Here is a 72,089-nt window from a genome sequence, read left to right as displayed (position 1 = left end):
CAGGAGAGTTTTCTCTCGAAAGAATATGTAAGAGTACCACGTTATAAGGAAATACAGTGTTTCCGAGTAAAGACAAATTCGTACTTTACGAGAAGAAATAACGCATCCTGCAAAATTATCTTGTTTTTCCTAAACAACACGTAACTCGAAAGGATTTGTTGTTTCGTGTATGTCTAAGCGTGTAGCCTCAAAAGAGAATGCACAGGAGAGTGTCCTCCCGAAAAAATATGTCAGAATACCATGTTTTAAGGAAATTCTGCATCGTGCAATATTATCTTGTTTTTCTTAAACAACATGTTTTAACTCGATAAGCTTTGGTGTTGCGTGTATGTCTAAGTTTGTAGCCTCAAAAGTGAATGCACAGGAGAGTTTTCTCTCACAAGAATATGCAGAGTAAAGACAAATACGTACGTATTAGAAATACTTAAACTTTACCAGAAGAAATAACACATCATACAATATTATCTTGTATTTCCTAAACAACATGTTGTAACTCTAAAAGATTTGGTGTTGCGTGTATGTGTAAGCCTGTAGCCTCAAAAGAGAACTCAAAGGAGAGTTTTCTCTCGAAAAAATATGACAGAATACCATGTTTTAAGGTAATCCCGCATCGTGCGGAATTATCTTGTTTTTCCTAAACGTTGTAACTCGAAAAGATTAGGTGTTGCGTGTATGTCTAAGCTTCTAGCCTCAAAAGAGAACCCACAGGAGAGTTTTCTCTCGAAAAAACATGTCAGAATACCCCGTTTTAAGGAAATCACTCACCATGCGAAATTATCTTGTTTTTCCTAAACAACACGGTGTAACTTGAAAAGCTTTGGTGTTGCGTGTATGTCTAAGTGTGTAGCCTCAGAAGAGAACGCACAAGAGTTTTCTCTCAAAAGAATATGTAAGAATACCCCGATACAAGAAAATACACTGTTGCATATTAAAGACATATACGTACATATTGGAAATACTAAAACGTTATGAGATGAAATAACGCATCGTGCAAAATTATCTTGTTTTTCCTAAATAACACGTTGTAACTCGAATGGATTTTGTGTTGCGAGTATGTCTAAGCTTCTAGCCTCAAAAGAGAACGCACAGGAGAGTTTTCTCTCGAAAAAACATGTCAGAATATCCCGTTTTAAGGAAATCGCTCATAGTAAGAAATTATCTTGTTTTTCCTGAACAACACATTGTAACTTGAAAAGCTTTGGTGTTGCGTGTATGTCTAAGGATGTAGCCTGAAAAGAGAATGCACAGGAGCGTTTTCTCTCGAAAGAATATATAAGAATACCACGTTATAAACAAATACAGTGTTGCAGAGTAAAGACAAATAAGTACGTACTAGAAATAGTTAAACTTTACGAGAAGAAATAACACACCGTACAAAATTATCTTGTATATCCTAAACAACACATTGTAACCTGAAAAGATTTGGTGTTGCTTGTAAGTCTAAATGTGTAGCCTCAAAAGAGAACCGACAGGAGAATTTTCTCTCGAAAAAATATGTCAGAATACCACGTTTAAGGAAATCCCGCATCGTGCGAAATTATCAGAAGAGAACACACAGGAGTGTTTTCTCTCGAAAGAATATGTAAGAATACCACGTTATAAGGAAATACAGTGTTGCAGAGTAAAGACAAATACGTACGTATTAGAAATACTTAAAATTTACTAGAAGAAATAATGCATCGTGCAAAATTATCTTGTTTTTCCTAAACAACACGTTGTAACTCGAAAAGCTTTGGTGTTGCATGTATGTCTAAGCGTTCAGCCTCAAAAGAGAACGCACAGGAGAGTTTTCTCTCGAAAGAATATGTAAGAATACCACGTTTTAAGGAAATCCCGCATCGTGCGAAATTATCTTGTTTTTCCTAAACAACATGTTGTAACTCAAAAAACTTTGTTGTTGCTTGTATGTCTAAGCATGTAGCCTCAAAAGAGAATGCACAGGCGAGATTTCTCTCGAAAGAGTATGTAAGAATACCACGTTATAAGGAAATACAGTGTTGCAGAGTAAAGACAAATACGTACGTATTAGAAATATTTAAACTTTACTAGAAGAAATAACGCGTCGTGCAAAATTATATTGTTTTTCCTAAACAACACGTTGTAATCGAAAAGATATGGTGTTGCTTGTATGACTAAGCGTGCAGCCTCAAAAGAGAGAGCACAGGGGAGTTTTCTCTCGAAAAAATATGTCAGAATACCACGTTTTAAGGAAATCCCGCATCATGTGAAATTATCTTGTTTTTCCTAAACAACATGTTTTAACTCGAAAAGCTTTGGTGTTGCGTGTATGTCTAAATGTGTAGCCTCAAAAGAGAACGCACAGGAAAGTTTTCTCTGGAAAGAATATGTAAGAATATCACGTTATAAGGAAATACAGTGTTGCAGAGTAAGGACAAATACGTACATAATAGAAATACTTAAACTTTAGGAGAAGAAATAACGCATCATGCGAAATTATCTTGTTTTTCCCAAACAACAGGTTGTAACTCGAAGAGCTTTGGTGTTGCGTGTATGTCTAAGCGTGTAGCCTCAAAAGAGAACGAAGAGGAGAGTTTTCTCTCGAATGAATATGTAAGAATACCACATTATAAGGATACAGTGTTGCAGAATAAAGACAAATATGAACGTATTCGAAATACTTAAACTTTACGAGAAGAAATAACACATCATACAAAATTATCTTGTATTTCCTAAACAACACGTTGTAACTCGAAAAGATTTGGTGTTGCGTGTATGACTAAGCGTGCAGCCTCAAAAGAGAATGCATAGGAATATTTTCTCTCGAAAGAATATGTAAGAATACCCCGTTACAAGGAAATACAGTGTTGCAGAGTAAAGACAAATTCGTACATATTGGAAATACTTAAACTTTACGAGAAGAAATAACGCATCATGCAAAATTATCTTGTTTTTCCTAAACAACACTTTGTAACCCGAAAAGATTCGCTGCTGCGCGTATGACTAAGCGTGTAGCCTCAAAAGAGAATGCCCAGGAGAGTTTTCTCTCGAAAAAATATGCAGAATACCACGTTTTAAGGAAATCCATCATTGTGCGAAATTATCTTGTTTTTCCTAAACAACACTTTTTAATTCAAAAAGCTTTGGTGTTGCGTGTATGTCTAAGTGTGTAGCCTCAGAAGAGAACGCACAGGAGAGTTTTCTCTCAAAAGAATATGTCAGAATACCACGTTACAAGGAAGTACAATGTTGCATAGTAAAGACAAATACATACGTATTAGAAATACTTAAACTTTACGAGAAAAAATAACGCTCCTTAAAAAATTATCTTGTGTTGCAGCCTCAAAAGAGAATGCACAGGAGAGTTTTCTTTCGAAAAAACGTGTCAGAATACCCCGTTTTAAGGAAACTGCTCATCGTGCGGAATTATCTTGTTTTTCCTAAACAACACATTGTAACTCGAAATGCTTTGGTGTTGCGTGTATGTCTAAGCGTGTAGCATCAAACGAGAATGAAGAGGGGAGCTTTAATTCGAAAGAATATGTAAGAATACCACGTTATAAGGAAATCCCGCATCGTGCGAAATTATCTTGTTTTTCCTAAACAACACGTTGTAACTCGAAAGCTTTGGTGTTGAGTTACAAGGAAATACAGTGTTGCATATTAAAGACATATACGTACATATTGGAAATACTTAAACTTTATGAGAATAAATAATGCATCGAGCATAATTATCTTGTTTTTCCTAAATAACACGTTGTAACTCGAAAAGATTTGGTCTTGCATGTATGTCTAAGCTTCTAGCCTCAAAAGAGAACACACAGGAGAGTTTTCTCTCGAAAAAACATGTCAGAATACCCCGTTTAATGGAAATCGCTCATTGTGCGAAATTATCTTGTTTTCCTAAACGTGTAGCCCCAAAGAGCACCCACAGGAGAATTTTCTCTCGAAAAAATATGTCAGAATAACAACTTTTAAGGAAATCCTGCAACGTGAGAAATTATTTTGTTTTTCCTAAACAACACGTTGTAACTCGAAAACCTTTGGTGTTGCTTGTATGTCTCCGTGTATAGCCTCAAAAGAGAATGCACGGGAGAGTTTTCTCTCGAAAAAATATGTTACAATACCATGTTTTAAGGAAAACCTGCATCATGAGATATTATCTTGTTTTTCCTAAACAACATGTTTTAAAATGAAAAATTTTGGTGTTGCTCGTAGGTCTAAGTGTGTAGCCTCAAAAGAGAATGCACAGGTGAGTTTTCTCTCACAAGAATATGTAAGAATACCACGTTACAAGTAAATACAGTTTTGAAGAGTAAAGACAAATATGTACATAATAGAAATACTTAAACTTACGAGAAGAAATAACGCATCGTACAAAATTATCTTGTATTTCCTAAACCACACGTTGTAACTCAAAAAGATTTGGTGCGGCTTATATGTCTATGCGTGTAGCCTCAAAAGAGAACACACAGGAGAGTTTTCTCTTGAAAAAATATGTCAGAATACCAAGTTTTAAGGAAAACCCGCATCTTACGAAATTATCTTGTGTTTCCTAAACAACAGGTTGTAACTCGAAAAGATTTGGTGTTTCGTCTATGTCTAAGCATGTAGTCTCAAAAGAGAAAGCACAGGAGAATTTTCTCTCGTAAAAATATGTCAGAATACCACGTTTTAAGGAAATCACGCACCGTTGGAAATTATTTTGTTTTTCCTAAACAACATATTTTAACTCGAAAAGCTTTGGTTTTGCGTGTATATCTTAGCATGTAGCCTCAATAGAGAACGCACAGGAGAGTTTTCACTCCAAAGAATATGTAAGAATACCACGTTATAAGGAAATACAGAGTTGCATATTAAAGAGAAATATGTACATATTAGAAACACTTAAACTTTATGAGAAGAAATAACGCATCATTCAAAATTATCTTGTTTTTCCTAAATAACACGTTGTAACTCGAAAAGATTTGGTGTTGCGTCTATGTCTAAGATTCTAGCCTCAAAAGAGAATGCACAGGAGAGTTTTCTCTCGAAAAAACATGTCAGAATACCCCGTTATAAGGAAATCACACATCGTGCGAAATTATCTTGTTTTTCCTAAACAACACGTTGTAACTTGAAAAGCTTTGGTGTTGCGTGTATGTCTAAGCGTGTAGCCTCAAAATAGAATGCACAGGAGATTTTTCTCTCGAAAGAATATGTAAGAATACCATGTTATAAGGAAATACAGTATTGCAGATTAAAGACAAATACGTATGTATTAGAAATACTTAAATTTACGAGAAGAAATAACGAATCATGCAAAATTATCTTGTTTTCCCTAAACAACACATTGTAACTAGAAAAGAATTCGTGTTGCCTGTATGTCTAAACGTGTAGCCTCAAAAGAGAACCCAAAGGAGAATTTACTCTCGAAAAAATATGTCAAAATACCACGTTTTAAGGAAATCCCGCATCCTGCGAAATTACCTTGTTTTTCCTAAACAACAAGTTTTAACTCGAAAAGCTTTGGTGTTGCGTGTATGTCTAAGCGTGTAGCCGCAAAAGAGAACGCACAGGATAGTATGCTCTCGAAAAATATATGTAAAAATACCACGATATAAGGAAAAACAGTGTTGCAGAGTAAAGATAAATATGTTCGTATTAGAAATACTTAAAATTTTTGAGAAGAAATAACGCATCATGCAATATTATCTTGTATTTCCTAAACAACATGTTATAACTCGAAAAGATTTTATGTTGCATGTATGGTAAAGCATGTAGTCTCAAAACAGAACGCACAGAACAATTTTCTCTCGAAAAAATATTTCAGAATACCATGTTTTAAGGAAATCCAGCATCATGCGAAATTATCTTGTTTTTCCTAAACAACACGTTGTAACTCGAAAAGCTTTGGTGTTGCGTGTATGTCTAAGCATGCAGCCTCAAAAGAGAACGCACAGGAGAGTTTTCTCTCGAAAAAAATATGTAAGAATACCACGTTATAAGGAAATATTGTGTTGCAGAGTAAAGACAAATACGTACGTATTGGAAATACTTAAACTAACGAGAAGAAATATCAGTCGTGCAAAATTATCTTGTTTTTCCTAAACAACACATTGTAACTCGAAAATATTTGGTGTTGCGTGTATGCATAAGCTTGTAGCCTCACAGGAGAAGGCACAGGAGTGTTTTCTCTTGGAAAAATATGTCAGAATACCACGTTTTAAAGAAATACCGCATCGTGCGAAATTATCTTGTTTTTCCTAAACAATATGTTTTAACTCGAAAAGCTTTGGTGTTACATCTATGTCTAAGTGTGTAGCCTCAAAAGAGCACGCACAGGAGAATTTTCTCTCGAAAGATTATGTAAGAATACCACGTTATAAGGAAATACTGTGTTGCAGAGTAAAAACAACTATGTACGTATTAGAAACACTTAAACTTTATGAGAAGAAATAACACATCATACAAAATTATCTTGTATTTCCTACACAACACGTTGTAACTCAAAAGGATTTGGTGTCGCTTGTATGTCTAAGCGTGTAGCCTCAAAGGAGAACGCACAGTAGAGTTTTCTCTTGAAAAAATATGTCAGAATACCACGTTTTAAGGAAATCACCCATCGTGGGAAATTATCTTGTTTTTCCTTAACAACATATTATAACTCGAAAAGCTTTGGTGTTGCGTGTATGTCTAAGCGTGTAGCCTCAACAGAGAACGCACAGGAGAGTTTTCACTCGAAAGAATATGTAAGAATACAACGTTATAAGGAAATACAGGGTTGCATATTAAAGAGAAATACGTACATATTGGAAATACTTAAACTTTATGAGAAGGAATAACGCATCGTGCAAAATCATCTTGTTTTTCCTAAATAACACGTTGTAACTCGAAAAGATTTGGTGTTGCGTATATGTCTAAGCTTCTAGCCTCAAAAGTGAACGCACAGGAGAGTTTTGTCTCAAAAAAACATGTCAGAATACCCCGTTATAAGGAAATTGCACATTGTGCGAAATTATTTTGTTTTTCCTAAACAAAACGTTTTAACTCGAAAACATTTGGTGTTGCGTGTATGTCTAAGCGTGTAGCCGCAAAAGAGAACGCACAGGAGAGTTTGCTCTCGAAAAAACATGTAAGAATACCACGTTTTAAGGAAATACAGTGCTGCAGAGTAAAGATAAATATGTACTCATTAGAAATACTTAAATTTTACGAGTAGAAATAATGCATCGTGCAAAATTGTCTGGTATTTCCTAAAGGACACGTCATAACTCAAAAAGAATTTTTGTTGCGTGTATGGTTAAGCATGTAATCTCAAAAGAGAACGAACAGAACAATTTTCTCTCGAAAAAATATTTCAGAATACCACGTTTTAAGGAAATCCAGCATCGTGCGAAATTATCTTGTTTTTCCTAAATAACACATTGTAACTAGAAAAGCTTTGGTGTTGCGTGTATGTCTAAGCGTGCAGCCTCAAAAGAGAACGCACAGGCGAGTTTTCTCTTGAAAGAATATGTAAGAATACCAAGTTATAAGGAAATATAGTGTTGCTGAGTAAAGACAAATACGTACGTTTTGGAAATACTTAAACTTTACGAGAAGAAATATCACATCGTGCAAAATTATCTTGTTTTTCCTAAACAACAAATTGTAATACAAAAAGATTTGGTGTTGCGTGTATGTATAAGCTTGTAGCCTCAAAAGAGAAGGCACAGGAGTGTTTTCTCTCAGAAAATATGTCAGAATATCACGTTTTAAAGAAATCCCACATCATGTGAAATTATCTTGTTTTTCCTAAAAAACATGTTTTAACTAGAAAAGCTTTGGTGTTACGTCTATGTCTAAGTGTGTAGCCTCAAAAGAGAACGCACAGGAGAGTTTTCTCTCGAAAGATTATGCAAGAATACCACGTTAAAAGGAAATACAGTGTTGCAGAGTAAAGACAACTATGTACGTATTAGAAACACTTAAACTTTATGAGAAGAAATAACGCATCGTACAAAATTATCTTGTATTTCCTCAACAACACGTTGTAACTCGAAAGGATTTGGTGTTGCGGGTATGTCTAAGCGTGTAGCCTCAAAGGAGAACGCACAGGAGAGTTTTCACTCGAAAAAATATGTCAGAATACCACGGATTTAGAAAATCACGCATCGCGGGAAATTATCTAGTTTTTCCTTAACAACATATTTTAACTTGAAAAGCTTTGGTGTTGCGTGTATGTCTAAGCGTGTAGCCTCAATAGAGAATGCACAGGAGAGTTTTCAGTCGAAAGAATATGTAAGAATACCGCGTTATAAGGAAATAGAGTTGCATATTAAAGAGAAATACGTACATATTGGAAATACTTAAACTTTATGAGAAGAAATAACGCATCATGCAAAATTATCTTGTTTTTCCTAAATAACACGTTGTAACTCGAAAAGATTTGGTGTTGCGTGTATGGCTAAGCTTCTAGCCTCAAAAGAGAACGCACAGGAGAGTTTTCTCTAAAAAAAACATGTCAGAATACCCCGTTATAAGGAAATCACACATCGTGTGAAATTATCTTGTGTTTCCTAAACAACACTTTGTAACTTGAAAAAGCTTTGCTGTTGCGTGTATGTCTAAGCGTGTAGCCTCAAAAGAGAACGCACAGGAGAGTTTTCTCTTGAAAGAATACCACGTTATAAGGAAATACAGTGTTGCAGAGTAAAGACAAATACGTACATATTAGAAATACTTAAACTTTACGAGAAGAAATTACACATCGTGCAAAATTATCTTGTTTTTCCTAAACAACACTTTGTAACCCGAAAAGATATGGAGTTGCGTGTATGTATAAGCTTGTAGCCTGAAAAGAGAAGGCACAGGAGTGTTTTCCCTCAAAAAAATATGTCAGAATACCACATTTAAGGAAATCCCGCATCGTGCGAAATTATCTTGTTTTTCCTATACAACACGTTGTAACTCGAAAAGCTTTGGTGTTGTCTGTGTGTCTAAGCGTGTATCCTCATAAGAGAACGCACAGGAGAGTTTTTTTCTTAAAGAATATGTAAGAATTCCACGTTATAACGAAATACTGTGTTGCAGAGTAAAGACAAATATGTACGTATTAGAAATACTTAAACTTTACGAGAAGAAATAACGCATCCTGCAAAATTATCTTGTTTTTCCTAAACAACACGTAACTCGAAAGGATTTGTTGTTTCGTGTATGTCTAAGCGTGTAGCCTCAAAAGAGAATGCACAGGAGAGTGTCCTCCCGAAAAAATATGTCAGAATACCATGTTTTAAGGAAATTCTGCATCGTGCAATATTATCTTGTTTTTCTTAAACAACATGTTTTAACTCGATAAGCTTTGGTGTTGCGTGTATGTCTAAGTTTGTAGCCTCAAAAGTGAATGCACAGGAGAGTTTTCTCTCACAAGAATATGCAGAGTAAAGACAAATACGTACGTATTAGAAATACTTAAACTTTACCAGAAGAAATAACACATCATACAATATTATCTTGTATTTCCTAAACAACATGTTGTAACTCTAAAAGATTTGGTGTTGCGTGTATGTGTAAGCCTGTAGCCTCAAAAGAGAACTCAAAGGAGAGTTTTCTCTCGAAAAAATATGACAGAATACCATGTTTTAAGGTAATCCCGCATCGTGCGGAATTATCTTGTTTTTCCTAAACGTTGTAACTCGAAAAGATTAGGTGTTGCGTGTATGTCTAAGCTTCTAGCCTCAAAAGAGAACCCACAGGAGAGTTTTCTCTCGAAAAAACATGTCAGAATACCCCGTTTTAAGGAAATCACTCACCATGCGAAATTATCTTGTTTTTCCTAAACAACACGGTGTAACTTGAAAAGCTTTGGTGTTGCGTGTATGTCTAAGTGTGTAGCCTCAGAAGAGAACGCACAAGAGTTTTCTCTCGAAAGAATATGTAAGAATACCCCGATACAAGAAAATACACTGTTGCATATTAAAGACATATACGTACATATTGGAAATACTAAAACGTTATGAGATGAAATAACGCATCGTGCAAAATTATCTTGTTTTTCCTAAATAACACGTTGTAACTCGAATGGATTTTGTGTTGCGAGTATGTCTAAGCTTCTAGCCTCAAAAGAGAACGCACAGGAGAGTTTTCTCTCGAAAAAACATGTCAGAATATCCCGTTTTAAGGAAATCGCTCATAGTAAGAAATTATCTTGTTTTTCCTGAACAACACATTGTAACTTGAAAAGCTTTGGTGTTGCGTGTATGTCTAAGGATGTAGCCTGAAAAGAGAATGCACAGGAGCGTTTTCTCTCGAAAGAATATATAAGAATACCACGTAATAAACAAATACAGTGTTGCAGAGTAAAGACAAATAAGTACGTACTAGAAATAGTTAAACTTTACGAGAAGAAATAACACACCGTACAAAATTATCTTGTATATCCTAAACAACACATTGTAACCTGAAAAGATTTGGTGTTGCTTGTAAGTCTAAATGTGTAGCCTCAAAAGAGAACCGACAGGAGAATTTTCTCTCGAAAAAATATGTCAGAATACCATGTTTAAGGAAATCCCGCATCGTGCGAAATTATCTTGTTTTTCCTAAACAACACGGTGTAACTCGAAAAGCTTTGGTGTTGCGTGTATGTCTAAGCGTGTAGCTTCAAAAGAGAATGAAGAAGAGAGTTTTCTCTCAAAAGAATATGTAAGAATACCACGTTATAAGGAAATACAGTGTTGCAGAGTAAAGACAAATACGTACGTGTTAGAAATACGTAAAATTTACGAGAAGAAATAATGCATCCTGCAAAATTATCTTGTTTTTCCTAAACAACACGTTGTAACTAGAAAAGATTTGGTGTAGCGTGTATGTCTAAATTTGTAGCCTCTAAAGAGAACCCACAGGAGAATTTTCTCTCGAAAAAATATGTCAGAGTTCCACGTTTTAAGGAAATACCGCATCTTGCGAAATTATCTTGTTTTTCCTAAACAACACGATGTAACTCGAAAAGCGTTGGTGTTGCTTTTATGTCTAAGCATGTAGCCTCAAAAGAGAATGCACAGGAGAGTTTTCTCTCGAAAGAACATGTAAGAATTCCACGTTATATCATAATACAGTATTGCAGAGTAAAAACAAATAAGTATGTATTAGAAATACTTGAACTTTACAAGAAGAAATAACGCATCATACAAAATTATCTTGTTTTTTCTAAACAACACGTTGTCCCTCAAAAGGATTTGGTGTTGTGTATGACTAAGCATGTAGCCTCAAAAGAGAATGCCCAGGAGAGTTTTCACTCGAAAAAATATGTCAGAATACCACGTTTTAAGGAAATCCTGCATTGTGCGAAATTATCTTGTTTTTCCTAAACAACACGTTTTAACTCGAAAAGCTTTGTGTTGCGTGTTTGTGTAAGAGTGTAGCCTCAGAAGAGAACGCACAGGAGAGTTTTCTCTCGAAAGAATATGTAAGAATATCACGTTAAAAGGAAATACAGTGTTGCAGAGTAAAGACAAATACGTATGTATTAGAAATACTTAAAATTACGAGAAGAAATAATGCATCATGCAAAATTATCTTGTTTTTCCTAAACAACACGTTGTACGTCGAAAAGATTTGGTGTAGCGAGTATGTCTAAGCGTGTAGTCTCAAAAGAGAACGCACAGGAGAGTTTTCTCTCGAAAAAAATATGTCAGAATGCCACGTTTTAAGGAAATCCCGCATCGTGCAAAATTATTTTGTGTTTCCTAAACAACAGGTTATAACTCGAAAAGATTTGGTGTTGCGTGTATGTCTAAGCATGTAGCCTCAAAAGAGAACGCACAGAAGAATTTTCTCTCATAAAAATATGTCAGAATACCAGGTTTTAAGGAAATCCCGCATCGTGAGAAATTATCTTGTTTTTCCTAAACAACACGTTGTAACTCGAAAAGCTTTGGTGTTGCGTGTATGTCTAAGCGTGTAGCTTCAAAAGAGAACGAAGAGGACAGTTTTCTCTTGAAAGAATATGTAAGAATACCACGTTATAAGGAAATACAGTGTTGCAGAGTAAAGACAAATACGTACATATTAGAAATACTTAAAATTTACGAGAAGAAATAATGCATCGTGCAAAATTATCTTGTTTTTCCTAAACAGCACGTTGTAACTAGAAAAGATTTGGTGTTGCGTGTATTTCTAAATTTGTAGCCTCTAAAGAGAACCCACCTTAGAATTTTCTCTTGAAAAAATATGTCAGAGTATCACGTTTTAAGGAAATATCGCATTATACGAAATTATCTTGTTTTCCCTAAACAACACGTAGTAACTCGAAAATCTTTGGTGTTGTGTTTATGTCTAAGCATGTAGCCTCAAAACAGAACGCACAGGAGAGTTTTCCCTCGAAAGAATATGTAAGAATTCCACGTTATAACGGAATACAGTGTTGCAGAGTAAAAACATATAAGTACGTATTATAAATACGTAAACATTATGAGAAGAAATAACGCATCATGCAAAATTATCTTGTTTTTCCTAAACAACACATTTTACCTCGAAAAGATTTGGTGTTGCATGTGTGACTAAGCGTGTAGCCTCAAAAGAGAACACCCAGGAGAGTTTTCTCTCAAAAAATTATGTCAGAATACCACGTTTTAAGGAAATCCTGTATTGTGCGAAATTATCTTGTTTTTCCTAAACAACACGTTTTAACTCGAAAAGATTTGTGTTGCTTGTATGTGTAAGTGTGTAGCCTCAGAAGAGAACGCACAGGAGAGATTTCTCTCAAAAGAATATGTAAGAATACCACGTTATAATGAAACACAGTGTTGCAGAGTAAAGACAAATAAGTACGTATTAGAAATACTTAAAATTTACAAGAAGAAATAATTCATCGTGCAAAATTATCTTGTTTTTCCTAAACAACCCGTTGTAACCCGAAAAGATTTGGTGTTGCGAGTATGTCTAAGCGTGTAGCCTCAAAAGAGAACGCACATGAGAGTTTTCTCTCGAAAAAATATGTCAGAATACCACATTTTAAGGAAATCCCGCATCGTGCAAAATTATCTTGTTTTTCCTAAACAACACGTTGTAACTCAAAAAGCTTTGGTGTTACGTGTATGTATAAGGGTACTGCCCCAAAAGAGTACGCACAGGAGAGTTTTCTCTCGAAAGAATATGTAAGAATACAACGTTTTAATGAAATCCTGCATCTTGCGAAATTATCTTGTTTTTCCTTAACAACACGTTGTAACTCGAAAGCTTTGGTGTTGCGTGTATGTCTAAGCATGCAGCCTCAAAAGAGAACGCACATGACAATTTTCTCTCGAAAGAATATGTAAGAATACCACGTTATAAGGAAATACAGTGTTGCAGAGTAAAGACAAATACGTACGTATTAGAAATATTTAAACTTTACAAGAAGAAATAACGCATCGTACAAAATTACCTTGTATTTCCTCAACAACATGTTGTAACTCGAAAAGATTTGGTGTTGTGTGTATGTCTAAACGTGTAGCCCCAAAGAGCACCCACAGGAGAATTTTCTCTCGAAAAAATATGTCAGAATACCAACTTTTATGGAAATCCTGCAACGTGCGAAATTATCTTGTTTTTCCTAAATAACACGTTGTAACTGGAAAACCTTTGGTTGTGTTTGTATGTCTCCGCGTATAGCCTCAAAAGAGAATGCACGGGAGAGTTTTCTGTGGAAAAATATGTCACAATACCATGTTTTAAGGAAATCCTGCATCAGGAGAAATTATCTTGTTTTTCCTAAACAACATGTTTTAAAACCAAAATCTTTGGTGTTGAGTGTAGGTCTAAGTGTGTAGCCTCAAAAGAGAATGCACAGGAGAGTTTTCTCTCTCAAGAATATGTAAGAATACCACATTACAAGAAAATACAGTTTTGCAGAGTAAAGACAAATACGTACATATTAGAAATACTTTAAGTTACGAGAAGTAATAACACATCGTACAAAATTATCTTGTATTTCCTAAACAATATGTTTTAACTCGAAAAGATTTGGTGTGGCGTATATGTTTATGTGTGTAGCCTCAAAAGAGAACACACAGGAGAGTATTCTCTCGAAAAAATATGTCAGAATACCACGTTTTAAGGAAATCCCGCATCGTGCGAAATTATCTTGTGTTTCCTAAACAACAGGTTGTAACTCAAAAAGATTTGGTGTTGCGTGTATGTCTAAGCATGTTGCCTCAAAAGAGAACGAACAGGAGAATTTTCTCTTGTCAAAATATGTCAGAATACCATGTTTTAAGGAAATCACGCATCGTTGGAAATTATCTTGTTTTTCCTTGACAACATATTTTAACTCAAAAAGCTTTGGTGTTGCCTGTATGTCTAAGCGTGTAGCCTCAATAGAGAACGCACAGGAGAGTTTTCACTCGAAAGAAAATGTAAGAATACCACGTTATAAGGAAATACAGAGTTGCATATTAAAGAGAAATACGTACATATTGGAAATACTTAAAATTTATGAGAAGAAATAACGCATCGTGCAAAATTATCTTGTTTTTCCTAAATAACACATTGTAACTCGAAAAGATTTGGTGTTGCGTGTATGTCTAAGCTTCTAGCCTCAAAAGAGAATGCACAGGAGTGTTTTCTCTCGAAAACACATGTCAGAATACCCGGTTATAAGGAAATCGCACATCGTGAGAAATTTTCTTGTTTTTCCTAAACAAAACGATGTAACTTGAAAAGCTTTGGTGTTGCGTGTATGTCTAAGCATGTAGCCTCAAAAGAGAATGCACAGGAGAGATTTCTCTCAAAAGAATGTGTAAGAATACCATGTTATAAGGAAATACAGTGTTGCAGAGTAAAGACAAATACGTACATATTAGAAATACTTAAAATTTACTAGAAGAAATAACGCATCATGCAAAATTATCTTGTTTTTCCTAAACCACACGTTGTAACTCAAAAAGAATTGGTGTTGTGTGTATGTCTAAATGTGTAGCCTCAAAAGAGAACCCACAGGAGAATTTTCTTTCGGAAAAATACGTCATAATACCACGTTTTAAGGAAATCCTGCATCGTGCGAAATTATCTTGTTTTTCCTAAACAACACATTGTAACTCGAAAAACTTTGGTGTTGCGTGTATGTCTAAGCGTGTTGCCGCAAAAGAGAACACACGGGAGAGTTTTCTCTCGAAAAAAATATGTAAGAATACCATGTTATAAGGAAATACAGTGTTGCAGAGTAAAGACAAATACGTATGTATTAGAAATACTTAAAATTTACTAGAAGAAATAATGCATCGTGCAAAATTATTTTGTATTTCCTAAACAACACGTTGTAACTCAAAAAGATTTTGTGTTGCGTGTATGGTAAAGCATGTAGTCTCAAAAGAAAACACACAGGAGAATATTCTCTCGAAAAACATTTCAGAATACCACTTTTTAAGGAAATCCAGCATCGTGCGAAATTATCTTGTTTTTCCTAAACAACACGTTGTAATTCAAAAAGCTTTGGTATTGCGTGTGTGTCTAAGCGGGTAGCCTCAAAAGAGAATGCACAGGAGAGTTTTCACTCGAAAGAATATGTAAGAATACCACATTATAAGTAAATACAGCGTTGCAGAGTAAAGACAAACATGTACATATTAGAAATACTTACTTATGAGAAGAAATAATGCATCATAAAAAATTATCTTGTATTTCCTAAACAACACGTTGTAACTCGACAAGATTTGTTGTTGTGTGTATGTCTAAACGTGGATCCTCAAAAGAGAACCCACAGTAGAATTCTCTCTAGAAAAAATATGTCAGAATACCACTTTTTATGGAAATCCCGCATCGTGCGAAATTATGTTATTTTTCCTAAACAACACATGGTAACTCGAAAAGCTTTGGTGTTTTATGTATGTCTAAGCTTGTAGCATCAAAAGAGAAAGCACAGGAGAGATTTATCTCGAAAGAATATGCAAGAATACCAAGTTATATGGAAATACAGTGTTGCAGAGTAAAGACAACTATGTACGTATTAGAAATACTTAAACTTTACGAGAAGAAATAACGCATCATACAAAATTATCTTATATTTCCTAAACAACACGTTGTAACTCGAAAGGTTTTGGTGTTGCGTGTATGTCTAAGCTTCTAGACTCAAAAGAGAACGCACAAGAGAGTTTTCTCTTGAAAAAAACATGTCAGAATACCCCGTTATAAGGAAATCGCACATCGTGCGAAATTATCTTGTTTTTCCTAAACAGCATGTTGTAACTTGAAAAGCTTTGGTGTTGTGTGTATGTCTAAGCGTGTAGCATCAAAAGGGAACGCCCAGGAGAGTTTTCTCACAAAAAAAATATGTCAGAATACAAAGTTTTAAGAAATCCTGCATCGTGCGAAATTATCTTTTTTTTTTCCTAAACAACTTGTTGTAACTCAAAAAGCTTTGGTGTTGCGTTTTCCTCTAAGCATGCAGCCTTAAAAGAGAACGTACAGGAGAGTTTTCTCATGAAAGAATATGTAAGAATACCACGTTATAAAGAAATACAGTGCTGCAGAGTAAAGACAAATACATACGTATTAGAAATACTTAAAATTACGAGAAGAAATAATGCATCATGCAAAATTATCTTGTTTTTCCTAAACAACACGTGGTAACTCAAAAGTATTGGTGTTGCGGGTATGTCTAAAGGTGTAGCCTCGAAATAGAACCCACAGGAGAATGTTCTCTCGAAAAAATACGTCATAATACCACGTTTTAAGGAAATCCTGCATCGTGCAAAATTATCTTGTTTTTCCTAAACAACACTTTGGAACTCGAAAAACTTTGGTGTTGCGTGTATGTCTAAGCCTGTAGCTGCAAAAGAGAAAGCACCGGAGAGTATTCTCTCGAAAAAATATGTAAGAATTCCACGATATAAGGAAATACACTGTTGCAGAGTAAAGACAAATACGTACATATTAGAAATACTTAAAATTTATGAGATGAAATAACGCATCGTGCAAAATTATCTTGTATTTCCTAAACAACACGTTGTACCTCGAAAAGATTTTGTGTTGCATGTATGGTAAAGCATGTAGTCTCAAAAGAGAACACACGGGAGAATTTTCTTTCGAAAAAATATTTCAGAATACCACTTTTTTAAGGAAATCCAGCATCTTGCGAAATTATCTTGTTTTTCCTAAACAACACGTTGTAACTCAAAAAGCTTTAGTGTTGCGTGTATGTCTAAGCGAGTAGCCTCAAAAGAGAATGCACAGGGGAGTTTTCACTCGAAAGAATATGTAAGAAAACCACATTATAAGTAAATAGAGTGTTGCAGAGTAAGGACAAATATGTACATATTAGAAATACTTAAACTTTACGAGAAGAAATAATGCATCGTACAAAATTATCTTGTATTACCTAAACACCACGTTGTAACTCGAAAAGATTTGGTGTTGCGTGTATGTCTAAGCATGTAGCCTCAAAAGAGAATGCACAGGAGAGTTTTCTCTCGAAGAAATATGTCAGAATTCCACGTTTTAAGGAAATCCCCCATCGTGCGAAATTATCTTATTTGTCCTAAACAATATGTTTTAACTAAAAAGCTTTGGTGTTACGTGTATGTCTAAGTGTGTAGCCTCAAAAGAGAATGCACAGGAGAGTTTTCTCTCGAAAGACTATGTAAGAAAACACGTTATAAGGAAATACAGTGTTGCACAGTAAAGACAACTATGTACGTATTAGAAATATTTAAACTTTACGAGAAGAAATAAGGCATCGTACAAAATTATCTTGTATTTCCTAAACAACACGTTGTAACTCGAAAGGATTTGGTGTTGCGTGTATGTCTAAGCATGTAGCCTCAAAGGAGAATGCACAGGAGAGTTTTCTCTAGAAAAAATATGTCAGAATACCACGTTTTAAGGAAATCACGCATCGTGGGAAATTATCATGTTTTTCCTTAACAACATATTTTAACTCGAAAAGCTTTGGTGTTGCGTGTATGTCTAAGCGTGTAGCCTGAATAGAGAATGCACAGGAGAATTTTCACTCAAAAGAATATGTAAGAATAAAACGTTATAAGGAAATACAGTGTAGCATATTAGAGAAAAATACGTTCATATTGGAAATACTTAAACTTTATGAGAAGAAATAACGCATCGTGCAAAATTATCTTTTTTTTTCCCTAAATAACACGTTGTAACTCGAAAAGATTTGGTGTTGCGTGTATGTCTATGCTTCTAGCCTCAAAAGAGAATGCACAGGAGAGTTTTCTCTCAAAAAAAACATGTCAGAATACCCCGTTAAAAGGAAATCGCACATCGTGCGAAATTATCTTGTTTTTCCTAAACAACACGTTGTAACTTGAAAAGCTTTGGTGTTGCGTGTATGTCTAACCGTGTAGCCTCAAAAGAGAAGGCACAGGAGAGTTTTCTCACGAAAAAATATGTCAGAATACAACGTTTTAAGGAAATCCTGCATCGTGTGAAATTATCTTTTTTTTTCCTAAACAACTTGTTGTAACTCGAAAAGCTTTGGTGTTGTGTTTTTCTCTAAGCGTGCAGCCTCAAAAGAGAGCACACAGGAGAGTTTTCTCTCGAAATAATATGTGAGAATACCACGTTATAAAGAAATACAGCGTTGCAGAGTAAAGACAAATACATACATATTAGAAATACTTAAACTTAACGAGAAGAAATAACGCATCGTACACAATTATCATATATTTACTAAACAACACGTTGTAACTCGAAAAGATTTGGTGTTGCGTGTATGAGCAAGCGTGCAGCCTCAAAAGAGAAAGCACAGGAGAGTTTTCTCTCGAAAAAAATGTGTCAGAATGCCATGTTTTAGGGAAATACCGCATCATTCGATATTATCCTGTTTTTCCTAAACAACACGTTGTAACTCGAAAATCTTTGATGTTGTGTTTATGTCTAAGCATGTAGCCTCAAAAGAGACCACACAGGAGAGTTTTCTCTCGAAAGAATATGTAAGAATTCCACGTTATATCGTAATACTGTGCTGCAGAGTAAAGACAAATATGTATGTATTAGAAATACTTAAACTTTACGAGAAGAAATAACGTATCATGCAAAATTATCTAGTTTTTCCTAAACAATACGTTGTAACTCGAAAAGATTTGGTGTTGTGTGTATGACTAAGCGTGTAGCCTCAAAAGAGAACGCACAGAAAAGTTTTCTCTCAAAAAAATATGTCAGAATACCACGTTTTAAGGAAATCCAGCATTGTGCGAAATTATCTTGTTTTTTCTAAACAACACGTTGTAGCTCGAAAAGATTTGGTGTTGCGTGTATGTCTAAGCGTGTAGCCTCAAAAGAGAATGCACAGGACAGTTTTCTCTCGAAAGAATATGTAACAATACCACGTTATAAAGAAATACAGTGTTGCATGGTAAAGACAATACGTATGTATTAGAAATACTTAAATTTTACGAGAAGAAATAACACATTATGCAAAATTATTTGTTTTTCCTAAACAACACGTTGTAATTCGAAAAGATTTGGTGTTGAGTGTATGACTAAGCATGTAACTTCAAATGAGAATGCACAGGAGTGTTTTCTCTCGAAAAAATATGTCAGAATACCACGTTTTAAGGAAATCCAGCATCGTGCGAAATTATCTTGTTTTTTATTACACAACACATTGTAACTCGAAAAGCTTTGGTGTTGCGTGGATGTCTAAGCATGTAGCCTCAAAAGAGAATGCACAGGAGAGTTTTCACTCGAAAGAACATGTAAGAATACCACATTACAAGGAAATACAGTGTTGCAGATTAAAGACAAATACGTACATATTAAAAATACTTAAACTTTATGAGAAGAAATAACGCATCGTACAAAATCATCCTATATTTCCTAAACAACACGTTGTAACTCGAAAATATTTGTTTCTGCGTGTATGTCTAAACAAGTATCCTAAAAGAGAACCCACAAAAGAGTACTCTCTTGAAAAAAAATATCAGAATACCACGTTTAAAGGAAATCCCGCATCATTTGAAATTATCTTGTTTTTCCTAAACAACTTGTTGTATCTTGAAAAGCTTTGGTGTTGCGTTTTTCTCTAACCGTGAAGCCTCAAAAGAGAACGCACAGGAGAGTTTTCTCTTGAAAGAATATGTAAGAATACCACGTTATAAGGAAATACAGTGTTGCAGAGTAAACACAAATACGTACGTATTAGAAATACTTAAAATTTACAAGAAGAAATAACGCATCATGTAAAATTATCTTGTATTTCCTAAACAACACGTGTAACTCGAAAAGAATTGGTCTTGCGTGTATGTCTAAACGTGTAGCCTCAAAAGAGAACCGACAGGAGAATTTTCTCTCGAAATAATATTTCATAATACCACGTTTTAAGGAAATCCTGCATTGTACGAAATTATCTTGTTTTTCCTAAACAACACGTTGTAACTCAAAAAACTTGGCTGTTGCGTGTATGTCTAAGCTTGTAGCCGCAAAAGAGAACGCACAGGAGAGTTTTCTCTAGAAAAAATATGTAAGAATACCAGGTTATAAGGAAATACAGTGTTGCAGAGTAAAGACAAATACGTACTTATTAGAAATATTTAAAATTTACAAGAAGAAATAACGCATCATGCAAAATTATCTTGTATTTCCTAAACAATACGTTGTAACTTGAAAAGAATTGGTGTTGCCTGTATGTCTAAACGTGTAGCCTCAAAAGAGAACCGACAGAAGAATTTTCTCTTGAAATAATACTTCATAATACCACGTTTTAAGGAAATCCTGCATCGTACGAAATTATCTTGTTTTTCCTAAACAACATGTTGTAACTTGAAAAACTTGGGTGTTGCGTGTATGTCTAAGCGTGTAGCCGCAAAAGAGAACGCACAGGAGAGTTTTCTCTCGAAAAAATATGTAAGAATACCACGTTATAAGGAAATGCAGTGTTGCAGAGTAAAGACAAATACGTACGTATTAGAAATACTTAAAATTTACGAGAAGAAATAACGCATCGTGCAAAATTATCTTGTATTTCCTAAACAACACGTTGTAACTCGAAAAGATTTTGTGTTGCGTGTATTGTAAAGCATGTAGTCTCAAAAGAGAATGCACAGGAGAATTTTCTCTTGAAAAGATATGTCATAATACCACGTTTTAAGGAAACCCTGCATCCTGAGAAATTATCTTGTTTTTCCTAAACAACACGTTGGAACTCGAAAATCTTTGGTGTTGCGTGTATGTCTAAGCGTGTAGCCGCAAAAGAAAACGCATAGGAGAGATTTCTCTCGAAAGAATATGTAAGAATATCACATTATAAGGAAATACAGTGTTGCAGAGTAAACACAAATACTTACGTATTAGAAATACTTAAACTTTACTAGAAGAAATAACGCGTCGTGAAAATTATGTTGTTTTTCCTAAACAACACGTTGTAACTCGAAAAGATCTGGTGTTGCATGTATGACTAAGCATGCAGCCTCAAAAGAGAATGCACAGGAGAGTTTTCTCTCAAAAAAATATGTCACAATACCACGTTTTATGGAAATCCTGCACCTTATGAAATTATCTTGTTTTTCGTAAACAACATGTTTTAACTCGAAAAGCTTTGGTGTAGCATGTATGTCTAAGTGTGTAGCCTCAAAAGAGAACGCACAGGAGAGTTTTCTCTCGAAAGAATATGTAAGAATACCACGTTATAAGGAAATACAGTGTTGCAGAGTAAAGAAACTATGTACGTATTAGAAATTCTTAAACTTTAGGAGAAGAAATAAAGCATCATAAAAAATTATCTTGTATTTCCTAATCAACATGTTGTAACTCGAAGGGATTTGGTGTTGCATGTATGTCTAAGCGTGTAGCCTCAAAGGAGAAAGCACAGGAGAGTTTTCTCTCTAAAAAAATATGTCAGAATACCACGTTTTAAGGAAATCACGCATCATGGGAAAATATCTTGTTTTTCCTTAACAACATATTTTAACTCGAAAAGCTTTGGTGTTGCGTGTATGTCTAAGTGTGTAGCCTCAATAGAGAACCCAAAAGAGAATTTTCTCTCGAAATAATACGTCATAATACCACGTTTTAAGGAAATCCTGCATCGTGCGAAATTATCTTGCTTTTCCTAAACAACACATTGTAACTCGAAAAACTTTCGTGTTGCGTGTATGTCTAAGCGTGTAGCCGCAAAAGAGAATGCACAGGAGAGTTTTCTATCAAAAAAATTTGTAAGAATACCACGGTATAAGGAAATACAGTGTTGCAGAGTAAAGATAAATACGTCCGTATTAGAAATACTTAAAATTTACGAGAAGAAATAACGCACCGTGCAAAATTATCTTATATTTCATAAACAACACGTTGTAACTCGAAAAGATTTTGTGTTGCTTGTATGGTAAAGCATGTAGTCTCAAACGAGAATGCACAGGAGAATTTTCTCTCGAAAAAATACGTCATAATACCACGTTATAAGGAAATCCTGCATCGTGTGAAATTATCTTGTTTTTCCTAAACAACACGTTGGAACTCGAAAAACTTTGGTGTTGCGTGTATGTCTATGCGTGTAGCCGCAAAAGAGAATGCACAGGAGAGATTTCTGTCGAAAAAATATGTAAGAATACCACGTTATAAGGAAATATAGTGTTGCAGAGTAAAGACAAATACTTACGTATTAGAAATACTTAAGCTTTACTAGAAGAAATAATGCATCATGCAAAATTATGTTGTTTTTCCTGAACAACACATTGTAACTCGAAAAGATATGGTGTTGCATATATGACTAAGTGTGCAGGCTAAAAGAGCATGCACAGGAGAGTTTTCTCTCGAAATAATATGTCACAATACCACGTTTTATGGAAATCCCGCATCGTATGAAATTATCTTGTTTTTCGTAAACAACATGTTTTAACTCGAAAAGCTTTGGTGTTGCGTGTATGTCTAAGCGTGTAGTCTCAAAAGAGAATGCACAGGAGAGTTTTCACTCGAAAGAATATGTAAGAATACCACATTACAAGGAAATACAGTGTTGCAGAGTAAAGACAAATACGTACATATTAGAAATACTTAAACTTTATGAGAAAAAATAACGCATCGTACAAAATTATCTTGTATTTCCTATACAACACGTTGTAACTCGAAAAGATTTGTTGTTGCGTGTATGTCTAAACCTGTATCCTCAAAGAGAATCCAGAGGAGAGTATTCTCTCGAAAAATTATGTTAGAATACCACGTTTTAAGGAAATCCTGCATCGTGTGAATTTATCTTGTATTTCCTAAACAACATGTTTTAACTCGAAAAGCTTTGGTGTTGCGTGTATGTCTAAGTGTGTAGCCTCAAAAGAGAACGCACAGGAGAGTTTTCTCTCGAAAGAATATGTAAGAATACCATGTTATAAGGAAATACAGTGTTGCAGAGTAAGGACAAATACGTACGTATTAGAAATACGTAAACTTTAGGAGAAGGAATAACACATCGTACAAAATTATCTTGTTTTTCTTAAACAACAATTTTTAACTCTGAAAGATTTGGTGTTGCGTGTATGTCTAAGCGTGTAGCATCAAATAAGAATGCACATGAGAGATTTCTCTCGAAAAAATATGTCAGAATACCACGTTTTTAGGAAATCCCGCATCTTGCGGAATTATCTTGTTTTGCCTAAACGTTGTAACTCGAAAAGATTTGGTGATGCATGTATGTCTAAGCATCTAGCCTCAAAAGAGAACGCACAGGAGAGTTTTCTCTCGAAAGAATATGTAAGAATACCACGTTATAAGGAAATACAGTGTTGCAGAGTAAGGACAAATATGTACGTATTAGAAATACTTAAACTTTAGGAGAAGGAATAACACATCGTACAAAATTATCTTGTTTTTCCTAAACAACAATTTTTAACTCTGAAAGATTTGGTGTTGCATGTATGTCTAAGCGTGTAGCCTCAAAAGAGAACGCACAGGAGAGTTTTCTCTCAAAATAATATGGAAGAATAGCACGTTTTAAGGAAATCCCGCATCTTGCGAAACTATCTTGTTTTTCCTTAACAACACATTGTAACTCGAAAGCTTTGGTGTTGCGTGTATGTCTAAGCATGCAGCCTCAAAAGAGAACGCACTGGAGAATTTTCTCTCGAAAGAATATGTAAAAATACCACCTTATATGGATATACAGTGTTGCAGAGTAAAGACAAATATGTATGTATGTACTTAAAATTTACGAAAAGAAATAATGCATTGTGCAAAATTATCTTGTTTTTCCTAACAACACGTTGTAACTCGAAAAGATTTTGTGTTGCGTGTATGTGTAAATGTGTCGCCTCAAACGAGAACCCACAGGAGAATTTTCTCTCAAAAAATATGTCAGAATACCACGTTTTAAGGAAATACCGCATAATGCGAAATTTTCTTGTTTTTCCTAAACAACACGTTGAAACTCGAAAAGCTTTTGTGTTGCGTGTATGTCTAAGTGTGTAGCCTCAAAAGAGAACGCACAGGAGACTTTTCTCTTGAAAGAATATGAAAGAATTCCAAGTTATAACGGAATAGAGTGTTGCAGATTAAAAACAAATACGTACAAATTAGAAATACATAAACTTTAAGGGAAGAAATAACGCTCCTTACAAAATTATCTTGTATTTCATAAACAACAAGTTGAAATTCGAAGAAATTTGGTGTTGCGTGTATGTCTAAGGTTGTGGCCACAAAAGAGAATGCAAAGGATAGTTTTCTATCGAAAAAATATGTCACAATACCACTTTTTAAGAAATCCCGCATCGTTCGAAATTATCTTGTTTTTCCGAAAAAACACGTTGTAACTCGAAAAGCTTTGGTGTTGCGTGTATGTCTAAGCGTGTATCCTCAAAAAAGAACGAAGAGGAGAGTTTTCTCTCAAAAGAATATGAAAGAATACCACGTTATCAGGAAATACAGTGTTGCAGAGTAAAGAAAAATACGTACGTATTAGAAATACTTAAAATTTACGAGAAGAAATAATTCATCTTGAAAATTATCTTGTTTTTCCTAAACAACACGTTGTAACTAGAAAAGATTTGGTGTTGCGTGTATGTCTAAATGTGTAGCCTCCAAAGAGAACCCACAGGAGAATTTTCTCTCGAAAAAAATATGTCAGAATTCCACGTTTTAAGGAAATACTGCATCATGCGAAATTATCTTGTTTTTCCTAAACAACACGTTTTAACTCGAAAAGCTTTGGTGTTGCGTGTATGTCTAAGCATGTAGACTTAAAAGAGAACGCACAGGAGAGTTTTCTCTCGAAAGAATATGTAAGAATTCCATGTTATAACGGAATACAGTGTTGCAGAGTAAAAACAAATACGTACGTATTAGAAATACTTAAACTTTACGAGAAGAAATAACGCATCATGCAAAATTATCTTGTTTTTCCTAAACAACACGTTGTAACTCGAAAAGATTTGGTGTTGCATGTATGGTAAAGCATGTAGTCTCAAAAGAAAACACACAGGAGAGTTTTCTCTCAAAAAAATTTTCAGAATACCACGATTTAAGGAATTCCGGCATTGTGCGAAATTATCTTGTTTTTCCTAAACAACACGTTCTAACTCGAAAAGCTTTGGTGTTGTGTGTATGTCTAAGAGTGTAGCCTCAAAAGAGAACGCACAGGGGAGTTTTCACTCGAAAGAATATTTAAGAATACCACATTATAAGTAAATACAGTGTTGCAGAGTAAAGACAAATACATACATATTAGAAATACTTAAACTTTACGAGAAGAAATATTGCATCGTACCAAATTAACTTGTATTTCCTAAATAACACGTTGTAACTCGAAAAGATTTGTTGTTGTGTGTATGTCTAAACGTGGATCCTCAAAAGAGAACTGACAGGAGAATTCTCTCTAGAAAAAAATATGTCAGAATACCACGTTTTAAGGAAATCCAGCATCGTGCGAAATTATGTTGTTTTTCCTAAACAACACATTGTAACTCGAAAAGCTTTGGTGTTGCGTGTATGTCTAAGCTTGTAGCCTCAAAAGAGAAAGCACAGGAGAGATTTCTCTCGAAAGAATATCTAAGAATACCACGTTATATGGAAAGACAGTGTTGCAGAGTAAAGACAAACACGTACATATTAGAAATACTTAAACTTTACTAAAAGAAATAACGCGTCGTGCAAAATTATGTTGTTTTTCCTAAACAACATGCTGTAACTCGAAAATATATGGTGTTACATGTATGATTAAGCGTGCAGCCTCAAAAGAGAACGTACAGGAGAGTTTTCTCTCCAAAAAAATATGTCAGAATACCATGTTTAAAGAAATCCCGCATCGTGAGAATTATCTTTTTTTTTTTTTCCTAAACAGCATGTTTTAACTTGAAAACCTTTGGTGTTGCCTGTATTTCTAAGTGTGTAGCCTCAAAAGAGAACGCACAGGAGAGTTATCTCTCGAAAGTCTATGTAAGAATACCACGTTATAAGGAAATACAGTGTTGCTGAGTAAGGACGAATACGTAAGTATTAGAAATACTTAAACTTTACGAAAAGAAATAATGCATCATGTGAAATTATCTTGTTTTTCCTAAACAAAACGCTGTAACTCGCAAAGCTTTGGTGTTGCATGTGTGTCTAAGCATGTAGCCTAAAAGGAGAACGCACAGGAGAGTTTTCTCTCGAAAAAAATATGTCAGAATACGACGTTTTAAGGAAAACCAGCATTGTGCGAAATTATCTTGTTTTTCCTAAACAACATGTTTTAACCCGAAAAGCTTTGTGCTGTGTGTATGTCTAAGTGTGTAGCCTCAGAAGGGAACGCACAGAAGAGTTTTCTCTCGAAACAATATGTCAGAATACCATGTTACAAGGAAATGCAGTGTTGCAGAGAAGACAAACACGTACGTATTAGAAATAATTAAACATTACGAGAAGAAATAACCCTCCGTACAAAATTATCTTTTATTTCCTAAACAACAAGTTGAAATTTGAAAAGATTTGGAGTTGCGTGTACGTCTAATCTTGTAGCCGCAATTGAGAATGCACAGGGCAGTTTTCTCTCGAAAAAATATGTCAGAATACCAGGTTATAAGGAAATACAGTGTTGCAGAGTGAAGACAAATACGTACGTGTTTGAAACACTTAAACTTTATGAGAAGAAATAACGCATCGTGCAAAATTATCTTGTTTTTTCTAAAAAAACCCGTTGTAACTCGAAAGGATTTGGTGTTACGTGTACGTCTAAGCTGGTAGCCTCAAAAGAGAACGCACAGGAGTGTTTTCTCTCAAAAAAATATGTCAGAATACCACGTTATAAGGAAATCCCGCATCATGCGAAATTATCTTGTTTTTCCTAAACAACATGTTGTAACTCGATAAGCTTTGGTGTTGCGTGTATGTCTAAGTGTGTAGCCTCATAAGAGAACGCACAGGAGAGTTTTCTCTCCAAAGAATATGTAAGAATACCACGTTACAAGGAAATTCAGTGATGCAGGTAAAGACAAATACGTACGTATTAGAAATACTTAAACTTTACCCGAAGAAATAACGCATCATACAATATTATCTTGTATTTCCTAAACAACACGTTGTAACTCGAAAAGATTTGGTGTTGTGTGTATGTCTAAGCCTGTAGTCTCAAAAAAGAATGCACAGGAGAGTTTTCTCTCGAAAAAATATGTCAGAATACCACGTTTTTAGGAAATCCCGCATTGTGTGGAATTATTTTGTTTTTCCTAAACGTTGTAACTCGAAAAGATTTGGTGTTGCGTGTGTGTCTAAGCTTCTAGCCTCAAAAGAGAACGGACAGGAGAGTTTTCTCTCGAAAAAACATGTCAGAATACCCCGTTTTAAGGAAATCGCTCACTGTGCGAAATTATCTTGTTTTTCCTAAACAAAAAGTTTTAACTCGAAAAGCTTGGTGTTGCGTGTATGTCTAATTGTGAAGCCTCAAAAGAGAATGCACAGGAGAGTTTTCTCTCGAAAAAATATGTCAGAATACCACGTTATTATGAAATCCCGCATCGTGCGAAATTATCTTGTTTTTCCTAAACAACACATTGTAATTGGAAAAGCATTGGTGTTGTGTGTATGTCTAAGTCTGTAGCCTCAGAAGAGAATGCACAGGAGAGTTTTCTCTCGAAAGGATATGTAAGAATACTTCGTTACCAGGAAATACAGTGTTGCATATTAAAGACAAATACGTACATATTGGAAATACTTAAACTTTATGAGAAGAAATAACGCATTGTGCAAAATTATCTTGTTTTTCCTAAATAACACGATGTAACTTGAAAATATTTGGTGTTGCGTGCATGTCTAAGCTTCTAGCCAAAAAAGAGTATACACAGGAGAGTTTTCTCTCGCAAAAACATGTCAGAATACCCCGTTTTAAGGAAATCGCAGATCGTGGGAAATTATCTTCTTTTTCCTAAACACCTTGTAACTTGAAAAGTTTTCGTGTTGCGTGTATGTCTAAGCGTGTTGCCTCAAAAGAGAATGCACAGGAGAGTTTTCTCTCGAAAGAATATGAAAGAATACCACGTTATAAGCAAATAGAGTGTTGCAGAGTAAAGACAAATACATACGTATTAGAAATACTTAAACTTTACGAGAAGAAATAACGCATGGTATATATTATCTTGTATATCCTAAACAACACGTTGTACCCTGAAAAGATTTGGTGTTGCTTGTAAGTCTAAATATGTAGCCTCAAAAGAGGACCCACAGGAGAATTTTCTCTCGAAAAAATATGTCAGAATACCACGTTTTAAGGAAATCCTGCATCGTGCGAAATTATCTTGTTTTTCCTAAACAACACATTGTAACTCGAAAAGCTTTGATGTTGCGTGTATGTGTAAGAGTGTAGCCTCAAAAGAGAATGAAGAGGAGAGTTTTCTCTTGAAAGAATATGTAAGAATACCACGTTATTAGGAAATACAGTGTTGCAGAGTAAAGACAAGTACGTATGTATTAGAAATACTTAAAATTTACGAGAAGAAATAATGCATCGTGCAAAATTATCTTGTTTTTCCGAAACAACACGTTGTTACTCGAAAGGATTTGGTGTTGCGTGTATGTCTAAATGTGTAGCCTCAAAAGAGAACCCACAGGAGAATTTTCTCTCAAAAAAATATGTCAGAATACGACGTTTTAAGGAAATATCGCATCATGTGAAATTATCTTGTTTTTCCTAAACAACACGTTGTAACTCGAAAAGATTTGGTGTTGCGTGTCTGTCTAAGCATGTAGCCTCAAAAGAGAACGCACAGGAGAGTTTTCTCTTGAAAGAATATGAAAGAATTCCCCGTTATAACGGAATACAGTGTTGCAGAGTAAAAACAAATACGTACAAATTAGAAATACTTAAACTTTAAGGGAAGAAATAACGCTCCGTACAAAATTATCTTGTATTTCATAAACAACAAGTTGAAATTCGAAGAAATTTTGTGTTGCATGTATGTCTAAGCCAGTAGCCACAAAAGAGAACACAAAGGATAGTTTTCTATCGAAAAATATGTCAGAATACCACGTTTTAAGAAATCCCGCATCGTGCGAAATTATCTTGTTTTTCCTTAAAAACACGTTGTTACTCGAAAAGCTTTAGTGTTGCGTGTATGTCTAAGCGTGTAGCCTCAAAAGAGAACGAAGAGGAGAGTTTTTTCTCAAAAGAATATGAAAGAATACCACGTTATCAGGAAATACAGTGCTGCAGAGTAAAGAAAAATACGTACGTATTAGAAATACGTAAAATTTATGAGAAGAAATAATTCATCTTGAAAATTATCTTGTTTTTCCTAAACAACACGTTGTAACTAGACATGATTTGGTGTTGCGTGTATGTCTAAATGTGTAGCCTCCAAAGAGAACCCACAGGAGAATTTTCTCTCGAAAAAATATGTCAGAATTCCACGTTTTAAGGAAATACTGCATCATGCGAAATTATCTTGTTTTTCCTAAACAACACGTTTTAACTCGAAAAGCTTTGGTGTTGCGTGTATGTCTAAGCATGTAGACTTAAAAGAGAATGCACAGGAGAGTTTTCCTTCGAAAGAATATGTAAGAATTCCACGTTATAACGGAACACAGTGTTACAGAGTAAAAACAAATACATACGTATTAGAAATACTTAAACTTTATGAGAAGAAATAACGCATCATGCAAAATTATCTTGTTTTTCCTAAACAACACGTTGTAACTCGAAAAGATTTGGTGTTGCGTGTATGGTAAAGCATATAGTCTCAAAAGAGAACGCACAGGAGAATTTTCTCTCGAAAAAATATTTCAGAATACCATGATTTCCAGCATTGTGCGAAATTATCTTGTTTTTCCTAAACAACACGTTCTAACTCGAAAAGCTTTGGTGTTGCGTGTATGTCTAAGGGTGTAGCCTCAAAAGAGAACGCACAAGAGAGTTTTCACTTGAAAGAATATGTAAGAATACCACATTATAAGTAAATACAGTGTTGCAGAGTAAAGACAAATACGTACATATTAGAAATACTTAAACTTTACGAGAAGAAATATTGCATCGTACCAAATTATCTTGTATTTCCAAAACAATACGTTATAACTCAAAAAGATTTGTTGTTGTGTGTATGTCTAAACGTGGATCCTCAAAAGAGAACCCACAGGAGAATTCTCTCTAGAAAAAATATGTCAGAATACCACGTTTTAAGGATATCCAGCATCGTGCGAAATTATGTTGTTTTTCCTAAACAACACGTTGTAACTCGAAAGCTTTGGTGTTGCGTGTAGGTCTAAGCTTGTAGCCTCAAAAGAGAACACACAGGAGAGATTTCTCTCGAAAGAATATCTAATAATACCACGTTATATGGAAATACAGTGTTGCAGAGTAAAGACAAATATGTATGAATTAGAAATACTTAAACTTTACTAGAAGAAATAACGCGTCATGCAAAATTATCTTGTTTTTCCTAAACAACACGTTGTAACTCGAAAAGATATGGTGTTACATGTATGACTAAACGTGCAGCCTCAAAAGAGAACGCACAGGAGAGTTTTCTCTCCAAAAAATATGTCAGAATACCATGTTTAAGGAAATCCCGCATCGTGAGAAATTATCTTTTTTTTCCTAAACAACATGTTTTAACTCGAATAGCTTTGGTGTTGCCTCTATGTCTAAGTGTGTAGCCTCAAAAGAGAACGCACAGGAGAGTTTTCTCTCGAAAGACTATGTAAGAATACCATGTTATAAGGAAATACAGTGTTGCCGAGTAAGGACAAATACATACGTATTAGAAATACTTAAACTTTACGAAAAGAAATAACGCATCATGCGAAATTATCTTGTTTTTCCTAAACAAAACATTGTAACTCGCAAAGCTTTGGTGTTGCATGTATGTCTAAGCTTGTAGCCTCAAAGGAGAACACACAGGAGAGTTTTCTCTCGAAAAAATATGTCAGAATATGACGTTTTAAGGAAATCCAGCATTGTGCGAAATTATCTTGTTTTTCCTAAGCAACACGTTTTAACCCGAAAAGCTTTGTGCTGTATGTATGTCTAAGTGTGTAGCCTCAGAAGGGAACGCACAGGAGAGTTTTTTCTCGAAACAATATGTCAGAATACCATGTTACAAGGAAATGCAGTGTTGCAGAGTAAAGACAAATACGTACGTATTAGAAATAATTAAACATTACGAGAAGAAATAACCCTCCGTACAAAATTATCTTTTATTTCCTAAACAACAAGTTGAAATCGAAACGATTTGGAGTTGTGTGTATGTCTAATCTTGTAGCCGCAATTGAGAACGCACAGGGCAGTTTTCTCTAGAAAAAATATGTCAGAATACCACGTTATAATGAAATACATTGTTGCAGAGTGAAGACAAATACGTACATATTGGAAACACTTAAACTTTACGAGAAGAAATAACACATCGTGCAAAATTACCTTGTTTTTCCTAAACAACACATTGTAACTCGAAAGGATTTGGTGTTACGTGGATGTCTAAGCTGGTAGCCTCAAAAGAGAACGCACAGGAGTGTTTTCTTTCGAAAAAATATTTCAGAATACCACGTTATAAGGAAATCCCGCATCGTGCGAAATTATCTTGTTTTTCCTAAACAACATGTTGTAACTCAAAAAGCTTTGGTGTTGCATGTATGTCTAAGTGTGTAGCCTCAAAAGAGAACGCACAGGAGAGTTTTCTCTCCAAAGAATATGTAAGAATACCACGTTACAAGGAAATTCAGTGATGCAGGTAAAGACAAATACGTACGTATTAGAAATACTTAAACTTTACCCGAAGAAATAATGCATCATACAATATTATCTTGTATTTCCTAAACAACACGTTGTAACTCGAAAAGATTTGGTGTTGTGCGTATGTCTAAGCCTGTAGCCTCAAAAAAGAATGCACAGGAGAGTTTTCTCTCAAAAAAATATGTCAGAATACCACGTTTTTAGGAAATCCCGCATCGAGCGGAATTATTTTGTGTTTCCTAAACGTTGTAACTCGAAAAGATTTGGTGTTGCGTGTGTGTCTAAGCTTCTAGCCTCAAAAGAGAATGCACAGGAGAGTTTTCTCTCGAAAAAACACGTCAGAATACCCCGTTTTAAGGAAATCGCTCATTGCGCGAAATTATCTTGTTTTTCCTAAACAACAAGTTTTAACTCGAAAAGCTTTGGTGTTGCGTGTATGTCTAAGTGTGAAGCCTCAAAAGAGAACACACAGGAGCATTTTCTCTATAAACAATATGTTAGAATACCACGTTATAAGCAAATAAAGTGTTGCAGAGTAAAGACAAATTCGTACGTATTAGAAATACTTAAACTTTAAGAGAAGAAATAATGCATCGTACAAAATTATCTTGTACATCCTAAACAACACATGGTAACCTGAAAAGATTTGGTGTTGCTTGTAAGTCTAAATGTGTAGCCTCAAAAGAGAATGCACAGGAGAGTTTTCTCTCGAAAAAATATGTCAGAATACCACGTATTAGGAAATTATCTTGTTTTTCCTAAACAACACGTTGTAACTGGAAAAGCTTTGGTGATGCGTGTATGTCTAAGTGTGCAGCCTCAGAAAAGAATGCACAGGAGAGTTTTCTCTCGAAAGAATATGTAAGAATACCCCATTACCAGGAAATACAGTGTTGCATATTAAAGACAAATACGTACATATTGGAAATACTTAAACTTTATGAGAAGAAATAACGCATCGTGCAAAATTATCTTGTTTGTCCTAAATAACACGATGTAACTCGAAAAAATTTGGTGGTTTTCTGACAAATTTTGACGAAAGAAAATTCACCTTTGAGTTCTCTTTTGAGGCTATATTTTTAGATGTACACGCCACACCAAATTTTTTCGAGTTACAACGTGTTGTTTAGGAGATACAAGCTAATTTTGTACGATGCGTTAATTTTTCTCGTAAAGCATTTCCAATACGTACGTATATGTCTTTACTCTGCAACACTGTATTTCCTCATCACGTGGTATTCTTCTTTTCTTTCGTCAAAATTTGTCAGAAAACCACGTTTTAAGGAAATCCCGCATCGTGCGAAATTATCTTGTTTTTCCTAAACAACACGGTATAACTCGAAAAGCTTTGGTGTTGCGTGTATGTCTAAGCTTCTAGCCTCAAAAGAGTATGCACAGGAGAGTTTTCTCTCGAAAAAACATGTCAGAATACCCCGTTTTAAGGAAATCGCAGATCGTGGGAAATTATCTACTTTTTCCTAAACAACACCTTGTAACTTGAAAAGTTTTGGTGTTGCGTGTATGTCTAAGCGTGTTGCCTCAAAAGAGAATGCACAGGAGAGTTTTCTCTCGAAAGAATATGAAAGAATACCATGTTATAAGCAAATAGAGTGTTGCAGAGTAAAGACAAATACATACGTATTAGAAATATTTAAACTTTACGAGAAGAAATAACGCATGGTATATATTATCTTGTATATCCTAAACAACACGTTGTACCCTGAAATGATTTGGTGTTGCTTGTAAGTCTAAATGTGTAGCCTCAAAAGAGAACCCACAGGAGTATTTTTTCTCCAAAAAATATGTCAGAATACCACGTTTTAAGGAAATCCTGCATCGTGCGAAATTATCTTGTTTTTCCTAAACAACACGTTGTAACTAGAAAAGCTTTGATATTGCGTGTATGTGTAAGAGTGTAGCCTCAAAAGAGAATGAAGAGGAGAGTTTTCTCTCGAATGAATATGTAAGAATACCACGTTATTAGGAAAAACAGTGTTGCAGAGTAAAGACAAATATGTATGTATTAGAAATACTTAAAATTTACTAGAAGAAATAATGCATCGTGCAAAATTAACTTGTTTTTCCTAAACAACACGTTGTAACTCGAAAAGATTTGGTGTTGCGTGTATGTCTAAATGTGTAGCCTCAGAAGAGAACCCACAGAAGAATTTTCTCTCAAAAAAATATGTCAGAATACCACGTTTTAAGGAAATATCACATCGTGCGAAATTATCTTGTTTTTCCTAAACAACACGATGTAACTCGAAAAGATTTGGTGTTGTGTGAATGTCTAAGCATGTAGCCTCAAAGGAGAACACACAGGAGAGTTTTCTCTCGAAAGAATATGAAAGAATTCCCCGTTATAACGGAATACAGTGTTTCAGAGTAAAAACAAATACATACGTATTAGAAATACTTAAACTTTAGGAGAAGAACTAATGCTCCGTACAAAATTATCTTGTATTTCCTAAACAACAAGTTGAAATTCGAAAAGATTTGGTGTTGCGTGTATGTCTAAGCTTGTAGCCGCAAAAGAGAATGCAAAGGATAGTTTTCTATCGAAAAATATGTCAGAATACCACGTTTTAAGGAAATCCCGCATCGTCCGAGATTATCTGGTTTTTCCTAAACAACACGTTGTAACTCGAAAAGATTTGGTGTTGTGTATATGTATTAGGGTGCAGCCTCAAAAGAGAACGCACAGGAGAGGTTTCGCTCGAAAGAATATGTAAGAATACCACGTCATATGGAAATACAGTGTTGCAGAGTAAAGACAAATACGTAAGTTTTGGAAATACTTAAACATTAAGAGAAGAAATAAGGCATCGTGCAAAATTATCTTGTTTTTCCTAAACAACACGATGTAACTAGAAAAGGTTTGGTGTTACGTGTATGTCTAAGCTGGTAGCCTCAAAAGAGAATGCACAGGAGTGTTTTCTCTCGAAAAAATATGTCAATATACCACGTTTTAAGGAAATCCCGCATCGTGCGAAATTTTCTTGTTTTTCCTAAACAACACGTTGTAACTTGAAAAGCTCTAGTGTTGCGTGTATGTCTTAGCGTGTAGCCTCAAAAGAGAACGCACAGGCTAGTTTACTCTCGAAAGAATATGTAAGAATACCACGTGATAAACAAATAGAGTGTTGCAGAGTAAAGACAAATACGTAAGTATTAGAAATACTTAAAATGCACGAGAAGAAATAACGCATCGTTCAAAATTATCTTGTATATCCTAAACCACACGTTGTAACTCGAAAAGATTTGGTGTTGCTTGTAAGTCTAAATGTGTAGCCTCAAAAAAGAACCCACAGGAGAATTTTCCCTCGAAAAAATATGTCAGAATACCACGTTTTAAGGAAATCCCGTATCGTGTGAAATTATCTTGTTTTTCCTAAACAACACGTTGTAACTCGAAATGCTTTGGTGTTGCCTGTATGTGTAAGCATGTAGCCTCAAAATAGAATGAAGAGGAGAGTTTTCTCTCGAAAGAATATGTAAGAATATCACATTAAGTTGAAATGCAGTGTTGCAGAGTAAAGACAAATACGTCAGTATTAGAAATACTTAAAATTTACGAGAAGAAATAATGCATCGTGAAATTTATCTTTTTTTTCCTAAACAATAGGTTGTAACTCGAAAGATTTGGTGTTGCGTGTATGTCTAAATGTTTACCATCAAAAGAGAACCCACAGGAGAATTTCCTCTCGGAAAAAATGTCAGAATACAAAGTTTTAAAGAAATACCGCATTATGTGAAATTATCTTGTTTTTCCTAAACAACACGTTGTAATTTGAAAAGCTTTGAAGTTGCGTGTATGTCTAAGCGTGTAGCCTCAAAATAGAACACACAGGAGAGAATTCTCTTGAAAGAATATGTAAGAATTCCACATTATAATGGAATACAGTGTTGCAGAGTAAAGACAAATTCGTACGTATTAGAAATACTTAAACTTTAGGAGAAGAAATATCGCATCATGCAAAATTATCTTGTTTTTCCTAAACAACACGTTGTAACTCGAAAGGATTTGGTGTTGAGTGTATGACTAAGCGTGTAGGCTCAAAAGAGAACGCACTGGAGAGATTTTTCTCGAAAAAATATGTCAGAATACCACGTTTTAAGGAAATCCAGCATTTTGCGATATTATCTTGTTTTTCCTAAATAACACGTTTTAAATCGAAAAACTTTGGTGTTGCGTGTATGTCTAAGTGTGCAGCTTCATAAGAGAATGCACAGGAGAATTTTCTCTCGAAAGAATATGTCAGAACACCATGTTACAAGGAAATACAGTGTTGCAGAGAAAAGACAAATACGTACATATTAGGAATACTTAAACTTTACGAGAAGAAATAACTCATCGCAAAAATTTATCTTGTATTTCCTAAACAACACGTTGTAACTCTAAAAGATGTGGAGTTGCGTGTATGTCTAAGCGTGTAGCCTCAAAAGAGAACACACAGGAGAGTTTTCACTCGAAAGAATATGTAAGAATACCACGGTATAAGGAAATACAGTATTGCAGATTAAAGACAAATACATTCATATTGGAAATACTTGAACTTTACGAGAAGAAATAACGCATCATGAAAAATTATCTTGTTTTTCCTTAATAACACGTTGTAACTCGAAAAGATTTGGTGTTGCGTGTATACCTAAGCTTCTAGGCTCAAAAGAGAATGCACAGGAGAGTTTTCTTTCGAAAAAACATGTCAGGATACCCGTTTTAAGGAAATTATGCATCATGCGAAATTATCTTCTTTTTCCTAAATAACACGTTGTAACTTGAAAAGCTTTGGTGTTGCATGTATGTCTAAGCATGTAGCCTCAAAAGAGAACGCACAGGAGAATTTACTCTCGAAAGAATATATAAGAATACCACGTTATAAGCAAATACAGTGTTGCAGAGTAAAGACAAATACATAAGTATTAGAAATACATAAAATTTACGAGTAGAAATAACGCATCGTCCAAAATTATCTTGTTTTTCCTAAACAACACGTTGTAACTCGAAAAGATTTTATGTTGCGTGTATGTCTAAATGTGTAGCCTCAAAAGAGAACCCACAGGAAAATTTTTTCTCGAAAAAAATATGTCAGAATACCACGTTTTAAGGAAATAGCGCATCATGCTAAATTATCTTGTTTTTCCTAATCAACAAGTTTTACCTCAAAATGCTTTGGTGTTGCGTGTATGTCTAAGGGTGTAGCCTCAAAAGAGAACACACAGAAGAGTTTTCTCTCGAAAGAATATGTTAGAATTCCACGCTATAACGGAATACAGTGTTGCAGAGTAAAGACAAATATGAACGTATTAGAAAAACTCAAACTTTACGAGAAGAGATAACGCATCATGCAAAATTATCTTGTTTTTCCTATACAACACGTTGTAACTCGAAAAGTCTTGGTGTTGCATGTATGACTAAGCGTGCAGGCTCAAAAGAGAATGCAAAGGAGAGTTTTCTCTAGAAAAAATATGTCAGAATACCACGTTTTAAGGAAATCCAGACTTGTGCGATATTATCTTGTTTTTCCTAAACAATATGTTTTAACTCGAAAAGGTTTGGTGTTGCGTGTATGTGTAAATGTGTAGCCTCAGAAGAGAACGCACAGTAGAGATTTCTCTCGAAAGAATATGCCAGAACACCACGTTACAAGGAAATACAGTGTTGCAGAGTAAAGACAAATACATAGGTATTAGAAATACTTAAACTTTATAAGAAGAAATAATGCTCCAAGAATATTATCTTGTATTTCCTAAACAACAAGTTGAAATTCGAAAAGATTTGGTGTTCCGTGTATGTCTAAGCTTGTAGCCGCAAAAGGGAATGCACAGGAGAGTTTTCTCTCGAAAAAATATGTCAGAATACCACGTTTTAAGGAAATCCCACATGGTGAGAAATTATCTTGTTTTTCCTAAACTACACATTGTACCTCGAAAAGTTTTGGTGTTGCGTGTATGTCTAAGGGTGCAGCCTCAAAAGAGAATGCCAGGAAAGTTTTCTATCGAAAGAATATATAAGAATACCACGTTAAAAGGAAGTAGAGTGTTGCAGAGTAAAGACAAATACGAACGTATAAGAAATACATGAATTTTACTAGAAGAAATAAGTCATCGTACAAAATTAGCGTGTATTTCCTAAACAACACGTTGTACCTCGAAAAGATTTGGAGTTGCGTGTATGTCTAAGCGTGTAGCCTCAAAAGAGAACGCAAAAGAGTGTTATCACTCGAAAGAATATGTAAGAATACCACGTTATATGGTAATACAGTGTTGCAGATTAAAGACAAATACATACGTATTGGAAATACTTAAAATTACGAGAAGAAATAACGCATCGTAAAATATTATCTTGTATTTCCTAAACAACACGCTGTAACCTGAAAAGATTTGGTGTTGCTTGTAAGTCTATATGTGTAGCCTGAAAAGAGAACCCACAGGAGAATTTTCTCTCGAAAAAATCTGTCAGAATACCAAGTTTTAAGGAAATCCCGCATAGTGCGAAATTATCTTGTTTTTCCTAACAACACGTTGTAACTCGAAAAGCTTTGGTGTTGTGTGTATGTCTAAGCGTGTAGCCTCAAAAGAGAATGAAGAGGAGAGTTTTCTCTCAAAAGAATATGTAAGAATACCACGTTATAAGGAAATACAGTGTTGCAGATTAAAGACAAATACGTACATATTGGGAATACTTAAACATTACGAGAAGAAATAACGCATCGTGCAATATTATCTTGTTTTTCCTAAACAACACGTTGTAACTCGAAAGGATTTTGTGTTACATGTATGTCTAAGCTAGTAGTCTCAAAAGAGAATGCACAGGAGAGTTTTCTCTCGACAAAATATGTCAGAATACCACGTTTTAAGGAAATCCCACATCGTGCGAAATTATCTTTTTTTTCCCTAAACAACACGTTATAATTCAGAAAGATTTGGTGTTGCCTGGTTGCCTAAACGTGTAGCCTCAAAAGAGAACCCACAGAGGAATTTTCTCTCGACAAAATATGTCAGAATACCACGTTTTAAGGAAATCCCGCATCTTGCGAAATTATCTTTTTTTTCCTAAACAACACGTTGTAACTCGAAAAACTTTGGTGATGCCTGTATGTCTAAGCGTGTAGCCTCAAAAGAGAATGCACAGGAGAGTTTTCTCTCAAAAGAATATGTAAGAATACCACGTTACAAGGAAATACAGTGTTGCAGAGTAAAGACAAATACGTATGTATTAGAAATACTTAAACATTACGAGAATAAATAAAGCATCGTAAAAAATTGTCTTGTATTTCCTAAACAACATGTTGTAACTCGAAAAGATTTGGTGTTGCGTGTATGTCTAAGCATGTAGCCTTAAAAGGGAACACACAGCAAAGTTTTCTCTCTAAAAAATATGTCAGAATGCCACGTTTTAAGGAAATCCTGCATTGTGCGAAATTATCTTGTTTTTCATAAAGAAAACGTTGTAACTCGAAAAGTTTTGCTGTTGCGTGTATGTCTAAACGTGTAGCCTCCAAAGAGAACCCACAGGTGAATATTCTCTCGACAAAATATATCAGAATACCACGTTTTAAGGAAATCCCGCATCATGCGAAATTATCTTGTTTTTCATAAAGAAAACATTGTAACTCGAAAAGATTTTGTGTTGCTTGTATGTCTATGCTTGTAGCCTCAAAAGAGAATGCACAGGAGAGTTTTCTCTCCAAAACAATATGTCAGAATACCACGTTTTATGAAATCCTGCATCGTGCGAAATTATCTGGTTTTTCATAAAGAATACGTTGTAACTCGAAAAGTTTTGCTGTTGCGTATATGTCTAAACGTGTAGCCTCCAAAGAGAACCCACAGGAGAATATTTTCTCGACAAAATATATCAGAATACCACGTTTTAATGAAATCCCGAATCATGCGAAATTATCTTGTTTTTCATAAAGAAAACGTTGTAACTCGAAAAGATTTTGTGTTGCTTGTATGTCTAAGCTTGTAGCCTCAAAAGAGAACGCACAGGAGAGTTTTCTCTCCAAAACAATATGTCAGAATACCACGTTTTATGAAATCCCGCATCGTGCGATTATGTTGTTTTTCATAAAGAAAACGTTGTAACTCGAAAAGATTTTGTGTTACTTGTATGTCTAAGCTTGTAGCCTCAAAAGAGAACGCACAGGAGAGTTTTCTCTCCAAAACAATATGTCAGAATATCACGTTTTATGAAATCCCGCATCATGCGAAATTATCTTGTTTTTCTTAAACAACACGTTGTAACTCGAAAAGCTTTGGTGTTACGTGAATATCTAAGTGTGTAGCCTCAAAAGAGAATGCACAGGAGAGTTTTCTCTCAAAAGAATATGTAAGAATACTATGTTATAAGGAAACACAGTGTTGAAGAGTAAAGACAATTACGTACGTATTGGAAATACTTAAACTTTACGAGAAGAAATAACGCATCGTGCAAAATTATCTTGTTTTTCCGAAACAACATGTTGTAACTCGAAAAGATTTCGTTTTGCGTGTATGTCTAAGCTTGTAGCCTAAAAAGAGAATGCCCAGGAGAGTTTTCTCTCCAAAAAATATGTCAGAATACCACGTTTTAAGGAAATCCCGCATCGTGCGAAATTATCTTGTTTTTCCTAAACAACATCTTTTAACTCGAAAAGCTTTGGTGGTGTGTATGTCTTAGTGTGTTGCCTCAGAAGAGAAGGCACAGGAGAGTTTTCTCTCGCAAGTACATGTAAGAATACCACGTTACAAGGAAAAACAGTTTTGCAGAGTAAAGAAAAATACGTACATATTAGAAATACTTAAACTTGCGGGAAGAAATAATGCATCGTACAAAATTATCTTGTATTTCCTAAACAACAAGTTGATATACATAATGATTTGGTGTTGCGTGTATGTCGAAGCATGTAGCCGGAAAGGAGAACACACAGGAGAGTCTTCTCTCAAAAAAATATGTCAGAATACCACGTTTTAAGGAAATCCCGCATCCTGAGAAATTATCTTGTTTTTCCTAAACAACACGTTGTAACTCGAAAAACTTTGGTGTTGCGTGTATGTGTAAGGGTTCAGCCTCAAAAGAGAACACACAGGAAAGTTTTCTCTCGATAGAATATGGAAGAATACTACGTCATAAGGAAATACAGTGTTGCAGAGTAAAGACAAGTCAAACTATCATTATTTGCAGACGACATCATAGTCTAACTAAGTGACCCAAAAAACTCCACTAGAGAGCTCCTACAGCTGATAAACAACTTCAGCAAGGTGGCAGGTTATAAAATCAACACAAGCAAATCAGTGGCCTTCCTATACTCAAAGGATAAGCAGGCTGAGAAAGAAATTAGGGAAATGACCCCCTTCACAATAGCCACAAACAGTATAAAGTATCTTGGGGTGACTCTTACCAAACATGTGAAAGATCTGTATGACAAGAACTTCAAGACTCTGAAGAAGGAAATGGAAGAAGACCTCAAAAAATGGGAAAACCTCCCATGCTCATGGATTGGTCGAATCAATATAGTTAAAATGGCCATTTTGCCAAAAGCAATATACAGATTCAATGCAATACCCATCAAAATCCCAACCCAATTCTTCACAGAGTTAGAAAGAGCAATTATCAAATTCATCTGGAACAACAATAAACCCAGGATAGCTAAAACTATTCTCAGCAACAAAAGAAAATCTGGGGGAATCAGTATCCCTGACCTCAAGCAATACTACAGAGCAATAGTGTTAAAAACTGCATGGTATTGGTACAGTGACAGGCAAGAGGATCAATGGAACAGGATTGAAGATCCAGAAATGAACGCACACACCTATGGCCACTTGATCCTCGATAAAGAGGCTGAAACCATCCAATGGAAAAAAAGATAGCCTTTTCAACAAATGGTGCTGGTTCAACTGGAGGGCAGCATGCAGAAGAATTCGAATTGATCAATTCCTGTCTCCTTGTAGTAAGCTCAAATCCAAATGGATCAAGGACCTCCACATAAAGCCAGACACTCTGAAGCTAATAGAAAAGAAACTGAGGAAGACCCTTGAGGACATCGGTACAGGGAGAAAGTTTCTGAACAGAACACCAATAGCGTATGCTCTAAGAGCAAGAATTGACAAATGGGACCTCATAAAATTACAAAGTTTCTGTAAGGCAAAGGACACCATCAAGAGGACAAATCGGAAACCAACACATTGGGAAAAGATCTTCACCAATCCTACAACAGAAAGAGGGCTAATATCCAATATATATATATAAAGAACTCAAGTAGTTAGACTCCAGAAAACCAAACAACCCTATTAAAAATGGGGTACAGAGTTAAACAAAGAATTCTCACCTGAAGAACTTCGGATGGCGGAGAAGCATCTTAAAAAATGCTCAACTTTATTAGTCATTAGGGAAATACAAATCAAAATAACCCTGAGATTTCATCTTACACCAGTCAGAATGGCTAAGATTAAAAATTCAGGAGACAGCAGGTGTTGGAGAGGGTGTGGAGAAAGAGGAACACTCCTCCACTGCTGGGGGGGTTGCAAATTGGTATAACCACTCTGGAAAGCAATCTGGCGGTTCCTCTGAAAACTGGGCACCTCACTTCCAGAAGATCCTGCTATACCACTCCTGGGCATATACCCAGAGGATTCCAAACCATGTAATAAGGATACATGCTCTACTATGTTCATAGCAGCCCTATTTATAATTGCCAGATGCTGGAAAGAACCCAGGTATACCTCAACAGAAGAGTGGATGCAAAAAATGTGGTATATCTACACAATGGAGTACTATTCAGCCATTAGAAACAATGAATTCATGAAATTCTTAGGCAAATGGATGGAGCTAGAGAGCATCATACTAAGTGAGGTAACCCAGACTCAAAAGGTGAATCATGGTATGCACTCACGAATAAGTGGATATTAACCTAGAAAACTGGAATACCCAAAACATAATCCACACATCAAATGAGATACAAGAAGAAAGGAGGAGTGGCCCCTGGTTCTGGAAAGACTCAGTGAAGCAATATTGGACAAAACCAGAACGGGGAACTGGGAAGGGGTGGGTGGGAAGAAAGGGGAAGAGAAGGGGTCTTACGGGACTTTCGGGGAGTGGGGTGCTAGAAAAGGGGAAATCATTTGAAATGTAAATAAATTATATCGTATATAAAAAAAGAGAACCCACAGGAGAATTTTCTCTCGAAAAAATATGTCAGAATACCATGTTTTAAAGAAATCCTGCATCGTGCGAAATTATCTTGCTTTTCCTAAACAACACGTTGTAATTCGAAAAGCTTTGGTGCTGGGTGTTTGTCTAAGCATGTAGCCTCAAAAGAGAACACACAGGAGAGTTTTCTCTTGAAAGACCATGTAAGAATACCACGTTACAAGGAAATACAGTGTTGTAGAGTAAAGACAAATAAGTACGTATTAGAAATACTTGAACATTAAGAGAAGAAATAAAACATTGTACAAAATTATCTGGTATTTCCTAAACAACATGTTGTAACTCGAAAAGATTTGGTGTTGCGCGTATGTCTAAGCATGTAGCCACAAAAGAGAACGCACAGGAGAGTTTTCTCTCGAAAAAATATGTCACAATAGAACGATTTAATGAAATCCCGCATCGTGCGAAATTATCTTGTTTTTCTTAAACAACACGTTGTAACTCGAAAAGCTTTGGTGCTGCGTGTATGTCTAAGCGTGTAGCCTCCAATGGGAATGCACAGGAGAGTTTTCTCTCGAAAGAATATATAAGAATATCATGTTATAAGAAAATAGAGTGTTGCAGAGTAAAGACAAATACATACATAAAGGAAATACTTAAACTTTACGAGAAGAAATAATGCATCATACAAAATTATCTTTTATTTCCTAAACAACATGTTGTAACTCGAAAAAATTTGGTGTTGCATGTATGTCTAAGCGTGGAGCCTCAAAAGATAATGCACAGGAGAGTTTTCTCTCGAAAAAATATGTCAGAATACTATGTTTTAAGGAGATACCGCATCTTGCGAAATTATCTTGTTTTTCCTAAAAAACAAGTTGTAACTCGAAAAGCTTTGGTGTTGCGTGTATGTCTAAGCGTCTAGCCTCAAAATAGAACACAAAGGAGAGTTTTCTCTCTAAAGAATATGTAAGAATACCACGTTATAAGGAATTACAATGTTGTAAAGACAAATACGTACGTATTAGAAAGACTTAAACTTTACGAGAAGAAATAACGCATCGTAAAAAATTATCTTGTATTTCCTAAACAACACGTTGTAACTCGAAAGATTTGGTGTTGTGTGTATGTCTAAATGTGTAGCCTCAAAAGAGAACACACAGGAGAATTTTCTCTCAAAAAATATGTCAGAATACCACGTTTTATGGAAATCCTGCATCATGTGAAATTATTTGTTTTTCCTATACAACACGGTGTAACTCGAAAAGCTTTCGTGAGGCTTGTATGTCTCAGCATGTAACCTCAAAAGAGAACACACAGGAGAGTTTTCTCTCGAAAAAATATGTCAGAATACCACGTTTTAAGGAAATCCTGCATCATGCGAAATTATCTATTTTTTCCTAAACAACTTGTTTTAACTCGAAAAGTTTGGTGATGCGTTTTTGTCTAAGCGTGCAGCCTCAAAAGAGAATGCACAGGACAGATTTCTCTCAAAAGAACATGTAAGTATAACACGTTATAAGGAAATACAGTGTTGCAGATTAAAGACAAATACGTACGTATTGGAAATACTTAAACTTTACAAGATGAAATAACGCATCATGCAAAATTATTTTGTTTTTCCTAAACAACACGTGGTAACTCGAAAAGATGTGGTGTTGCGTGTATGTCTAAGCATGTAGCCTCAAAAGAGAACGCACATGAGATTTTTCTCTCGAAAGAATATGTCAGAATACCACGTTACAAGGAAATACAGTGTTGCAGAATAAAACAAATACGTACATATTAGTAATACTTAAACATTAAGAGAAGAAATAAAGCATCGTAAAAAATTATCTTGTTTTTCCTAAACAACACGTTGTAATTCGAAAAGATTTGGTGTTGTGTGTATGTCTAAGCTTGTAGCCTCAAAAGAGAAAGCACAGGAGAGTTTTCCCTCGAAAACATAAGTGAGGATACCACGTTTTAAGGAAATCCTGCATCCTGCGAAATTATCTTGTTTTTTTCTAAAGAACACGTTGAAACTCGAAAAGCTTTGGTGTAGCTTGTATGTCTCAGCGTGTAGCCTCAAAAGAGAACACACAGGAGAGTTTTCTCTTGAAAAAATATGCCAGAATACCTCCTTTTAAGGAAATCCTGCATCGTGTGAAATTATCTTTTTTTTTTTCCTAAACAACATGTTTTAACTCAAAAAGCTTTGGTGTTGCATGCATGTCTAAGTGTGTAGCCTCAAAAGAGAATGCACAAGAGAGCTTTCTCTCACAAGAATATGAAAGAATACCACGTTACAAGGAAATACAGTTTTGCAGAGTAAAACAAATACGTACATATTCGAAATACTTAACAAGAATAAATAACGCATCATACAAAATTATCTAGTATTTCCTAAACAACACGTTGTAACTCGAAAGATTTGGTGTGGCGTGTATGTCTAAGCGTGGAGCCTCAAAAGGGAACCTACAGGAGAATTTTCTCTCGAAAAAATATGTCAGAATACCACGTTTTAAGGAAATCCTGTATCGTGCGAAATTATTTTGTTTTTCCTAAACAACACGTTGTAATTTGAAAAGCTTTGGTGTTGAGTGTATGTCTAAGCGTGTAGCCTCAAAAGAGAATGCACAGGAGAGTTTTCTCTTGGAAAAAATATGTCAGAATACCACGTTACAAGGAATTACAGTGTTGTAAAGACAAATAAGTACGTATTAGAAATACTTAAACATTAAGAGAAGAAATAAAACATCGTACTAAATTATCTTGTATTTCCTAAACAACACGTTGTAACTCGAAAGGATTTGGTGTTGCGTGTATGTCTAAGCATGTAGCCTCAAAAGATAACGCACAGGAGAGTTTTCTCTCGATAAAATATGTCACAATACCACGTTTTATAGAAATCCTGCATCATGCGAAATTATCTTGTTTTTCCTAAACAACATTTTTTAATTCAAAAAGCTTTGGTGTTGAATGTATGTCTAATAGTGTAGCCTCAAAAGATAATGCACAGGAGAGTTTTCACTCACAAGATATGTAAGAATACAACTTTGCAAGGAAATACAGTTTTGCAGAGTAAAGACAAATACGTACATATTAAAAATACTTAAACTTTACGAGAAGAAATAAAGCATCATTCAAAATTATCTTGTATTTCCTAAACAACACGTTGTAACTCGAAAAGATTTGGTGTGGCGTATATGTCTAAGCATGTAGCCTCAAAATGGAAGCCGCAGGAGAGTTTTCTCTCGAAAGAATATGTAAGAATACCACGTTATAAGGAAATACAGTGTTGCATATTAAAGACAAATACGTCTGTATTAGAAATACTTAAACTTTACTCGAAGAAATAACGCATCGTACAAAATTATCTTTTATTTCCTAAACAACACGTTGTAACTCGAATAGATTTGTTGTTGCGTGTATGTCTAAGTGTGTAGCCTCAAAAGAGAAGGCACAGGACAGTTTTCCCTCGAAACAATATGTAAGAGTACCACGTTAAAAGGAAATAGAGTGTTGCAGATTAAAGACAAATACGTACGTATTAGAAATACTTAAACTTTACGAGAAGAAATAACGCATCATACAAAATTATCTTGCATTTCCTAAACAACACGTTGTAACTCGAAATGATTTGGTGTTGCGTGTATGTCTAAGTGTGTAGCCTCAAAAGAGAAGGCACAAGACAGTTTTCTCTCGGAAGAATATGTAAGAATACCAAGTTACAAGGAAATAGAGTGTTGCAGAGTAAAGACAAATATGTACTTATTAGAAATACTTAAACTTTATGAGAAGAAATAACGCTAAATACAAAATTATCTTGTATTTCCTAAAGAAAAGGTTGAAATTGGAAAGGATTTGTTGTGGCGTGTATGTCTAAGCTTGTAGCCGTAAAAGAGAACACAGAGGAGAGTTTTCCCTCGAAAGAAATATGTCAGAATACCACGTTTTAAGGAAATCTCTCATCGTGCGAAATTATCTTGTTTTTCCTAAACAATACGTTGTAACTCGAAATGGTTTGGTGTTGCTTGTATGTCTAAGGGTGCAGCCTCAAAAGAGAAGGCACAGGAGAGTTTTCTCTCAAAAGAATATGTAAGAATACCACGTTATAAGGAAATACAGTGTTGCAGAGTAAAGACAAATATGTACGTTTTAAAAATACTTAAACTTTATGAGAAGAAACAATGCATCGTAAAAAATGTTCTTGTATATCCTAAACAACACGTTGTAACTCGAAAACATTTGGTGTTGCGTGTACTTCTAAACATGTAGCCTCAAAAGAGAACCCACAGGAGAATGTTCTCTCGAAAAAATATATCAGAATACCACGTTTTATGGAAATCCCGCATCGTGCAAAATTATCTTCTTTTTCCTAAACAACACGTTGTAACTCGAAAAGCTTTGGTGTTGCTTGTATGTCTAAGCGTGTAGCCTCAAAAGGGAACGCACAGGAGAGTTTTCTCTCGAAAGAATATATAAGAATATCACGTTATATGGAAATACAGTGTTGCAGAGTAAAGAAAAATATGTAAGTATTAGAAATACTTAAACTTTACGAGAAGAAATAACGCATCGTGCAAAATTATCTTGTGTATCCTAAACAACACGTTGTAACTCGAAAAGATTTGGTGTTGTGTGCATGGCTAAATGTGTAGCCACAAAAGAGAACCCACAGGAGAATTTTCTCTCGAAAAAATATGTCAGAATACCATGTTTTAAGGAAATCCCGCATCTTGCGAAATTATCTTGTTTTTCCTAAACAACACATTGTAACTCGAAAAGCTTTGGTGTTGCATGTATGTCTAAGCGTGTAGACTAAAAAGAGAATGCACAGGAGAGTTTTCTCTCCAAAGAATATGTAGGAATACCACGTTATAAGGAAATACAGTGTTGCAGAATAAAGACAAATACATACGTATTAGAAATACTTAAACTTTACTCGAAGAAATAACGCATCGTACAAAATTATCTAGTATTTCCTAAACAACACGTTGTTACTCAGAAAGATTTGGTGTTGCGTGTATGTCTAAGTGTGTAGCCTCAAAAGAGAAGGCACAGGACAGTTTTCTCCTGAAAGAATATGTAAGAATACCACGTTACAAGGAAATACAGTTTTGCAGAGTAAAGACAAATAAGAACATATTAGAAATACTTAAACTTTATGAGAAGAAATAATGCATCGTACAAAATTATCTTGTATTTCCTAAACAACACGTTGTAACTCGAAAAGATTTGGTGTTGCGTGTATGTCTAAACGTGTAGCCTCAAAAGAACACCGACAGGAGAATTTTCTCCGAAAAAATATGTCAGAATACCAAGTTTTAAGGAAATCCTGAAACGTGCGAAATTATCTTGTTTTTCCTAAACAACACGTTATAACTTGAAAACCTTTGGTGTTGCTTGTATGTCTCAGCGTGTAGCCTCAAAAGAGAAGGCACAGGAGAGTTTTCTCTCGATAAATATGTCACAATACCACGTTTTAAAGAAATCCTGCATCGTGCGAAATTATCTTGTTTTTCATAAACAACATGTTTAACTCGAAAAGCTTTGGTGTTGTGTTTATGTCTAAGTGTGTAGCCTCAAAAGAGAATGCACAGGAGAGTTTTCACTTGCAAGAATATGTAAGAATACCACGTTACCAGGAAATACAGTTTTGCAGAGTATAGAAAAATACATACATATTAGAAATACTTAAACTTTACGAGAAGAAATAACGCATCATACAAAATTATCATGTATTTCCTAAACAACACGTTGTAACTCAGAAAGATTTGGTGTGACGTGTATTTCTAAGCATGTAGCCTCAAAAGAGAATGCACAGGAGAGTTTTCTCTCGGAAAAAAATATGTCAGAATATCACGTTTTAAGGAACTCCCGCATAGTGCGAAATTATCTTTTTTTTCCTAAACAACACGCTATAACTCGAAAAGATTTGGTGTTGCGTGGTTGTCTAAACGTGTAGCCTCAAAAGAGAACCCACAGAGGAATTTTCTCTCGACAAAATATGTCAGAATACCACGTTTTAAGGAATTCCGGCATCTTGCGAAATTATCTTATTTTTCCCTAGACAACACTTTGTAACTCGAAAAGCTTTGGTGATGCGTGTATGTCTAAGCGTGTAGCCTCAAAATGGAACCCGCAGGAGAGTTTTTCTCTCGAAAGAATATGTAAGAATACCACGTTATAAGGAAATACAGTGTTGCATGTTAAAGTCAAATACGTCCTTATTAGAAATACTTAAACTTTACTCGAAGAAATAACGCATCGTACAAAATTATCTTTTATTTCCAAAACAACACGTTGTAACTCGAATAGATTTGGTGTTGTGTGTATGTCTAGGTGTGTAGCATCAAAAGAGAAGGCACAGGACAGTTTTCCCTCGAAACAATATGTAAGAGTACCACGTTAAAAGGAAATAGAGTGTAGCAGATTGAAGACAAATACGTACGTATTAGAAATACTTAAACTTTACGAGAAAAAATAACGCATCGTACAAAATTATCTTGCATTTCCTAAACAACACATTGTAACTCGAAAACATTTGGTGTTGCGTGTATGTCTAAACATGTAGCCTCAAAAGAGAACCCACAGGAGAATGTTCTCTCAAAAAAATATATCAGAATACCACGTTTTAAGGAAATCCCGCATCATGCAAAATTATCTTGTTTTTCCTAAACAACATGTTGTAACTCAAAAAACTTTGGTGTTGCGTTTTTGTCTAAGCATGCAGCCTCAAAAGAGAATGTACAGGAGAGTTTTCTCTCGAAAGAATATGTAAGATTACCACGTTATAAAGAAATAAAGTGTTGCAGAGCAAAGACAAATATGTATGTATTGGAAATACTTAAACTTTACGAGAAGAAATAATGCATCGTACAAAATTATATTGTATTTCCTAAACATCAGGTTGTAACTTGAAATGATTTGATGTGGTGTGTATGTCTAAGTGTGTAGCCTCAAAAGAGAACGCACAAGAGAGTTTTCTCTCGAAAAAATATGCCAGAATACCACGTTATAAGGAAATCCCGCATCGTGCGAAATTATCTTGTTTTTCCTATACAACACGTTGTAACTCGAAAAGATTTGGTGTTGCTTGTATGTCTAAGCATGTAGCCTCAAAAGAGAATGCACAGGAGAGTTTTCTCTCGAAAGATTTTGTAAGAATACCACGTTATAAGGAAATACAGTGTTGCAGAATAAAGACAAATAAGTACGTATTAGAAATACTTAAACTTTACGAGAAGAAATAACGCATCATATAATATTATCTAGCATTTCCTAAACAACACGTTGTAACTCGAAAAGCTTTTGTGTTGTGTGTATGTGTAAATGGTTAGCCTCAAAAGAGAACCCACAGTAGAATTTTCTCTCGAAAAAATATGTCAGAATACCACCTTTTAAGGAAATCCTGCATTGTGTGAAATTATCTTGTTTTTCCTAAACAACATGTTGTAACTCGAAAAGCTTTGGTGTTGCGTGTATGCCTAAGCATGTAGCCTCAAAAGTGAACGCACAGGAGAGTTTACTCTCGAAAAAATTTGTCAGAATACCACGTTTTAAGAAAATCCCGTATCGTGCAATATCTTGTTTTTACTAAACAACACATTGTAACTCGAAAAGCTTTTGTGTTGCGTTTTTGTCTAAGCATGCAGCCTCAAAAGAAAATGCACAGGAGTGTTTTCTCTCGAAAGAATAGGTAAGAATACCACGTTATAAAGAAATAAAGTGTTGCAGAGTAAAGACAAATTCGTACGTATTGTAAATTCTTAAACTTTACGAGAAGAAATAACGCATCGCACAAAATTATCTTGTACTTCCTAAACAACACGTTGTAACTCGAAAAGATTTGGTATTGCATGTATGTCTAAGCGTGTAGCCTCAAAAGAGAAAGCACAGGAGAGTTTTCACTCAAAAAAGATATGTCAGAATACCTCGTTTTAAGGAAATCCCGCATCGTGCGAAATTATCTTGTTTTTCTTAAATAACACGTTGTAACTCAAAAAGTTTTGGTGTTCCGCATATGTCTAAGCTAGTAGCCTCAAAGGAGAACGCACAGGAGAGTTTTCTCTCGAAAGAATATGTAAGAATACTACGTTATAAGGAAATACAGTGTTGCAGAGTAAAGACAAGTAAGTACGTATTAGAAATACTTAAACTTACGAGAAGAAATAATGCATCATAAAAATTTTCTTGTATTTCCTGAACAAAACGTTATAACTAGAAAAGATTTGGTGTTGTGTGTATGTGTAAATGTGTAGCCTCAACAGAGAACCCACAGGAGAATTTTCTCTCGAAAATATATGTCATAATACCACGTTTTAAAGAAATCCTGCATCATACTAAATTATCTAGCATTTCCTAAACAACATGTTGAAACTCGAAAAGCTTTGGTGTTGCGTTTTTGTCTAAGCGTGCAGCCTCAAAAGAGAACGCACAGGAGAGATTTCTCTTGAAAGAATATGTAAGTATATGACGTTATAAGAAAATACAGTGTTGCAGAGTAAAGAGAAATACGTACATATTGGAAATACTTAAACTTTACAAGAAGAAATAACGCATCGTGCAAAATTATCTGGTTTTTCCTAAACAACACGTTGTAACTCGAAAAGATTTTGTGTTACGTGTATGTCTAAACTTGTACCCTCAAAAGATAATGCACAGGAGAGTTTTCACTCAAAAAAATATGTCAGAATATCACGTTTTAAGGAAATCCCGCGTAGTGTGATATTATCATGTTTTTCCTAAACAACACTTTGTAATTCGAAAATATTTGGTGTTGGTTGTATGTCTAAGCGTGTAGCCTCAAAAAGAACGCACAGGAGAGTTTTCTCTCAAAGAATATGTAAGAATATCACGTTATAAGGAAATACAGTGTTGTAGATTAAAGACAAATATGTACGTATTAGAAATACTTAAACTTTATGAGAAGAAATAACGCATCTTAAAAATTATCTTGTATTTCCTAAACAACACGTTGTAACTTGAAAAGGTTTGGTGTTGTGTGTATGTCTAAATGTGTAGCCTCAAAAGTGAACACACAGGAGAATTTTCTCTCGAAAAATATGTCAGAATACCACGTTTTAAGAAAATACTGCATCGTGTGAAATTATATTGTTTTTCCTAAACAACACGTTGTAACACAAAAATCTTTGTTGTTGCGTGTATGTCTAAGCATGTAGCCTCAAAACAGAACGCACAGGAGAGTTTTCTCTGGAAAGAATATGTAAGAATACCTCATTATAAGGAAATACAGTGTTGCAGATTAAAGACAAATACGTACGTATTAGAAATACTTAAACTTTATGAGAAGAAATAATGCATTGTAAAATTTTTCTTGTATTTCCTGAACAAAACGTTGTAACTAGAAAAGATTTGGTGTTGTCTGTATGTGTAAATGTGTAGCCTCAACAGAGAACCCACAGGAGAATTTTCTCTTGAAAATATATGTCAGAATACCACGTTTTAAAGAAATCCTGCATCATACAAAATTATCTAGTATTTCCTAAACAACATGTTGTAACTCGAAAAGCTTGGTGTTGTGTTTTTGTCTAAGCGTGCAGCCTCAAAAGAGAATGCACAGAAGAGTTTTCTCTCAAAAAATGTGTCAGAATACCACGTTTTAAGGAAATCCCGCATCGTGTGAAATTCTCTTGTTTTACCTAAACACCATGTTGTAACTCGAAAAACTTTGGTGTTGCATGTATGTTTAAGTGTGTAGCCTCAAAAGAGAATGCACCGGAGAGTATTCTCTCGAAAGAAAATGTAAGAATACCACGTTATAAGGAAATACAGTGTTGCAGAGTAAAGACAATTATGTACTTATTAGAAATATTTAAACCTTATGAGAAGAAATAACGGATCATACAAAATTATCTGGTTTTTCCTAAACAACACGTTGTAACTCAAAAAGATTTGGTGTTGCGTGTATGTCTAAACATGTAGCCTCAAAAGAGAACCCACAGGAGAATTTTCTCTCGAAAAAATATGTCTGAATACCATGTTTTAAGGAAATCCTGCATCGTGCGAAATTATCTTGTTATTCCTAAACAACACATTGTACCTCGAAAAGGTTTGGTGTTGCTTGTATGTCTTAGCGTGTAGCCTCAAAAGAGAACGCACAGGAGAGTTTTCTCACGAAAAAATATGTCAGAATTCAAAGTTTTAAGGAAATACAGTGTTGCAGAGTAAAGACAAATACGTACATATTGGACATACTTAAACTTTACGAGAAGAAATAACGCATCGTGCAAAATTATCTTGTTTTTCCTAAACAACATGTTTTAACTCGAAAGGCTTTGGTGTTGCATGTATGTCTAAGAGTGTAGCCTCAAAAGAGAACGCACCGGAGAGTACTGTCTCGAAAGAAAATGTAAGAATACCACGTTATAAGGAAATACAGTGTTGCAGAGTAAAGACAAATATGTACTTATTAGAAATACTTAAACTTTATGAGAAGAAATAACGCAACGTACAAAATTACCTTGTATTTCCTAAACAACACGTTGTAACTCGAAAAGATTTGGTGTTGCGTGTATCTAAACGTGTAGCCTCAAAAGAGAGCCCACCGGAGAATTTTCTCTCGAAAAAATATGTCTGAAAACCACGTTTTAAGGAAATCATGCATCGTGCGAAATTATCTTCTTATTCCTAAACAACATGTTGTAACTCGAAAAGCTTTGGTGTTGCTTGTATGTCTCAGCCTGTAGCCTCAAAAGAGAATGCACAGGAGAGTTTTCGCTCGAAAAAATATGTCAGAATACAACATTTTAAGGAAATCCTACATCGTGCGAAATTATCTTTTTTTTCCTAACCAACTTGTTGTAACTCGAAAAGCTTTGGTGTTGCATTTTTGTCTAAGCGTGCAGCCTCAAAAGAGAACACACAGGAGAGATTTCTCTTGAAAGAATATGTAAGTATATGACGTTATAAGAAAATACAGTGTTGCAGAGTAAAGAGAAATACGTACATATTGGAAATACTTAAACTTTACAAGAAAAAATGATGCATCGTGCAAAATTATCTGGTTTTTCCTAAACAACACGTTGTAACTCGAAAAGATTTTGTGTTACGTGTATGTCTAAGCTTGTACCCTCAAAAGAGAATGCACAGGAGAGTTTTCACTCAAAAAAAATATGTCAGAATACCACGTTTTAAGGAAATCCCGCGTAGTGTGATATTATCATGTTTTTCCTAAACAACACTTTGTAATTCGAAAATATTTGGTGTTGGTTGTATGTCTAAGCGTGTAGCCTCAAAAAGAACGCACAGGAGAGTTTTCTCTCAAAGAATATGTAAGAATATCACGTTATAAGGAAATACAGTGTTGTAGATTAAAGACAAATATGTACGTATTAGAAATACTTAAACTTTATGAGAAGAAATAACGCATCTTAAAAATTATCTTGTATTTCCTAAATAACACGTTGTAACTCGAAAAGGTTTGGTGTTGTGTGTATGTCTAAATGTATAGCCTCAAAAGTGAACCCACAGGAGAATTTTCTCTCGAAAAATATGTCAGAATACCACGTTTTAAGGAAATCCTGCATCGTGTGAAATTATATTGTTTTTACTAAACAACACGTTGTAACTCAAAAATCTTTGGTGTTGCGTGTATGTCTAAGCGTGTAGCCTCAAAACAGAACGCACAGGAGAGTTTGCTCTCAAAAAAAGGTCAGAATAGCATGTTCTAAGGAAATCCCGCATCGTGCGAAATTATCTTGTTTTTCTTATACAACACATTGTAACTTGAAAAGCTATGGTGTTGCGTGTAGGTCTAAGCGTGGAGTCTCAAAAGGGAAAGAACAGGAGAGTTTTCTCTCGAACGAATATGTAAGAATACGACATTATAAGGAAATACAGTGTTGCAGTGTAAAGACAAATAAGTATGTAAAGGAAATACTTAAACTTTACAAGAAGAAATAATGTATCGTGCAAAATTATCTTGTTTTTCTAAACAACACGTTGTAACTCAAAAAATTTGTGTTGTGTGTATGTCTAAGCGTGTAGCCTCAAAGGAGAACACACAGGAGAGTTTTTACTCGAAAAAAATATTTCAGAATACCACTTTTTAAGGAAATCCCGCATCGTGTGAAATTATCTTGTTTTTCTTAAACAACACGTGGTAACTCGAAAATTTTTGGTGTTCCGTCTATGTCTAAGCGTGTAGCCTCAAAGGAGAACGCACAGGAGAGTTTTCTCTCGAAAGAATATGTAAGAATACCACGTTATAAGGAAATACAGTGTTGCAGAGTAAAGACAAATATGTACATATTAGAAATACTTAAAATTTATGAGAAGAAATAATGCATCATAAAAATTATCTTGTATTTCCTAAACAACACGTTGTAACTAGAAAAGATTTAGTGTTGTGTGTATGTGTAAATGTGTAGCCTCGAAAGAGAACCCACAGGAGAATTTTCTCTCGAAAAAAATGTCAGAATACCACGTTTTAAAGAAATCCTGCATCATGCGAAATTCTCTTTTTTTCCTAAACAACACGTTGTAACTCGAAAAGCTTTGTTGTTGCGTGTATGTCTAAGCGTGTAGCCTCAAAAGAAAACGCACAGGGGAGTTTTCTCTCGAAAAAATATGTCAGAATACCACGTTTTAAGAAAATCCCGTATTGTTCGAAATTATCTTGTTTTTCCTAAACAACTTGTTGTAATTAGAAAAGCTTTGGTGTTGTGTTTTTGTCTAAGTGTGCAGCCTCAAAAGAGAAAGGACAGGAGAGTTTTCGCTTGAAAGATTATGTAATAATACCACATTATAAGGAAATACAGTGTTGCAGAGTAAAGAAAAATACGTACGTATTGGAAATACTTAAACTTTACAAGTAGAAAGAGCGCATCGTGCAATATTATCTAGTTTTTCCTAAACATCATGTTGTAACTCAAAAAGATTTGGGGTTGCGTGTATGTCTAAGCTTTTAGCCTCAATAGAGAATGCACAGGAGGGTTTTATCTCGAAAAAAAATATGTCAGAATACCACGTATTGAGGAAATCCCGCAGTGTGCGAAATTATCTTGTTTTTCCTAAACAACACGTTGTAACTCGAAAAGCTTTGTTGTTGCATGTATGTCTAAGCGTGTAGCCTCAAAAGAGAATGCACAGGAGAGTTTTCTCTCGAAAGAATATGTAAGGATGCCACGTTATAAGGAAATACAGTGTTGCAGAGTAAAGACAAATACGTACGTATTAGAAATATACTTAAACTTTACAAGAAGAAATAACGCATCGTACAAAATTATCTTGTATTTCCTAAACAACACGTTGTAACTCGAAAAGATTTGGTGTTGCCTGTATGTCTAAACGTGTCGCCTCAAAAGAGAACTCACAGGAGTATTTTCTCTCGAAAAAATATGTCAGAATACCACATTTTAAGGAAATCCTGCATCGTGCGTAATTATCTTGTTTTTCCTAAACAACTTGTTTTAACTCGAAAAGCTTTGGTGTTATGTGTATGTCTCAGCGTGTAGCCTCAAAAGAGAATGCACAAGAAAGTTTTCTCTCGCAAGAATATATAAGAATACCACGTTACAAGGAAATACATTTTTACAGAGTAAAGACAAATACGCATAAATTAGAAATACTTAAACTTTACGAGAAGAAATAATGCATCGTATAAAATTATCTAGTATTTCCTAAACAGCATGTTGTAACTCGAAAAGATTTGATGTTGTGTGTATGTCTAAATGTGTAGGATCAAAAGAGAACCCACAAGAGAAATTTTTCTCCAAAAAAATATGTCAGAATACCACGTTTTAAGGAAATCCTGCGTCGTGCGAAATTATCTTGTTTTTCCTAAACAACACATTGTAACTCGAAAAGCTTTGGTGTTGCGTGTATGTCTAAGAGTGTAGACTCAAAAGAGAACGCACAGCAGAGTTTTCTCTCGCAAGATTATTTAAGAATACCACGTTACAAGGAAATACAGTTTTGCAGAGTAAGACAAATACGTACATATTAGAAATACTTAAACTTTATGAGAAGAAATAAAGCATGGTACAAAATTATCTTGTATTTCCTAAATAACACGTTGTAACTCGAAAAGATTTGGTGTGGCGTGTATGGCTAAGCGTGTAGCCTCAAAAGAGAACGCACAGGAGGGTTTTCTCTTGAAAACATATGTCAGAATACCACGTTTTAAGGAAATCCTGCATCGTGCGAAATTGTCTTTTTTTCCCTAAGCAACACGTTGTAACTCGAAAAGCTTTGGTGATGCGTGTATGTCTAAGTGTGTATCCTCAAAGGAGAACACACAGGAGAGTTTTCTCTCGAAAGAATATGTAAGAATACGACGTTACAAGGAAATACAGTGTTGCAGAGTAAAGACAAATACGTAAGTATTAGAAATACTTAAACTTTATGTGAAGAAATAACGCATCATACAAAATTATCTTGTATTTCCTAAACAACACGTTGTAACTCGAAAAAATTTGGTGTTGCGTGTATGTCTAACCATGTTGCCTCAAAAGAGAACACAGAGGAGAGTTTTCTCTCAAAAAAATATGTCAGAACACCACGTTTTAAGGAAATCCCGCATAGTGCGAAATTATCTTGTTTTTCCTAAACAACATGATATAACTCAAAAAGCTTTGGTGTTGCATGTATGTCTAAGTGTGTAGCCTCAAAAGCGAACACACAGGAGAGTTTTCTCTCAAAAAAATATGTCAGAATACCACGTTCTAAGGAAATCCTGCATCGTGCGAAATTATCTTGTTTTTCTTAAACAACACGTTGTAACTCGAAAAGCTTTGCTGTTGCCTGTATGTCTAAGCGTGTAGCCTCAAAAGGGAACGCACAGGAGAGTTTTCTCTTGAAGGAATATGTAAGAATACGATGTTACTCTGAGGAAATACAGTGTTGCAGAGTGAAGACAAATATGTATGTATTGGAAATACTTAAAATTTACGAAAAGAAATAACGCATCGTGCAAAAATTATCTTGTTTTTCCTAAACAACGCGTTGTAACTCAAAAAGATTTTGAGTTGTGTTTATGTCCAAGCTTGTCGCCTCAAAATGGAACACACAGTACAGTTTTCTCTCAAAAAATATGTCAGAATACCACGTCTTAAGGAAATCCTGCATCGTGCAAAATTATCTTGTTTTTCTTAAACAACACTTTGTAACTCGAAAAGCTTTGGTGTTGCGTGTATTTCTAAGTGTGTAGCCTCAAAAGAGAAGTCACAGGAGAGTTTTCTCTCGAAAGAATATGTAAAAATACCACGTTATAAGCAATTACAGTCTTGCAGATAAAGACAAATACGTACATATTAGAAATACTTAAACTTTACGAGAAGAAATAATGCATCCTAAAAAATTATATTGTATTTCATAAACAACACATTGTAACTCTAAAAGATTTGGTGTTGCCTGTATGTCTAAGGGTTTAGCCTCAAAAGAGAACGCACAGGAGAGTTTTATGTTGAAAAAACATATCAGAATACCACGTTTTAAGGAAATCCCGCATCGTGCGAAATTATCTTGTTTTTCTTAAACAACACATTGCAACTCGAAAAGCTTTGGTCTTGCGTGTATGTCTAAGCATGTAGACTAAAAGAGAATTCACAGGAGAGTTTTCTCTTGAAAGAATATGTAAGAATCCACGTTATAAGGAAATACAGTGTTGCAGATTAAAGACAAATATGTACGTATTGGAAATACTTAAACTTTAGGAGAAGAAATAACGCATCGTGAAAAATTATCTTGTTTTTCCTAAACAACACGTTGTAACTCGAAAAGATTTGGTGTTGTGTGTTTGTCTAAAAGTCTTGCCTCAAAAAAGAACCCACAGGAGAATTTTCTCTTAAAAAAAATATGTCAGAATACCACGTTTTAAGGAAATCCTGCGTTGTGCGAAATTATCTTGTTTTTCCTAAACAACACGTTGTAACTCGAAAAGCTTTGGTGTGGCGTGTATGTCTAAGCGTGTAGACTCAAAAGAGAACGCACAGCAGAGTTTTCTCTCACAAGGTTATGTAAGAATACCACGTTACAAGGAAATACAGTTTTGCAGAGTAAAGACAAATACGTACGTATTAGAAATACTTAAACTTTACGAGAAGAAATAACACATCGTGCAAAATTATCTTGTTTTTCCTAAACAACACGTTGTAACTCGAAAGGATTTTGTGTTTCCTGTATGTCTAAGTGTGTAACCTCAAAGGAGAACGCACAGGAGAGTTTCCTCTCGAAAAAATATGTCAGAATACCACGTTTTAAGGATATCCTGCATCATGCGAAATTATTTGGTTTTTCCTAAACAACATGTTTTAACTCAAAAAGCTTTGGTGTTGCGTGTATGTCTAAGTGTGTAGACTCAAAAGAGAATGCCCAGGAGAGTTTTATCTCCCAAGAATATGTAAGAATACCATGTTACAAGGAAAAACAATTTTGCAGAGTAAAGACAAATACGTACATATGAGAAATACTTAAACTTACGAGAAGAAATAACACATCGTACAAAATTATCTTGTATTTACTAAACAACATGTTGTAACTCGAAAGGATTTGGTGTTGTTTGTATGTCTAAATGTGTAGCCTCAAAAGAGAACCCACAGGAGAATTTTCTCTCCAAAAAATATGCCAGAATACCACGTTTTAAGGAAATCCTGCATCATGCGAAATTTTCATGTTTTTCCTAAACAACACATTGTAACTCGAAAAGCTGTGGTGTTGCGTGTATGTCTAAGCGTGTAGCCTCAAATGAGAATGCACAGGAGAGTTTTCTCTCGAAAAAATATATCAGAAAAGCACGTTTTAAGCAAAACCCACAACGTGCGAAATTATCTTGTTTTTCTTAAACAACACGTTGTAACTCGAAAAGCTTTGGTGTTGCGTGTATGTCTAAGCATGTAGCCTCAAAAGGGAACGCACAGGAGAGTTTTCTCTTGAAAGAATATGTAAGAATACGACGTTATAAGCAAATACAGTGTTGCAGAGTAAAGACAAATACGTACATATTGGAAATACTTAAACTTTACGAGAAGAAATAATGCATCGTGAATATTATCCTGTTTTTCCTAAACAACACGTTGTAATTCGAAACGATTTTGTGTTGTGTGTATGTTTAAGCTTGTAGCCTCAAAAGAGAACGCACAGGAGAGTTTTTTTCTTGAAAAATATCTCAGAATACCACGTTTTAAGGAAATCCTGCATAGTGCAAAATTATCTTGTATTTCCTAAACAACACGTTGTAATTCAAAACTATTGGGTGTTGCCTGTATGTCTAAGTGTGTAGCCTCAAAAGAGAATGCACAGGAGAGTTTTCTCTCGAAAGAATATGTAAGAATACCACGTTAAAAAGAAATACAGTGTTGCAGATTAAAGACAAATACATACGTATTAGAAATAAAACTTTACGAGAAAAAATAACGCATCATGCAAAATTATCTAGTTCTTTCTAAACAACATGTTGTAACTCGACAAGCTTTGGTGTTGCGTGTATGTCTAAGCGTGTAGCTTCAAAAGAGAACGCACTGGAGTGTTTTCTCTCGAAAGAATGTGTAAGAATACAACGTTATAAGGAAATACAGTGTTGCAGAGCAATGACAAATACGTATGTATTAGAAATACTTAAACTTTAGGAGAAGAAATAACACTTCATTAAAAAATTTTCTTGTATTTCCTAAAAAACGGGTTGTAACTCGAAAAGATTTGGTGTTGTGTGTATGTCTAAATGTCTAGCCTCAAAAGAGAACCCACAGGAGAATTTTCTCTCGAAAAAATATGTCAGAATACCACGTTTTAATCAAATCCTGCATCGTGAGAAATTATCTTGTTTTTCCTAAACAACACGTTGTAACTCGAATAGGTTTGGTATTGCCTGTATGTCTAAGCATGTAGCCTCAAAACAGAATGCAAAGGAGAGATTTCTCCTGAAAAAATATGTCAGAATACCACGTTTTAAGGAAATCCCGCATCGTGCGAAATTATCTTGTTTTTCCTAAACAACACGTTGTAACGCGTAAGGCTTTGGTGTTGAGTGTATGTCTAAGCATGTAGCCTCAATAGAGAACGCACAGGAGAGTCTTCTCTCGAAAGAATATGTAAGAATACCACGTTATAAAGAAATACAGTGTTGCATAGTAAAGACAAATACGTACGTATTAGAAATATATAAACTTTACGAGAAGAAATAACGCATCCTGCAATATTATCTTGTTTTTCCTAAACTACACGTTGTAACTCAAAAAGATTTAGTGTTGCGTGTATGTCTAAGCTTGTAGCCTCAAACGAGAATGCACAGGAGAGTTTTCTCTCGAAAAAAATATGTCAGAATAGCACGTTTTAAAGAAATCCCGCATCGGGAGAATTTATCTTGTTTTTCTTAAACAACACGATGTAACTCGAAAAGCTTTGGTGTTGCGTGTATGTCTAAGAATGTAGCCTCAAAAGAGAACGCACAGGAGAGTTTTTTCTCGAAAGAATATGTAAGAATACCACATTATAAGAAAATATAGTGTTGCAGAGTAAAGACAAATACGTACGTATTACAAATACTTAAAGTTTACGAGAAGAAATAATGCATCGTAAAAATATATCTTGTGTTTCCTAAACAACACATTGTAACTCGAAAAGATTTGGTGTTGTATGTATGTCTAAGCTTGTAGCCTCAAAAGGGAACGCACAGGAGAATTTTTTCTCGAAAAAAATGTCAGAATACCACGTTTTAAAGAAATCATGCATCGTGTGAAATTATCTTGTTTTTCCTAAACAACACGTTGTAACACGAAAAGCTTTGGTGTTGCGTGTATGTCTAAGCGTGTAGCCTCAAAAGAGAACGCAGAGGAGAGTTTACTCTCGAAAAAATATGTCAGAATACCACGTTTTAAGAAAATCCCGTATTGTGCAATATTATCTTGTTTTTCCTAAACAACACATTGTAACTCGAAAAGCTTTGGTGTTGCGTTTTTGTCTAAGCATGCAGCCTCAAAAGAGAATGCACAGGAGAGTTTTCTCTCGAAAGAATATGTAAGAATACCACGTTATAAAGAAATAAAGTGTTGCAGAGTAAAGACAAATTCGTACGTATTGGAAATTCTTAAACTTTATGAGAAGAAATAAGGCAACATGCAAAATTATCTTGTACTTCCTAAACAACACGTTGTAACTCGAAAAGATTTGGTGTTGCATGTATGTCTAAGCGTGTAGCCTGAAAAGAGAATGCACAGGAGAGTTTTCACTCGAAAAATATATGTCAGAACACCACGTTTTAAGGAAATCCCGCATCGTGCGAAATTATCTTGTTTTTCTTAAACAACACGTTGTAACTCGAAAAGTTTTGGTGTTCTGTGTATGTCTAAGCGTGTAGCCTCAAAGGAGAACGCACAGGAGGGTTTTCTCTCAAAAGAATATGTAAGAATACCACATTATAAGGAAATACAGTGTTGCAGAGTAAAGACAAATATGTATGTATTAGAAATACTTAAGCTCTACTAGAAGAAATAATGCATCGTAAAATTTTTCTTTATTTCCTAAACAACACGTTGTAACTAGAAAAGTTTTGGTGTTGTGTGTATGTGTAAATATGTAGCCTCAAATGGGAACCCACAGGAGAATTTTCTCTCGAAAAATTTGTCAGAATATCATGTTTAAAGAAATCCTGCATCATGCGAAATTATCTTGTTTTTCCTAAACAACACGGTGTAACTCGAAAAGCTTTGGTGTTGCGTGTATATCTAAGCGTGTAGCCTCAAAAGAGAACGCACAGGAGAGTTTTCTATTGAATAAATATTTCAGAATACCACGTTTTAAGGAAATCCTGCATCGTGCGAAATTATCTTGTTATTCCTAAACAACACGTTGTAACTCGAAAAGTTTTGGTGTTGCGTTTTTGTCTAAGCATGCAGCCTCAAAAGAGAACACACAGGAGAGTTTTCTCTCGAAAGAATATTTATGAGTACCACATTATAAGGAAATACAGTGTTGCAGAGTAAAGACAAAAGCGTACTTATTAGAAAAACTTAAACTTTACAAGAAGAAATAACGCATCATGCAATATTATCTTCTTTTTCCTAAACAACACATTGTAACTCGAAAAGATTTGGTGTTGCGTGTAGGTCTAAGCTTGTAGCCTCAAAAGAGAATGCACAGGAGAGTTTTCTCTCGAAAAAATATGTCAGAATACCACGTGTTATGGAAATGCCGCATTGTGCGTAATTATCTTGTTTTTCCTAAACAACATGTTGTAACTCGAAAAGCATTGGTGTTGCGTGTACGTCTAAGCGTGTAGCCTCAAAAGAGTATGCACAGGAGAGCTTTCTCTCGCAAGAATATGGAAGAATACCATGTTATAAGGAAATACAGTGTTGCAGAGTAAAGACAAATACTTACATATTAGAAATATTTAAACTTTACGAGAAGAAATAACTCATCGTAAAAAATTATCTTGTATTACCTAAACAACACGTGGTAACTCAAAAAGATTTGGTGTTGCGTGTATGTCTAAGAGTGTATCCTCAAAAGTGAATGCACAGGAGAGTTTTCACTAAAAAAAATATGTCAGAATACCACGTTTTAAGGAAATCCCGAATCGTGCGAAATTATCTTGTTTTTCTTAAACAACACATTGTAACTCGAAAAGCTTTGGTGTTGCATGTATGTCTAAGCGTGCAGCCTCAAAGGAGAATGCACAGGAGAGTTTTCTATCGAAAAATATGTCAGAATACCACGTTTTAGGAAAATCCCGTATCGTGCGAAATTATTTTGTTTTTCCTAAACAACTTGTTGTAACTCGAAAAGCTTTGGTGTTGCGTTTTTCTCTAAACGTGCAGCCTCAAAAGAGAAAGCACAGGAGTGTTTTCTCTCGAAAGAATATGTAAGAATACCACGTTAAAAGAAAATACAGTGTTGCAGAGTAAAGACAAATACGTACCTATTACAAATACTTAAAGTTTACGAGAAGAATTAATGCATCGTAAAAAAATATCTTGTATTTCCTAAACAACACATTGTAACTTGAAAGATTTGGTGTTGTTTGTATGTCTAAGCTTGTAGCCTCAAAAGGGAACGCATAGGAGAATTTTTTTTCCCGAAAAATATGTCAGAATACCACGTTTTAAAGAAATCCTGCATCGTGAGAAATTATCTTGTTTTTCCTAAACAAAAGGTTGTAACTCGAAAAGCTTTGGTGTTGCGTGTATGTCTAAGCGTGCAGCCTCAAAAGAGAAAGAACAGGAGAGTTTTCTCTCGAAATAATATGTAAGAATACCACGTTATAAGAAAATACAGTGTTGCAGAGTAAAGACAAATACGTACCTATTACAAATACTTAAAGTTTACGAGAAGAAATAATGCATCGTAAAAAAATATCTTGTATTTCCTAAACAACACATTGCAACTCGAAAAGATTTGGTGTTGTGTGTATGTCTAAGCGTGTACCCTCACAAGGGAACGCACAGGAGAATTTTTTCCCGAAAAATATATCAGAATACCACGTTTTAAAGAAATCCTGCATCGTGAGAAATTACCTTGTTTTTCCTAAACAACACTTTGTAACTCGAAAAGCTTTGGTGTTGCGTGTATGTCTAAGCGTGTAGCCTCAAAAGAGAATGCATAGGAGAGTTTACTCTCGAAAAAATATGTCAGAATACCACGTTTTAAGAAAATCCCGTATAGTGCAATATTATCTTGTTTTTCCTAAACAACACATTTTAACTCGGAAAGCTTTGGTGTTGCGTTTTTGTCTAAGCATTCAGCCTCAAAAGAGAATGCACAGGAGAGTTTTCTCTCAAAAGAATATGTAAGAATACCCCGATAAAGAAATAAACTGTTGCAGAGTAAAGACAAATACGTATGTATTGGAAATTCTTAAACTTTACGAGAAGAAATAACACATTGTACAAAATTGTCTTGTCCTTCCTAAACAACACGTTGTAACTCGAAAGGATTTGGTGTTGTGTGTATGTCTAAGCATGTAGCCTCAAAGGAGAATGCACAGGAGAGTTTTCACTCGCATAAAATATGTCAGAATACCACATTTTAAGGAAATCCCGCATCGTGCGAAATTATCTTGTTTTTCTTAAACAACACGTTGTAACTCGAAAAGTTTTGGTGTTCCGTCTATGTCTAAGCGTGTAGCCTCAAAGGAGAACGCACAGGAGAGTTTTCTCTCGAAAGAATATGTAAGAATACCACGTTATAAGGAAATACAGTGTTGCAGAATAAAGACAATTACGAACGTATTAGAAATACTTAAACTTTACGAGAAGAAATAATGCATCGTAAAAATTATCTTGTATTTCCTTAACAACACGTTGTAACTAGAAAAGATTTGGTGTTGTGTGTATGTGTAAATGTGTAGCCTCAAAAGAAAGCCCACAGGAGAATTTTCTATCTAAAAAATATGTCAGAATACCACGTTTTAAAGAAATCTTGCATCATGCGAAATTTTCTTGTTTTTCCTAAACAACACGTTGTAACTCGCAAAGCTTTGGTATTGCATGTATGTCTAAGCATGTAGCCTCAAAAGAGAACGCACAGGAGAGTTTTCTATCGAAAAAATATGTCAGAATACCACGTTTTAAGAAAATCCTGTATCGTGCGAAATCATCTTGTTTTTCCTAAACAACTTGTTATAACTTGAAAAGCTTTGGTGTTGCGTTTTTGTCTAAGCGTGCAGCCTCAAAAGAGAATGCACAGGAGAGTTTTCTCTCTAAAGATTATGTAAGACTACCACATTATAATGAAATACAGTGTTGCAGAGTAAAGACTAATACGTACGTATTGGAAATACTTAAACTTTACAAGAAGAAAGAACGCATCGTGCAAAATTATCTAGTTTTTTCTAAACATCATGTTGTAACTCAAATAGATTTGGTGTTGCCTGTATGTCTAAGCTTTTACCATCAAAAGAGAACGCACAGGAGGTTTTTCTCTCGAAAAAATATGAAATAATACCACATTTTAAGGAAATCCCGCATTGTGCGAAAATATCTTGTTTTTCCTAAACAACACGTTGTAACTCGAAAAGCTTTGGTATTGCGTGTTTGTCTAAGCGTGTAGCCTCAAAAGAGAACGCACAGGAGAGTTTTCTCTCGAAAAAATATGTAAGAATACCAAGTTATAAGGAAATACAGTGTTGCAGAGTAAAGACAAATACTTACGTATTAGAAATACTTAAACTTTACAAGAAGAAATAATGCATCGTACAAAATTATCTTGTATTTCCTAAACAACACGTTGTAACTCGAAAGGATTTGGTGTTGCGTGTATGTCTAAATGTGTAGCCTCAAAAGAGAACCCAAAGGAGTATTTTCTCTCGAAAAGATATTTCAGAATTCCACGTTTTATGGAAATCCTGCATTGTGCGTAAATATCTTTTTTTTCCTAAACAACATGTTTTAAGTCGAAAAGCTTTGGTGTTACGTGTATGTCTAAGTGTGTGGCCTCAAAAGAACGCACAGTAGAGTTTTCTCTCGAAAGAATATGTAAGAATACCACGTTACAAGGAAATACAGTGTTGCAGATTAAAGACAAATACTTACATATTGGAAATACTTAAACTTTACGAGAAGAAATAATGCATCGTGCAAAATTATCTTGTTTTTCCTAAACAACACGTTGTAACTCGAAAAGCTTTGGTGTTGCATGTATGTCTAAGTGTGTAGCCTCAATGGAGAATGCACAGGAGAGTTTTCTCTCGCAAGAATATGTAAGAATACCACGTTACAAGGAAATACAGTTTTGCAGAGTAAAGACAAATACCTACATATTAGAAATACTTAAACTTCACGAGAAGAAATAACGCATCATACAAAATTATTTTGTATTTCCCAAACAACACGTTGTAACTCCAAAATCTTTGGTGTTGTGTGTATGTCTAAGCGTGTAGCCTCAAAAGAGAATGCACAGGAGAGTTTTCTCTCGAAAAATATATCAAAATACCTCGTTTTTAGGAAATCCCGCATCTTGCGAAATTTTGTTGTTTTTCCTAAACAACACGTTGTAACTCGAAAAGCTTTGGTGTTGCGTGTATGTCTAAGCGTGTAGCCTCAGAAGAGAACGCACAGGAGAGTTTTCTATCGAAAAAATATGTCAGAATACCACGTTTTTAGAAAATCCTGTATCGTGTGAAATTATCTTGTTTTTCCTAAAAAAAACTTGTAACTCGAAAGGCTTTGGTGTTGGGTTTTTGTCTAAGCATGCAGCCGCCAAAAAGAACGCACAGGAGAGTTTTCTCTTGAAAGAATATGTATGAATAACACATTATAAGGAAATACAGTGTTGCAGAGTAAAGACAAATGCGTACTTATTAGAAAAAGTTAAACTTTACAAGAAGAAATAACGCATCATGCAATATTATCTTCTTTTTTCTAAACAACACATTGTAACTCGAAAAGATTTGGTGTTGCGTGTAGGTCTAAGCTTGTAGCCTCAAAAGAGAATGCACAGGAGAGTTTTCTCTCGAAAAAATATGTCAGAATACCACGTTTTAAGGAAATCCAGCATTGTGTGAAATTATCTTATTTTTCTTACACAACACGTTGAAACTCGAAAAGCTTTAGTGTTGCGTGTATGTCTAAGCGTAGCCTCAAAAGAGAATGCACAGGAGAGTTTTCACTCGAAAGAATATGTAAGAATACCACATTACAAGGAAATACAGTGTTGTAAAGACAATACGTACATATTAGAAATACTTAAACTTTATGAGAAGAAATAACGCATCATACAAAATTATCTTGTATTTCCTAGACAACACGTTGTAACTCGAAAATATTTTTTGTTGCGTGTATGTCTTAACGTGTATCCTCAAAGAGAACCCACAGGAGAGTATTCTGTTGAAAAAATATGTCAGAATACCACGTTTTAAGGAAATCCAGCATCATGTGAAATTATCTTGTTTTTCCTAAACAACTTGTTGTAACTCGAAAAGCTTTGGTGTCACGTTTTTCTCTAACTGTACAGCCTCAAAAGAGAACGCACAGGAGAGTTTTCTCTCGAAAAAATGTCACAATACCACGTTTTAAGGAAATCCCGCATCATATGAAATTATCTTGTTTTTCGTAAACAACATGTTTTAACTTGAAAAGCTTTGGTGTTGCGTGTATGTCTAAGTGTAGCCTCAAAAGAGAACGCACAGGAGAGTTTTCTCTCGAAAGAATATGTAAGAATACCAGGTTATAAGGAAATACAGTGTTGCAGAGTAAGGACAAATAAGTACGTATTAGAAATCCTTAAACTTTACAAGAAGAAATAACGCATCGTGCGAAATTATCTTGTTTTTCCTAAACAAACGTTGTAACTCAAAAGCTTTGGTGTTGCGTATTTGTCTAAGCGTGTAGCCTCAAAAGAGAATGCAAAGGAGAGTTTCCTCTCGAAAGAATATGTAAGAATACTACGTTATAAGGAAATAGAGTGTTGCAGAGTAATTACAAATACGTACATATTAGAAATACTTAAACATAACGAGAAGAAATAAAGCATCGTAAAAAATTATCTTGTATTTCCTAAACAACACGTTGTAACTCGAAAAGATTTGCTGTTGCGTGTATGACTAAGCGTGTAGCCTCAAAAGAGAATGCACAGGAGAGTTTTCTCTCGAAAAAATATGTCAGAATACCACGTTTTAAGGAAATCTTGCATCGTGCGAAATTATCTTCTTTTTCCTTACAACATGTTTTAACTCGAAAAGCTTTGGTGTTGCGTGTATATCTAAGTGCGTAGCCTCAAAAGAGAATGCACAGGAGAGATTTCTCTCGCAAGAATATGTAAGAATACCACGTTAAAAGGAAATACTATTTTGCAGAGTAAAGACAAATACGTACATATTAGAAATACTTAAAATTTATATGAAGAAATAACGCATCAAACAAAATTATCTTGTATTTCTTAAACAACACGTTGTAACTCGAAAAGATTTGGTGTTGCGTGTATGACTAAGCGTTTAGCCTCAAAAGAGAACGCACAGGAAAGTAGTCTCTCGAAAGAATATGTAAGAATACCACGTTATAAGGATATACAGTGTTGCAGAGTAAAGACAAATACATACGTATTAGAAATACTTAAACTTTACGAGAAGAAATAACGCATCGTAAAAAATTATCTTGTATTTTCTAAACAACACGATGTAACTCGAAAAGATTTGGTGTTTTGTGTATGTCTAAATGTGTACCCTCAAAAGAAAACGCACAGGAGAGTTTTTTCTCCAAAAATATGTCAGAATACCACGTTTTAAGGAAATACTGCATCGTGCGAAATTATCTTGTTTTTTCCTAAACAACACGTTGTAACTCGAAAAGCTTTGGTGTAGCTTGTATGTCTCAGCGTGTAGCCTCAAAAGAGAACACACAGGAGAGTTTTCTCTCGAAAAAATATGTCAGAATACCACGTTTTAAGTAAATCCTTCATCATGCGAAATTATCATTTTTTCTAAACAACTTGTTTTAACTCGAAATGCTTTGGTGTTGGGTTTTGTCTAAGCGTGCAGCCTCAAAAGAGAACGCACAGGACAGTTTTCTCTCAAAAGAATATGTAAGAATACCATGTTATAAGGAAAAGCAGTGTTGCAGATTAAAGACAAATATGTACATATGGAAATACTTTAACTTACGAGAAGAAATAACGCATCATGCAAAATTATCTTGTTTTTCCTAAACAACACGTTATAACTCGAAAAGATTTGGTGTTGCGTGGTTGTCTAAATGTGTAGCCTCAAAAGAGAACCCACAGAGGAATTTTCTCTCGACAAAATATGTCAGAATACCATGTTTTAAGGAAATCCCGCATTTTGCGAAATTATTTTTTTTTTCCTAAACAACAAGTTGTAACTCGAAAAACTTTGGTGAGGCGTGTATGTCTAATCGTGTAGCCTCAAAAGAGAACGCACAGGGGAATTTTCTCGCGAAAGTATATGTAAGAATACCACGTTACAAGGAAATACAGTGTTGCAGCATAAAGACAAATACATACGTATTAAAAATAGTTAAACATTACGAGAAGAAATAAAGCATCGTAAAAAATTATCTTGTATTTCCTAAACAACACTTTCTAACTTGAAAAGATTTGGTGTTGCGTGTATCTCTAAGCATGTAGCCTTAAAACAGAACACAAAGGAGAGTTTTCTCTCGGAAAAAAATATGTCAGAATACCACGTTTTAAGGAAATCCCGCATCGTGTGTAATTATCTTTTTTTCTTAAACAACACGTTGTCACTCGAAAATCTTTGGTGTTGCGTGTATGTCTAAGCGTGTAGCCTCAAAAGCGAATGCACAGGAGAGTTTTTTCTTGTAAGAATATGTTAGAATACCACGTTACAAGGAAATACAGTCTTGCAGAGTAAAGACAAATACGTACGTATTAGAAATACTTAAACATTAAGAGAAGAAATAAAGCATCGTACAAAATTATCTTGTATTTCCTAAACAACACGTTGTAACTCGAAAAGATTTGGTGTGGGGTGTATGTCTAAGCTTGTATCCTCAAAGGAAAACGCACAGGAGACTTTTCTCTCGAAAAAATATGTCAGAATACCACGTTTTAAGGAACTCCCGCATAGTGCGAAATTATCTTGTTTTTCCTAAACAACACGTTATAACTCGAAAAGATTTGGTGTTGCGTGGTTGTCTAAATGTGTAGCCTCAAAAGAGAACCCACAGAGGAATTTTCTTTCGACAAAATATGTCAGAATACCACGTTTTAAGGAAATGCCGCATCTTGCGAAATTATCTTTTTTTTCCTAAACAACAGGTTGTAACTCGAAAAGCTTTGGTGATGCGTGTATGTCTAAGCATGTAGCCTCAAAGGAAAACGCGCAGGAGAGGTTTCTCTCGAAAGAATATGTAAGAAAACCACGTTACAAGGAAATACAGTGTTGCAGAGTAAAGACAAATATGTATGTATTAGAAATACTTAAACATTACGAGAAGAAATAAAGCGTCGTAAAAAATTATCTTGTATTTCCTAAACAACACGTTGTAACTCGAAAACATTTAGTGTTGCGTGTATGTCTAAGCATGTAGCCTTAAAAGAGAACGCACAGGAGAGTTTTCTCTCGAAAAAATATGTCAGAATACCACATTTTAAGGAAATCCCGCATCGTGCAAAATTATCTTGTTTTTCCTAAACAACACATTGTAACTCGAAAAGCTATGGTGTTGTGTGTATGTCTAAACGTGTAGCCTCCAAAGAGAACCCACAGGAGAATTTTCTCTCGACAAAATATGTCAGAATACCACATTTTGAGGAAATCACACATCATGCAAAATTATCTTGTTTTTCTTAAAGAACAAGTTGTAACTCGAAAAGATTTTGTGTTGCGTGTATGTCTAAGCTTGTAACCTCAAAAGAGGACGCACAGGAGAGTTTTCTCTCCAAAAAATATGTCAGAATACCACGTTTTTATGAAATCCCGCATCGTGCAAAATTATCTTGTTTTTCTTAAACAACACATTGTAATTCGAAAAGCTTTGGTGTTGCGTGAATGTCTAAGTGTGTAGCCTCAAAAGAGAATGCACAGAGGAGTTTTCTCTCAAAAGAATATGTAAGAATACCAAGTTATAAGGAAATACAGTGTTGCAGATTAAAGACAAATTCGTACATATTGGAAATACTAAACCTTTACGAGAAGAAATAATGCATCATGCAAAGTTATCTTGTTTTTCCTAAACAACACGTTGTAACTTGAAAAGATTTGCTGTTGCGTGTATGACTAAGCGTGTAGCCTCAAAAGAGATCGCACAGGAGAGTTTTCTCCAGAAAGAAATATGTCAGAATACCACGTATTAAGGAAATCCTGCCTAGTGCGAAATTATCATTTTTTCTAAACAACTTCTTTTAGCTAGAAAAGCTTTGGTGTTGCGTTTTTGTCTAATCGTGCTGCCTCAAAAGAGAACGCACAGGACAGTTTTCTCTCAAAAGAATATGTAAGAATACCATGTTATAAGGAAAAGCAGTGTTGCAGATTAAAGACAAATATGTACATATTGGAAATACTTAAACTTACGA

The sequence above is a fragment of the Apodemus sylvaticus genome, chromosome 17 (assembly GCF_947179515.1).
Source record: "Apodemus sylvaticus chromosome 17, mApoSyl1.1, whole genome shotgun sequence".
In the NCBI taxonomy this organism is placed as follows: Eukaryota; Metazoa; Chordata; class Mammalia; order Rodentia; family Muridae; genus Apodemus; species Apodemus sylvaticus.
Note: the sequence above shows the minus strand (reverse complement) of the source record.